Source organism: Ascaphus truei, chromosome 15 (genome assembly GCF_040206685.1).
Source record: "Ascaphus truei isolate aAscTru1 chromosome 15, aAscTru1.hap1, whole genome shotgun sequence".
NCBI classification, from domain to species: domain Eukaryota; kingdom Metazoa; phylum Chordata; class Amphibia; order Anura; family Ascaphidae; genus Ascaphus; species Ascaphus truei.
The window spans coordinates 40908311-40980399 of NC_134497.1; the positions used below are offsets into that span (position 1 = coordinate 40908311).

General features: G+C 52.2%; 1 protein-coding gene across 1 annotated transcript; it reads right to left on the bottom strand.

The window, feature by feature from the left end:
- Positions 1 to 3496: 3496 nt before the first annotated feature.
- LOC142466851 (uncharacterized) lies at positions 3497 to 38314 on the bottom strand. The gene is made up of 3 exons (XM_075572370.1): positions 38176 to 38314; positions 10149 to 10339; positions 3497 to 7620 (listed from the first exon to the last, which is right to left on the bottom strand). The coding sequence occupies exon 3, from the start codon at positions 7511 to 7513 to the stop codon at positions 5177 to 5179; it is 2337 nt and encodes a 778-aa protein (XP_075428485.1). The 5' UTR covers positions 7514 to 7620; positions 10149 to 10339; positions 38176 to 38314; the 3' UTR covers positions 3497 to 5176.
- Positions 38315 to 72089: the final 33775 nt, after the last annotated feature.

Sequence of the window (72089 nt, forward strand, 5' to 3'; positions counted from 1 at the left end):
TATAACGCAACAGTGTAAGCAGGCAGACTCCATTAGAGGTATCATTTACAAACATTGGGATACCCTAAAATTGGATAAGGATTTACAAAATGTAGTTAAAGATGGACAAAAATTTGTTTTCAAAAAAGCAAAATCATTGGCAGGTTTTTTGTCACCAAGTTTATTTCGTTCAAATCATCCACAACATATTTCTAATATACCAAAAGGCTTCTATAAATGTGCTCATTGTGTGGTCTGTCAATATGCCATTCCACTGAAAAGTATCCATACTCTTAAACCTAAAAGAATTATAAAAGTATCTACATTCATTAATTGTAATTCTAGCTTCATTGTGTACATACTAAATTGTGGGTGTGGCAAGCACTACATCGGACGCACCATTAGACCTTTGAAAACTAGGATAATGGAGCATGTTAGAGCTATAAAAAATCGCACCACTACGCATCCGGTGTCACGTCATTTTGCCCATTGTTCGCAGGGGGGTATCCAGAACTTCTCTTTTTCGGCTATTGAGCATGTTCCTCCATCCATCCGGGGTGGTGACAGATTGAACATGCTCAATAGACGCGAGATGTTCTGGATCTTCAGCATGGATTCCCTACACCCAAATGGGATTAATCAAGATTGGGAACTGATACATTTTTTATAAAATTATTTCATTTTCTAATATTAGTCTTTTTTTCACAAATAATGTTTTTTCCTTTATATTTATGTTTATTATTATGTACACTAAATATTAGTATTATATACACTTTAATTAACATATCTTTATAGAATTAATATTATATATTTATATACTTTGACTTTAGGTTCGTTTAGATATCCATTAGTTTGATATTGTTGAGCTAATTATGTGGTTTATTATTAGTTCAGAATTATTTTTTTATATAAATATACTTTTCAAATTTTCTGTGTAAATATTATAATTATACATATGTATCTCTTTAACTTTATTGTTATTGCTATTATTCTTACTTTTAGTTTGAGATTAGTCTATTTTTCTTTTTTTGACTTAGTTTAATATTTATTTATACCATTATTATCATGTATAGTGATATAAGACATAAAAATATTCTAAAGAATGATGGGTTTATTGATGGGTATATTTCTTCATGTTCCCATTTATCTATTAAGAGTTCAATTTAGTTATATTATGTTTTGATTCTATATTTCCTTATATGTATTTTTTCTTTTTTAATATGCTTCTTATTTATCTCTTTATTCAGTATGTTACAGTTCTTTTGTTATTTTTTGTTATATCATATGTTGTATGTTGTTACCAAGGTTTATCAACTTGGCTTTGTACTCAGATTCCTGTACTTCCGCCTTTGCCTACTCGGCACGGAGGTGTTTCTACCCTATGAGGCCACCGTAGTTCTTATGGAGACTCAGCTTCAGTCAGATTTTTTGACTGATTTTTGGCGCGAAATCACTTCCGCGGTGACTGGTATATAAGGCGGATCAGTGGGGACATGGGTCACTCTTTGATAAAGCGCTACTAAAGCGCGAAACGCGTTAGAGAACCCTTTTAATGTAGCTTTTGCTACCATGCATTTCCATTAAAGCATTTTTATTTTTCACTGATCTGCCTCCAGCCCTATTTTTTGCAGTGCTCCACCATCTTTCTACGCATACTTTATCTACAAAACGGGACGGATGCACGCTTTCATGGAGCAGAAGGGGTCTACAATGTGAGTTATTTACTCTTATTTCTGTATATTGTGACTGTGACCATAGGGTATTTGCAGGGCTCCAGCCTATGGTTCAGGATACCATCCCTCTATATAGTGATTGCACTGGGAGTCCCTTTATATATGGGCTTCCATGTGATTTCATTTTGAGGGTGGTTACACTTTTTCTGTCCATGTTGGGCTTTATATGGTGAGCTATATACCCTGTCACATATATATATATATTTTCATTGACCTACTATACCCCGGACTCCTAGGCTATATTGCCATCATTGTACAATCCTGGATTTAGAAGCACCATACAGAGATTCACTTCTCATCCTTTGCAAAATACTTATATACTTCAACAGCTCACTCTTGCAAAATTCGGCTGCGTCCACGCTGTCGCTGAGACTGGTGACATCACCAACTCTCCAAGCATGAGCACAGGGTGTCCTGCATAGTTTTGCAAGCACGAGCGGCGAAGTGTTTACACTTTATTATTTCTGTACATTCATAGTGTGATTGATATAGTGGCAGCGACCCTTTCACTTGCAGAGGTTCGCAGCGAAGCAGGTTGCCAACAGAGGAGAGCAGGAACACAGCGCTATTGCAGGGTAGACACCGGAAGGAGGGGCGTTTGACATCACAGCGCTCGTGCGTGCACCTCCTCCGAATCACGTGGCTGCCACCTGCACTATCCTGTTTGGCCGCCCGCGCACATCTTCGGCTGCCCGCTCGCGCACATCTTCTTGGCCGCCCACGCACATCTTTTTCGCCTGCACACCCGGGGCACTCCCCCGCCCCCCAGTTTGTGCACCGCTGCATTCAATCACAACACCCACACACAATCACAGACAACACACACACAGCACACATACTCAATCACCACACACACACACACTCAACCCCACACAGCACACATACTCAATCACCACACACACACTCAACCCCACACACAACACCCCCCCACACACACACACTCAACCCCACACACACTCAACCAAGTACTCAACCCCACACTCACACACAACCCCATACACACACACAACCCCCCACACACACTCAACCCCCACCCACACACACACACTCAACCCCCCCCCCCACACACACACACTCAACCACACACACACCTGGTGAGTGGGGGGAGTAACTAAGCCTGCTCAGGTCCCCCCATGTGCTGCTGAAAATGGGCGGCTAACAGACAGGAGGAGGAGGGTGTGTCTGTGTGCAGGGAAGGTCCCGCAGCAAGGCCCACCCTCTCTGCAGAGAAGCAGAGAACTGGAAGCAGCCTCTGCACGGAGCTTCTGGCCACCCGTGCACAGCTCTGCCCGCCCCCAGGTTTTCCCGCACACAGCCCACGCCCCCCCTAAATAATCTTGCACCGCCCTAAGGGGGCGCGTCCCCCAGTTTGCGCACCGCTGATCTAGGGAATTAATCCTCATAGAAACCCTGACACACAAAATGTCGGACCTGCATATATGTAAACACCTCCGTTAGAGGTAGACCGTATTTTCTCATCAATTCCTCAAACGACATCAGCTTATCTTTTTCTAATAAGTCTCATGTCTCTAGAATCCCTCTATGTCTCCAGATTTCAAAGCCCTGACCCTGGAAACCTGGCAAAACCCTGGATTACCGAACAGGGGTGTAAGTGTATGGATGGAAAAAACCTCCTGTGGCGCTGAGGCAAGGATGAGGATATGGTCGTGGATAAAGTTCTTCTCTTTAGGCAATTACCTCAAGAAAGGAAGACAAGACATGCAAAAAACACTGCAATAGTGCATTACCCAGGGACAAAATGGATAGATTAAACAGAGCAATTTAATATAAAACAATTAAACAAAAAATAATAAAATGACATACATAATATCAATATAAAATTTTCATATAAACAACGTGATACCTTACAGATATTAAAGATATTAAAGAGACACCATATCAGGCCTGGAACCATTGGAGAGAAATGTCAATATACTATTTAATATTTGCAACAAATTGTTTCAAATTGTTTCATTTGGGGCACCCCTGTCCTGTCCCATTCTGAAATTGTTATCAGATTCCTCTTCCCCCTTGGAATCTTCAGAGTGGCTGTTGCCATCTGATAGAAGGCATGGACCCCCTGTAAAAAAAAAACCCTGAAAATCCAAATGCCTCCAACGTTTTATCTAGAAAATCCCATCTTATCCTTTCAAACGCCTTCTCCACATCTAGGCTCAACAACACTGCTTTTGCTTTAGATTTATGTATCTGATCAATCACATTAATAATTTTCCATATGCTATCCGACGACTGGCGTTTGCTCACAAACCCCACCTGATCAGAAGGACTTGGAGAGACTGGAAACTTGGGCAGGTAAATGGCAGATGAGGTTTAATACAGATACATGTAAGGTTATGCATTTGGGAAGCAAGAATAAACAGGCAACTCATAAATTAAATCGGGATAAATTGGGGGAATCCTTGATGGAGAAGGATTTAGGAGTGCTTGTAGACAGCAGGCTTAACAATAGTGCCCAAAGTCATGCAGGTGCTGCAAAGGCAAACAAGATCTTATCTTGCATTAAACGGGCAAGGATGGAAAGGAAGCAAACATAATGATGTCCCTTTACAAAGCATTAGTAAGACCACACCTTGAATATGGAGTACAATTTTGGGCACCACTCCTTAGAAAATACATTATGGTACTAGAGAGAGTGCAGAGAAGAGTCACCAAATTAACAAAGGGGATGGACAATCTAACTTGAGGAGAGGCTAGCTAAATTAGATGTATCTACATTAGAAAAGAGGTGTCTAAGAGGGGATATGATAACTATATACAAATATATTCAGGGACAGTACAAGGAGCTTCGAAAAGAACTATTCATCCCAAGGGCAATACAAAGGACCCGGGGTCATCCCTTAAGGTTGGAGGAAAGGAGATTTCACCAGCAACAAAGAAAAGGGTTCTTTACAGTAAGGGCAATTAAAATGTCGTATTCATTACCCATGGAGACTGTGATGGCAGATACAATAGATTTGTTCAAAAAAAGGTTAGACATCTTTTTAGAAAGGAAAGGTATACAGGGATATACCAAATAAGTAAACATGGGAAGGATGTTGATCCAGGGAGTAATCCGATTTTCCAATTCTAAGGAGTCAGGAAGGAATTTATTTTTCCCCTTATGAGATATAATTGGATGCCTTTGTCTGGATCAATAAGTATAGATATAGGATAAAGTATCTGTTGTGTAAATTTAGCATAGGTTGAACTTGATGGACGCATGTCTTTTTATAAACACATCTACTATCTAACTATGTACCCAGAGATTAGTACACAAATTGAAGACTCGCTTAAAAATTATTATCCTATTAACAATAGTTCTGTAGAATCAATAGCACATAAGGCCACGGTAAGAGGACAACGCATCTCAATAGCATCACACAGAAAGAGAATTTTAAAAAAAATAACATTTAACGGAAGAAATCGTAAAGTAAGTATGTGAACGTCATAGTAGCTGGTTAGCCTTAAACATGCCTGGCTTTAGAGATAGGTCTCTCCCCTGTGTGTATCCTCTTGTGTTTGTTCAGGCTGGATGACACACTAAATCCCTTCCCACATTCCCCACATACATACAGTCTCTCCCCTGTGTGTATCCTCTTGTGTATGCTCAGGTTGGATGACACACTAAATCCCTTCCCACATTCCCCACATACATGCGGTCTATCCCCTGTGTGTGTCCTCTTGTGTATGTTCAGGCTGAATGACACACTAAATCCCTTCCCACATTCCCCACAAACATGCGGTCTCTCCCCTGTGTGTGTCCTCTTGTGTGTGTTCAGGCTGGATAACACACTAAATCCCTTCCCACATTCCCCACATACATGCGGTCTCTCCCCGGTGTGTGTCATCTTGTGTTTGTTCAGTTGGGTTAACTGTCTAAATCCCTTCCCACATTCCCCACATACATATGGTCTCTCCCCTGTGTGTATCCTTTTGTGTATGTTCAGGCTGGATGACTGACTAAATCCCTTCCCACATTCCCCACATACATACGGTCTCTCCCCTGTGTGTATCCTCTTGTGTGTGTTCAGGCTGGATGACTGACTAAATCCCATTCCACATTCCCCACATACATGCGGTCTCTCCCCTGTGTGTATCCTCTTGTGTTTGTTCAGGTTGGATGACCCACTAAATCCCTTCCCACATTCCCCACATACATACGGTCTCTCCCCTGTGTGTATCCTCTTGTGCGTGTTCAGGTGCGATAAGTCACTAAATCCCTTTCCACATACCCCACATACATACGGTCTCTCCCCTGTGTGTGTCCTCTTATGTTTCCTCAGGCTGAATATCTGACTAAATCCCTTCCCACATTTCCCACATTCATACGGTCTCTCCCCTGTGTGTATCCTCTTGTGTTTGTTCAGGCATGATGACTGACTAAATCGCTTCCCACATTCCCCACAAACATGTGGTCTCTCCCCTGTGTGTGTCCTCTTGTGTGTGTTCAGGCTGGATAACACACTAAATCCCTTCCCACATTTCCCACATACATACGGTCTCTCCCCTGTGTGTGTCCTCTTGTGTTTGTTCAGGCTGGATGACACACTAAATCCCTTTCCACATTCCCCACATACATACGGTTTCTCCCCTGTGTGTATCCTCTTGTGTTTGATCATGCTGGATAAGTCACTAAATCCCTTTCCACATTCCCCACATACATGCGGTCTCTCCCCTGTATGTGTCCTCTTGTGTGTGTTCAGGCTGGATGACACACTAAATCCCTTCCCACATTCCCCACATACATACGGTTTCTCCCCTGTGTGTATCCTCTTGTGTTTGATCATGCTGGATAAGTCACTAAATCCCTTCCCACATTCCCCACATACATACGGTCTCTCCCCTGTGTGTGTCATCTTGTGTTTGTTCAGGTCGGTTAACCATCTAAATCCCTTCCCACATTCCCCACATACATGCTGTCTCTCCCTTGTGTGTGTCTTCTTGTGTATGTTCAGGCTGGATAACACACTAAATCCCTTCCCACATTCCCCACATACATGCGGTCTCTCCCCTGTGTGTGTCATCTTGTGTTTGTTCAGGTGGGTTAACCGTCTAAATCCCTTCCCACATTCCCCACATACATGCGGTCTCTCCCCTGTGTGTGTCATCTTGTGTCTGTTCAGGTGGGTTAACCGTCTAAATCCCTTCCCACATTCCCCACATACATACGGTCTCTCCCCTGTGTGTATCCTCTTGTGTGTGTTCAGGGTGGATAAGTCACTAAATCCCTTCCCACATTCCCCACATACATACGGTCTCTCCCCTGTGTGTATCCTCTTGTGTTTGCTCAGGCTGGATAAGACACTAAATCCCTTCCCACATTCTCCACATACATGCGGTCTCTCCCCTGTGTGTGTCCTCTTGTGTGTGTTCAGGTTGGATAACACACTAAATCCCTTCCCACATTCCCCACATACATATGGTCTCTCCCCTGTGTGTGTCCTCATGTGTCTGTTCAGGCTGGATGACACACTAAATCCCTTCCCACATTCCCCACATACATGCGGTCTCTCCCCTGTGTGTGTCCTCGTGTGTGTGTCCAGGCTGGATAAGTCACTAAATCCTTTCCCACATTCATGCAGTCTCTCGGTCTGTGTCCTCTTCTGTAGGTTCTGGTCTGATAACCAAGTCAGACTCGTCCCACTTTCTCCAAGATCTTTTCCTGTGGCCGCTGCTAATACATATATTTTGGAATGAGAAGCAGTTACATTGTTTATTAATTGCCTTGACTGGTTGAAAGATGCATTTTCTGTCATATTTATTGGAATGTTGCAAGATTGTTCTGTCCTCATCTTTTCCATATTCTCAGCTGGGTGTTTGAACTTCAGATGTTTGAGGAGGTAATCCTGACTGCTAAAAGCAAGCTTGCAGTGTTGGCATGGGTGGATTATTGGTGCTTGGCTTTGTACTAGACGAGACAAAAAAGTTACTGTTACACAAACTGTCTTACAAAAGGCCATGCAGGAGAGGTAAGTTGGCATATCACAAAAAGTTCAGGACAAAAATAAAACTGTAGATGTACATTGTAAAAATGAAGGGTTTAGCACAACATGTGCAGCATTAGGGCCGGGAGAGCAGATGTAGTGGATCATACATTTAATGTGGATCCTTATATAACAATTTAAAAGGAAATCTCACTAGCTGCAAAACGCCAATTAAAGTGGCAGAAATATTTTCAAATCCTCTGATAGATAGTAAGTCGATAGTTTCAGTTGTGAAAGTATAATTAAAAAATGTTTGTACAATGAATATAATACGTGTCTCATTAGACGCTCACATATCAGTCCCCGGGTGTTCCCGTTACCGCACCATGTACCAGGTCTCTAATAGTTATAGGATGACCAACTTTCTGCTAAATCTCCAGTGTTAAATCAGGAACCAAATGCCCAATTATTGTACTTGACATTGTAGATGTTATTCAGACTTAATTAAGCTATACCAATATCATCCAGTGACTTCCAGAACTGTGTTAATTGTTTTATACAATTGTTTAAAGGTTTTTTTTTTTAAGGGAACAAGGAGTCTGTTACCGATTCTCCCCCATACAAACATTGCATTTTATTAAACACTATGATATATATTATCTTTATGTGTGTGTGTGTAAACATTGCATTTGATAAAACACTATGATATAGATATAAATATAGATACACACAAAAAAAAATTGTGGTGTACTTGATTAAGTGCCCCTGCGGCATGGCTTATGTTGACGAGACCACCGTAAACTCAAGGAGAGGGTGAGCCAGCACCAATCAACAATCCGGTGCCATGTACAATACCAGCCGGTAGTCAGCCCATTTTTTGTCAGGAGGGTACAGTATCAGCCAGCTATGGGTGCAAATAATAGACCTTGTCTTGAAACCAAGACGTGGGGGCAATAGGGTTGTTATCCTTAAAAAACGTGTGGCCTTCTGGATACCCGTGTTGGGGACATTACAGTACATCCCCATGGTCTTAATCGTCATTATGACTTGATGGGTTTCTGAGGATTGGACTTTGTATAATTAAAGGATGCCTGTGTTGGTTGGTTGTGGTGTGAGGCTATCTGGGAGAGTGGTGTTTTATTACGTTGCTACCCCATGTGTGTCAACCATTACAAGTATGCTCCTCTTAGTCCTTGCACGTGCTATGTGAACCCGCTCTATTTCAGTGTTTTCACGTGGTCTATTATTTGAATTTACCGTCTATCTTCGTGTGTGTCTGAAGGGCTCTATACAGTACAGTTTGAACCTCTTGTCTGTGACTACACCCAGGCTACTGATGTGGTGTTTGCCTGTGTGATTTTGTTCAGCTCCTCTGTTTTGGACTTTTTAATATTGCCTTGGAATTTTTGACTGTTCACTCATTTCACAGGCTTCTTTTGTTTACCATGTCCTGTCTATTCTCCCCCCACCACACCCCCTTTATTCCCTCTGCTTATTTACTATTTATGTGTATTTATTGTACTTTTTTAAAATTTTGTTTTCACTGTTGGTTGACTAGTCAGTTAGGGATGTTGTCTTTTTGTGTATATATAGGGACTATGGCATTTTGTGGGGAACACACATTTAGAAGGTTCTGCAAAAGGTTCCCTTATACAGTACATCTAATATTCTAGTTTAGAGTAGAAGGAATTTTATTAGTTCTTTCCTTGGGCAGTGTACGATCTGTATATTAAGGGAAGCTTATGCTAATTTGTGATCAATGCACATGCTCTGTGGTGCTGGTCAGACAAGTAGCATACAGGTTACACAGCTGTTTTAGGTTGGGTGATTATGACTTTAGTGCCTTTTGTATGTGTGTTCCACCCTATATATTCTGTCCCTGCTTCATTGACAACACAGAGCTTGAGAAAAGACCTTGTGGTCTGAAACGTACGTCGCTCTGGAGTTTTGGTGATTGCTTGATGATTTATTGAGATTAAATAATCCTTTTTCTATTGAGTGTGCTGCAGACTTCATGTTTTTGTTGAGAGATATCTATCTATATATAGATTATATATTATTTATATGCAGTTTATTGCCCATTATATACATAGGAAAAACAGGGCCAAAGCCAGCCTGGGGTAGGTGATAAAATATTTGCGGTATTTCTGCCGTTCATCCTGTTCCAATAAATATTGGAACTTGATGTATGGCAGTTTTGACTTGAAAATGCGGTATTATGCCTGGTTTGATCAGATCCGATGCTTTTAACGGGTCAGATAAAGAGTGCTTTATTTTTGGCGCTGCAACGCTGATTCATTGCACGCTAATAATAATTTTTATGGGCGGTAATACGGCATTTTTGGTTACCGCAGCTTGATGTATCCGGCCCTTTCACTCAAGTCAGGTTTAGTGATATTAAGTTCTAGTTGACCAGTAATGGTGTATGCAGATCTATCAATATTTGCAGTTTAACATCAGTAATAAGATAATAGAGATGTAAAAACCACACAACACACAGATTCCTGATTACCTTGTGCTGGCACATTACTTTTCCACAATGTACCACACTTGATACCAAGCTCTTTCCCATATTCATCTCCATACCAGACCAGGAGCTCTGTGTGTGGGGGGAGGTCTGTGCAGGTTCTGTAGTAGATTTTCCTGTGGTCCTGCAACGTCACAAGGTTCTGTTCTTCCTCGTTTCTCGCACAATTTACAAACCTAAAATTGGGACAATTAGTGAGGTCTCAAAGTAATGTCTATTTTATAAAGGAAGAGCTGAAAAAAGATACAAGTTGTTAATAATGTGACTTGCCTTTTCTTTCTTCTCTACAGCTTTTGAGGTGAACAGAAGTTAATGGAGAGCAATGTATATACGATGGCTCACTTGTATGTACCCACAGTTTGAAAGTACTGGGAGACACAGGCCACACCAGCGACTACTTTCTAACTACTTTAAAAAAAACAACAACAAAAAACACCTGCAATTAAAAAGTCCATGACAAGATGACAAGTGCCACAAAGGTGAGTTTTCTTCTGGTGGAACTAAACAGAAACAGAAAGTGGGGTTGCTATAACAAGGTGACCACTTTTTAAGCTATGGGATACCAGGAAATTATAGGTGTTGCAGTTGTTCTGAAATAGCCTTTGCACTGGAGATACATTCTGTCACCCACAAACAGGTGCCGATATAAAAAGCCGATTTATTAAACACAAAAATGTAATCAAGAAAGGTACCGATCCGACCATCTGGGCACAGCACTGTGTCCAACACAAGCATACTATAGCAGCCACGAGAGTAATGGGCATAGAAATAGTTCCACCGGGAACTATGTTTGCTGTGCCCCCCCCCTGCTCTCCTTCGTTGTGCGCGCGCCGCCCCCCTCCTACCTCGCGCGGCGTCACATGCCGCACCGGGGTTGTGTCACGTGACCCGCAGCGTCATTTGACGTCACGTTAGCAAGACAACCGTGACGTGTCCTGAAGACGGCTGAATCCCGGTAAGTAGAGGTTGCAGAGGCCTTGCGCGGTCCCCCCAACATTTAATTTAAATGCCTTGGGAAAGATTGTGGGACCTCTGCAACCGTCCGCGACCCCCAAATAAAATCTCGTGCACCGCTGCCCTGCATTGGGACACTGCATTATTAAGACGTGAAGCTTACTGGATATTCCATCTGCGTACCAGTAATAGAGGTGGACTTATCAAGCAGCTTAATCTGAAGTTCTTTCTTGACAAGCATTCATTTTTATTTTTCAGAAGTGGATCGGCGCCCTGACACCTCCGTCCTCTTCATCTTTTCATATTAACTGGAAGTCTTAAATATGGATCCAGAATTACGTAAGCTGTTTGCTGGTTCCATTTCAGTGTTACTTCCCTTTGTTAGTCTTTTATGTTTTATGTTAGTCTGTTTATGTTGTTAGTCTCGGGTTCTGTCTTTTACAGTTTCTGTTCACTTTAGTGTACTGTTTATTAAGAGATTATTGTCTTGTTTGTATAATAATGTCACCTCTTTATGTTTTTAATGGTATTTTTCCTGCCACTTTGGGGATGTCCACAGGGACACTGTAAATGGGATTGGATCTTTATTTCCCTGATGTGAGGTAAAGCCTTTTTGCCTTGATACACTCCGCTGCCTGAATGCTACGATCAGCCATTGTTAGGCGTCCAGTTGCCATGACAGTGGAGGAGGGACATGCTCCGTCTGTGGGCGCATGCGCTATGCGTCCTTTGCTTGCCGGCACACATGCACTGTAGGCCGCTTGAAGCCTGTGTATTCGACGCATGCGCGGCAGCTCCCTGACTAGCCTGCGTGCTGTGCACATGCGTGCTCATGGTGGGTCTATGCCCGGAGCGCGTGCGCGGAATGCGTTATGCGCATGCGCGGTGTGCTACTGGGTGATTTGCTCTCTCTGCTCATGTGCGCACCTCCGTGTCAGAGCTGTGATGTCATGGGAGATGCAGCAATGGCTAAGTGAAGGTGAAGAAAACGGCGCTAACTCTATTTGTGTACACTTGTGTTGATACAGGCAGGACCATCTACCCGAGAGGGAGCTCTATGCTAAGACCCTTACAGCGCCTGCAAACACCAAAGATTGGGACTTGAACAACACACCCAAGAGGGAGCCCACGAGGGGTAAAAGGCCTAGAAGACGGCGTTCACCGCCGGAGGTGGAGAGCCCCAGAGAGTGGTGGTCCACACAGAGTCACACCGGAGGAGGCGGGTGAGCCTGAAGCTAACAACTTTCTCTCCTTAATCACAATGATTGTGATACATGCTTAAACCACTTGTTTTTATTGTAAGTGTAAATTTTTAACCCCATAAAGTCGAGTTTTTTATTATAGTGGTCTGCACTATGGTTATCTTTTCTTTTGCATACACATTGCTGCTGAGCTGAGAGTTGGAGACTCCACATCCCTGGTTGAGAAATCCTTCCAGCAGAGACCATAGTGTGTCAAAACCGCTTGATTTTGACTTATATCTTGTAAGTAGGCAACACATATGAGCCAAGTTTGAACATAGGATTTATACACCAGTTTAAAAACTGGCGGCACTTAGATTGTTTTTTGTCTTCTGTTCTATTTCCTGGATTACAACTGGAGATGCAGCATTGGCACCATGGGATACCTGTAGCGAGGTAACAGGTGAGTACATGGAGTATATATATACTTCACTTGGGAGGCCTGATGTTTAGCCCTCACCTTGACAAAACTGCTTATGCAGTCAAAACGTTGGAATTGGATTTGCTAATAAATCACCCTTTTTGCCATACCGTGTGCCTGGTTGCTTCCCTCCTGCTCCGTGATTCCTCTGGGGTAGTACAGGATCTCCCCCATCTCCACGAGCACCAGCAAATTGACGTTATTTCTGCCATTATCGTGTTCTGTAACCCTCTCTGCATTCACTTGTATGTACCCACAGTTTGAAAGGGATGGGAGCCACAGGCATCACCAGTGACTACTTTCTTATTACTTAAAAAGTGTAAGGAATCAGGGAACACGTCCCTTGCGGCGTGTTCCCTCCTTACCTCCCGAAAGTACCGCCGCCCGTGCATGCACCCCCGCTCCAGTTAAAGAGCGCGCGCGTACCCGCTCCAATTCTACTGCTGCCACGGAGCTAGACTCCGCCTCCTCTGACGCATCCCGCCACTCTAGCGCGCGGCGCACGCGCGCGATGTCACCAAACGATCCCCAGCTGCGTGTCAAGCACCGATTGCCCCTTGACTCCTGTGAACCTATCCCTGTCTCCGCTGGGGCCGAGCCTCTGCTCCGCCCACTCTGCTATTGGTTTCCTGTTCCTATTTATATCCTGTTCCTGCACTCAGTCAGTGCTCACCATAATCCCTTGTAGCTCAGTGCTGTCTGGTCTTGTGCTTGGTTCTCGCTCTTATCTTTTCAGTCTCCACGTTCCTGACCCGGTCTGTTTGCGTACCTCCTCTGGATCTCGACCGTGGCTACCTCTCCACCACGCTTACCTCTATACTCCCTGGACTCGGCTAACAGATACTGACTACGCGGCTCTCTCCTCTCCCAGACCATTGGCTTACGGACATGACTACTCTACCATCTCTAACCCAGGATCCGGCAAGTACCCAACTAACCCTTCTCTGCAGCCCAGTCCCGGCTACGCTCAATACCACACTCCGGGCACGCCCCCGCTGCTGTGGGTGTGTGGTGTCTCTCCTTCCCACCTTAGTACCGGGGTCATGTCAGGTTTGCGGGAAGCACCAGCGTTACAAAAAGACACGGTTGTAATTAAAAAGTCCCCGGCACGATGACACAAGTGCCACAAAGGTGAGTTTTCTTCCGGTGGAACTAAACAGAAAGTGGGGTTGATGTAACAAGGTGATGTAGCAGGAACGTGTTCCATTAGCAACCTGAGCGTATAACAGGCCCTGGACTGATTTGGAAACTGGACTATAGAAAAAGCCTTGAGCCACAGTCTAATGAGGTAACAATGTCGGTTTGGGCTTGAATAAGAAAACTAAAAAAGTGGAACCAGCCCCTGTAAGAAAAGTGTAACATTAAGCTCAAGTTCAGGGTCATGAACATATATGATCAAATACAGAAATGCTGTTTAAAGCATAAGGCTTGGGCTATGCTCCCCGCTGGCGTGCTGAGGCTCAGGGAAAGCAGGTGCTTCCCCTGGCCTTAGACAGCGCGCCGTCAGGGGGCGTGCCGGGGGCGGGCCAGTGACGTCACGGAGCTGGTTCACCCTCATTCGGCGAACCGCTCACGTGACCGGCCCTGCGCTCTGGCAAGCGGGGAAATGTTACATTTCCCTAAGACCTACGCTTCCGCACGCTTGCGGAAGCGTAGGCGAGCCCCTAAAGCCGCTCTCATTGCGGCTGTAGGGGCTCAGTGCTGAGCGGAAGCGCGCCTCCGCCAGCAAGCAACAACCATGGACGAGGCCTAAAAGGAGTCAGTATGAAAAGGTATCATGCCGAGCACACTTCTGAGGAAGGCAGGCATGGCCTTGATGTCTCTGATTTAGAGAAGGAGGGCATCATAATATTAAAGCAGGAGAATAAAAAGGTGAGAGCTCACATGAAGTCTTAGGCTAAGGCCCTGCTCCCAGAGTCAGCGCGCCCGCACTTCAGACAGGCGGGGCGCTGACATACACAGACCGCGATATGCGGTCTGTAGGGAGCGGGAGGTTTGAGCGGGAGGAGGGGCGTGGCTTGAGCGGAGGGACCCGCTACTCTCCCCCCCCCTCCCTCCATGGCTCGGGTAAGTAAAGCAACACACACACACACAGACAGATGCAAGCACTCACGCACACACATACATACACACAGACAGGCACGCACGCACTCAGACACACACACAGACAGGCACTCACGCTGCTGTCACTCCACACTCCTCCCCGCTCCCCGAAGCCTCTCCTCCTCCCGAAGCCTCCCCTTCCCATTGGCTCACAGCCACAACACGTGACGCGTCAACGCTAGGGAACACCATTCTCTTGTATCCCATAGCGGCTGACGCGCCACAGCGTGTAGTAAGCTGTGCAGCCAGGGGGGACCGGGACCGGCTCCGCAGGATTCCCCTGCTGGTGGGGAACTCGCGTGTGGCCGCCCGCGCCACCGAGCGCAGCGGGACCGAGGCCTCAGGCTTTGTCCATAGTGAAAGCTTTGTCCATAGTGAAAGCGAGTGTAAGCGCTACTTGCCTCGCGCGAGCTTTCCTCTCCTGTGACGTGTGGACTGTAGGTTTTAGAAAGCGAGCGAGGGGTTGGGCGCGTCATGACGTGGGGGTGGGCGCATCATGACATGGGGGTGGGGTGTGTCAAGGAAGTGTCATACATAAGAACACGCCTTTAGCAAATAAGAAAATGCAGAATGCCATGCAATTTACAGAAGTATTCTGCAAACATATATACACTGTAATGCATGAAAACATGCCCTGTTAAGAAAAATCCTGTGCAGTTCCTTACATCCCCGATAACCCATTAACTTTCTATAAATCCTGTGCTGTTTCTTGCAGCCCGATACCCCCTTTAACTGTCTATAAATCATGTGCTGTTTCTGATAGCCTAAATAACCCATTAACTTTCTATAATCCCCATGCTGTTTCTTAAATCCCGAAAACCCCATAAACTTTTTATAAATCATGTGCTGGTTTTTACATCACCGAAAACCCCATTAAATTTGTATAAATCCTGTACTGTTTCTTGCAGCCCTATAACCCCATTAACTTGTTAAAAAAAATGTATAAATTGTGATGCATTGTACATTAAAAACATTTCTTTTATATAAAATGTGATGTACTACAAAAAAAAAAAAAAGAAACAATGCTAATAATGGACAATACATCAGAAATTTCTCTCCATAAATGATCATTGATATTTCTGTCATGGTATGAATTAAAAGTTCACGTCTGTAAACCTCAGAAATCATTTTTAATGTGTCAGTCTTTGTAAATAATATTTGGGGGATCTGTGGAAGATGGGATTGTAGAATAAGATCTTTTAAGACCAAGTGCCAAAGTTTCCTTATAACTTTCTTGATTACAGAGCCCCCTGCTACCTCATACAGAGCCCCCCCGCTCCCTCACAAAGAGCCCCCCCCCTGCTCCCTCACACAGAGCCCCCCCTGCTCCCTCACACGGAGCCCCCTGCTCCCTCACAGAGGCCCCCCCGCTCCCTCACACAGAGCCCCCCCTGCTCCCTCACAGAGGCCCCCCCGCTCCCTCACCCAGAGCCCCCCCGCTCCCTCACCCAGAGCCCCCCCCCTGCTCCCTCACACAGAGCCCCCCCCTGCTCCCTCACACAGAGCCCCCCCGCTCCCTCACACAGAGCCCCCCTGCTCCCTCACACAGAGCCCCCCCTCTGCTCCCTCACACAGAGCCCCCCTGCTCCCTCACAGAAAGCCCCCCCCTGCTCCCTCACACAGAGCCCCCCCCCTGCTCCCTCACACAGAGCCCCCCCTCTGCTCCCTCACACAGAGCCCCCCCTGCTCCCTCACAGAAAGCCCCCCCCTGCTCCCTCACACAGAGCCCCCCCCCCGTTCCCTCACACAGAGCCCCCCCCTGCTCCCTCACACAGAGCCCACCCGCTCCCTCACAGAGACCCCCCCCGCTCCCTCACACAGAGCCCCCCCCGCTCCCTCACAGAGCCCCCCCGCTCCCTCACACAGAGCCACCCCGCTCCCACACAGAGCCCCCCCCGCTCCCTCACACAGAGGCCCGCCGCTCCCACACACAGAGTCCCCCGCTCCCTCACACAGAGCCCCCCCGTTCCCTCACAAAGAGCCCCCCCGCTCCCTCACACAGAGCCCCCCGCTCCCTCACACAGAGCCCCCCCCGCTCCCTCACAGAGCCCCCTCCCCTTGCTCCCTCACACAGAGCCCCCCCTGCTCCCTCACACAGAACACCCCCCCCTTCCTCACACAGAACCACCCCCCGCTCCCTCACACAGAACCACACCCCCCCGCTCCCTCACAGAGCCCCCCCCCGCTCCCTCACACAGAGCCCCCCCTGCTCCCTCACAGTGGCCCCCCCGCTCCCTCACACAGAGCCCCCCCGCTCCCTCACCCAGAGCCACCCCCTCACACAGAGCCCCCCCCATGCTCCCTCACACAGAGCCCCCCCTGCTCCCTCACACAGAGCCCCCCCCATGCTCCCTCACACAGAGCCCCACCCGCTCCCTCACACAGAGCTCCCCCCCGCTCCCTCACCCAGAGCTCCCCGGCTCCCTCACACAGAGCCCCCCAGCTCCCTCACACAGAGCCCCCCAGCTCCCTCACACAGAGCCCCCCCTGCTCCCTCACACAGAGCCCCCCCTCTGCTCCCTCACACAGAGCCCCCCCTGCTCCCTCACACAGAGCCCCCCCCTGCTCCCTCACACAGAGCCCCCCCCTGCTCCCTCACACAGAGCCCCCCCCTGCTCCCTCACACAGAGCCCCCCTCTGCTCCCTCACACAGAGCCCCCCCTGCTCCCTCACAGAAAGCCCCCCCTGCTCCCTCACACAGAGCCCCCCCCGCTCCCTCACACAGAGCCCCCCCCTGCTCCCTCACACAGAGCCCACCCGCTGCCTCACACAGAGACCCCCCCCGCTCCCTCACACAGAGCCCCCCCCGCTCCCTCACACAGAGCCCCCCCGCTCCCTCACACAGAGCCACCCCGCTCCCACACAGAGCCCCTCCCGCTCCCTCACACAGAGCCCCCCCGCTCCCACACACAGAGCCCCCCCGCTCCCTCACACAGAGCCCCCCCCCGCTCCCTCACACAGAGCCCCCTCCCCCTGCTCCCTCACAGAGCCCCCCCCTGCTCCCTCACACAGAACACCCCCCCCTTCCTCACACAGAACCACCCCCCGCTCCCTCACACAGAACCACACCCCCGCTCCCTCACAGAGCCCCCCCCCGCTCCCTCACACAGAGCCTGCCCCAGCTCCCTCACACAGAGCCCCCCCCGCTCCCTCAGAGCTCCCCCCCCGCTCCCTCACACAGAGCCCCCCCTGCTCCCTCACAGAACCCCCCCATGCTCCCTCACCCATAGCCCCCCCCTGCTCCCTCACACAGAGCTCCCCCCCCGCTCCCTCACACATAGCCCACCCCTGCTCTTTCACACAGAGCTCCCCCCCTGCTCCCTCACACGGAGACCCCCCCTGCTCCCTCACACAGAGACCCCCTGCTCCCTCACACGGAGACCCCCCCTGCTCCTCATACAGAGCCCCCCCCGCTCCCTCAGAGCCCCCCGCTCCCTCACAGAGCCCCCCCCCGCTCCCTCACACAGAGCCCCCCCTGCTCCCTCACACAGAGCCCCCCCCATGCTCCCTCACACAGAGCCCCACCCGCTCCCTCACACAGAGCGCCCCCCCGCTCCCTCACACAGAGCCCCACCCGCTCCCTCACACAGAGCCCCCCCCATGCTCCCTCACACAGAGCCCCACCCGCTCCCTCACACAGAGCGCCCCCCCGCTCCCTCACACAGAGCCCCACCCGCTCCCTCACACAGAGCGCCCCCCCGCTCCCTCACACAGAGCCCCACCCGCTCCCTCACACAGAGCTCCCCCCCGCTCCCTCACCCAGAGCCCCCCGGCTCCCTCACACAGAGCCCCCCAGCTCCCTCACACAGAGCCCCCCAGCTCCCTCACACAGAGCCCCCCAGCTCCCTCACACAGAGCCCCCCCCCGCTCCCTCACACAGAGCCCCCCCTGCTCCCTCACACAGAGCCCCCCCTCTGCTCCCTCACACAGAGCCCCCCCCATCTCCCTCACAGAAAGCCCCCCCTGCTCCCTCACACAGAGCCCTCCTCTGCTCCCTCACACAGAGCCCCCCCTGCTCCCTCACAGAAAGCCCCCCCTGCTCCCTCACACAGAGCCCCCCCCGCTCCCTCACACAGAGCCCCCCCGCTCCCACACACAGAGCCCCCCCGCTCTCTCACACAGAGCCCCCCCCCGCTCCCTCACACAGAGCCCCCCCGCTCCCTCAAAGAGCCCCCTCCCCCCGCTCCCTCAAAGAGCCCCCTCCCCCTGCTCCCTCACAGAGCCCCCCCCTGCTCCCTCACACAGAACACCCCCCCCTTCCTCACACAGAACCACCCCCCGCTCCCTCACACAGAACCACACCCCCGCTCCCTCACAGAGCCCCCCCCCGCTCCCTCACACAGAGCCTGCCCCAGCTCCCTCACACAGAGCCCCCCCCCCCGCTCCCTCACACAGAGCCCCCCCTGCTCCCTCACAGAACCCCCCCATGCTCCCTCACCCATAGCCCCCCCCTGCTCCCTCACACAGAGCTCCTCCCCCGCTCCCTCACACATAGCCCACCCCTGCTCTTTCACACAGAGCTCCCCCCCTGCTCCCTCACACGGAGACCCCCCCTGCTCCCTCACACAGAGACCCCCTGCTCCCTCACACGGAGACCCCCCCTGCTCCTCATACAGAGCCCCCCCCCGCTCCCTCAGAGCCCCCCGCTCCCTCACAGAGCCCCCCCCCGCTCCCTCACACAGAGCCCCCCCTGCTCCCTCACACGGAGCCCCCTGCTCCCTCACAGAGCCCCCCCGCTCCCTCACACAGAGCCCCCCCGCTCCCTCACACAGAGCCCCCCCCCGCTCCCTCACACAGAGCCCCCCCTGCTCCCTCACACAGAGCCCCCCCTGCTCCCTCACACGGAGCCCCCCCTCGCTCCCTCACACAGAGCCCCCCCGCTCCCTCACACAGAGCCCACCCCTGCTCTTTCACACAGAGCTCACCCCCCTGCTCCCTCACACGGAGCCCCCCCCTGCTCCCTCACACAGAGCCCCCCCCTGCTCCCTCAGAGCCCCCCCCGCTCCCTCACACAGAGCCCCCCCTGCTCCCTCACACAGAGCCCCCCCTGCTCCCTCACACAGAGCCCCCCCTGCTCCCTCACACAGAGCCCCCCCCTGCTCCCTCACACAGAACTCCCCCTGCTCCCTCACACAGAGCCCCCCCACTCCCTCACAGAGCCCGCCCCCGCTCCCTCACACAGAGCCCCCCCCCCGCTCCCTCACACAGAGCTCCCACCCGCTCCCTCACACAGAGCCCCCCCTGGTCCCTCACAGAGGCCCCCCCGCTCCCTCACACAGAGCTCCACCCCCCTCCCTCACCCAGAGCCCCCCCGCTCCCTCACACAGAGCTCCCCCGCTCCCTCACACAGAGCTCCCCGCTCCCTCACACAGAGCCCCCCCCTGCTCCCTCACACAGAGCCCCCCCCTGCTCCGTCACACAGAGCCCCCCTCTGCTCCCTCACACAGAGCCCCCCCCTGCTCCCTCACAGAAAGCCCCCCCCTGCTCCCTCACACAGAGCCCCCCCCTGCTCCCTCACACAGAGCCCCCCCCTGCTCCCTCACACAGAGCCCCCCCCTGCTCCCTCACACAGAGCCCCCCCTCTGCTCCCTCACACAGAGCCCCCCCTGCTCCCTCACAGAAAGCCCCCCCCTGCTCCCTCACACAGAGCCCCCCCCCGCTCCCTCACACAGAGCCCCCCCCTGCTCCCTCACAGAGCCCCCCCGCTCCCTCACACAGAGCCCCCCCGCTCCCTCACACAGAGCCCCCCCGCTCCCTCACACAGAGCCCCCCCCGCTCCCTCACACAGAGCCCCCCTGCTCCCTCACACAGAGCCACCCCGCTCCCACACACAGAGCCCCCCCGCTCCCTCACACAGAGCCCCCCCGCTCCCACACACAGAGCCCCCCCGCTCCCTCACACAGAGGCCCCCGTTCCGTCACAAAGAGCCCCCCCCCCGCTCCCTCACACAGAGCCCCCCCGCTCCCTCACACAGAGCCCCCCCCGCTCCCTCACACAGAGCCCCCCCGCTCCCTCACACAGAGCCCCCCCTGCTCCCTCACACAGAGCCCCCCCCCTGCTCCCTCACACAGAGCCCCCCCCTGCTCCCTCACACAGAGCCCCCCCCTGCTCCCTCACACAGAACACCCCCCCCTTCCTCACACAGAACCACCCCCCGCTCCCTCACACAGAACCACACACCCCCGCTCCCTCACAGAGCCCCCCCGCTCCCTCACACAGAACACCCCCCGCTCCCTCACACAGAACTCCCCCCGCTCCCTCACACAGAACTCCCGCCACTCCCTCACACAGAGCCCCCCCCGCTCCCTCACAGAGCCCCCTCCGCTCCCTCACAGAGCCCGCCCCCGCTCCCTCACACAGAGCCCCCCCCGCTCCCTCACACAGAGCTCCCCCCCCGCTCCCTCACACAGAGCCCCCCCTGCTCCCTCACAGAACCCCCCCATGCTCCCTCACCCATAGCCCCCCCTGCTCCCTCACACAGAGCTCCCCCCCCACTCCCTCACACATAGCCCACCCCTGCTCTTTCACACAGAGCTCACCCCCATGCTCCCTCACACGGAGCCCCCCCCTGCTCCCTCACACGGAGATCCCCCCCGCTCCCTCACACAGAACCACACCCCCCCGCTCCCTCACAGAGCCCCCCCGCTCCCTCACACAGAACACCCCCCGCTCCCTCACACAGAACTCCCCCCACTCCCTCACACAGGGCCCCCCCCGCTCCCTCACAGAGCCCCCTCCGCTCCCTCACAGAGCCCGCCCCCGCTCCCTCACACAGAGCCCCCCCCGCTCCCTCACACAGAGCTCCCCCCCCGCTCCCTCACACAGAGCCCCCCCTGCTCCCTCACAGAACCCCCCCATGCTCCCTCACCCATAGCCCCCCCCTGCTCCCTCACACAGAGCTCCCCCCCACTCCCTCACACATAGCCCACCCCTGCTCTTTCACACAGAGCTCACCCCCCTGCTCCCTCACACGGAGCCCCCCCCTGCTCCCTCACACGGAGCCCCCCCCTGCTCCCTCACACGGAGACCCCCCCTGCTCCCTCACACGGAGACCCCCCCTGCTCCCTCATACAGAGCCCCCCCGCTCCCTCAGAGCCCCCCCCCGCTCCCTCACACAGAGCCCCCCCTGCTCCCTCACACAGAGCCCCCCCTGCTCCCTCACACAGAGCCCCCCCCATTCCCTCACACAGAACTCCCCCCGCTCCCTCACACAGAGCCCCCCCGCTCCCTCACAGAGCCCGCCCCCGCTCCCTCACACAGAGCCCCCCCCGCTCCCTCACACAGAGCCCCCCCTGCTCCCTCACAGAACCCCCCCATGCTCCCTCACCCATAGCCCCCCCCTGCTCCCTCACACAGAGCTCCCCCCCCACTCCCTCACACATAGCCCACCCCTGCTCTTTCACACAGAGCTCACCCCCCTGCTCCCTCACACGGAGCCCCCCCCTGCTCCCTCACACAGAGCCCCCCCCCCTGGTCTCACACGGAGACCCACCCTGCTCCCTCATACGGAGCCCCCCCGCTCCCTCAGAGCCCCCCCGCTCCCTCACACAGAGCCCCCCCCTGCTCCCTCACACAGAGCCCCCCCTGCTCCCTCACACAGAGCCCCCCTGCTCCCTCACACAGAGCCCCCCCGCTCCCTCACACAGAACTCCCCCGCTCCCTAACACAGAGCCCCCCCCGCTCCCTCACAGAGCCCGCCCCCGCTCCCTCACACAGAGCTCCCCCCCGCTCCCTCACACAGAACCCCCCCTGCTCCCTCACAGAACCCCCCCATGCTCCCTCACCCATAGCCCCCCCATGCTCCCTCACACAGAGCTCCCCCCCCCACTCCCTCACACATAGCCCACCCCTGCTCTTTCACACAGAGTTCACCCCCCTGCTCCCTCACACGGAGCCCCCCCCCCTGCTCCCTCACACAGAGCCCCCCCCTGCTCCCTCACACGGAGACCCCCCCTGCTCCCTCATACGGAGCCCCCCCGCTCCCTCACAGAGCCCCCCCGCTCCCTCACAGAGCCCCCCCGCTCCCTCACACAGAGCCCCCCCCTGCTCCCTCACACAGAGCCCCCCCTGCTCCCTCACACGGAGCCCCCTGCTCCCTCACAGAGGCCCCCCCGCTCCCTCACACAGAGCCCCCCCCTGCTCCCTCACAGAGGCCCCCCCGCTCCCTCACACAGACCCCCCCCGCTCCCTCACACAGACCCCCCCCGCTCCCTCACCCAGAGCCCCCCCGCTCCCTCACACAGAGCCCCCCCCCCTGCTCCCTCACACAGAGCCCCCCCTGCTCCCTCACAGAGGCCCCCCCGCTCCCTCACACAGAACACCCCCCCTTCCTCACACAGAACCACACCCCCCGCTCCCTCACAGAGCCCCCCCGCTCCCTCACACAGAGCCCCCCCCTGCTCCCTCACACAGAGCCCCCCCTGCTCCCTCACACGGAGCCCCCTGCTCCCTCACAGAGGCCCCCCCGCTCCCTCACACAGAGCCCCCCCTGCTCTCTCACAGAGGCCCCCCCGCTCCCTCACACAGAGCCCCCCCGCTCCCTCACCCAGAGCCCCCCCGCTCCCTCACACAGAGCCCACCCCCTGCTCCCTCACACAGAGCCCCCCTGCTCCCTCACACAGAGCCCCCCTGCTCCCTCACACAGAGCCCCCCCTGCTCCCTCACACAGAGCCCCCCCTGCTCCCTCACAGAGCCCCCCCTGCTCCCTCACACAGAACACCCCCCCTTCCTCACACAGAACCACCCCCCGCTCCCTCACACAGAACCACACACCCCCGCTCCCTCACAGAGCCCCCCCACTCCCTCACAGACCCCCCCCACTCCCTCACAGACCCCCCCCACTCCCTCACAGACCCCCCCTCCCTCACAGACCCCCCCCTCCCTCAGACCCCCCCCCCTCCCACACAGACCCCCCCCCTCCCACACAGACCCCCCCCCCCTCCCACACAGACCCTCCCCCCTCCCACACAGACCCCCCCCCCTCCCACACAGACCCCCCCCCCTCCCACACAGACCCCCCCCCCCTCCCACACAGACCCCCCCCTCCCACACAGACCCCCCCCTCCCACACAGACCCCCCCTCCCTCACAGACCCCCCCTCCCTCACAGACCCCCCTCCCTCACAGACCCCCACTCCCTCACACAGACCCCCCCACTCCCTCACACAGACCCCCCACTCCCTCACACAGACCCCCCACTACCTCACACAGACCCCCCCTCACACAGACCTCCCCACTCCCTCACACAGACCCCCCCACTCCCTCACACAGACCCCCCCACTCCCTCACACAGACCCCCCCACTCCCTCACACAGACCCCCCCACTCCCTCACACAGACCCCCCCACTCCCTCACACAGACCCCCCCACTCCCTCACACAGACCCCCCCACTCCCTCACACAGACCCCTCGACTCCCTCACACAGACCCCCCCCTACTCCCTCACACAGACCCCCCCACTCCCTCACACAGACCCCCCCACTCCCTCACACAGACCCCCCCACTCCCTCACACAGACCCCCCCCACTCCCTCACACAGACCCCCCCCACTCCCTCACACAGACTCCCCACTCCCTCACACAGACCCCCCTGTAGAGGGAGAAAGGGGGTGGCCCGGTATTAAAGGGGTTGCACCCCATTTGGCCACCCCTGACCGCACCAGGGAGACAAGGGGTTAACTGGACTGAGGTCCAGAAATGTGATTTAACCCTTGTTATGACCTGTAAATGTATTTTCCCCTGTTCCCCTGTTCCATTGTAATGTCTGTGTTAATCAGTGTCTGCATCACACACACACTGGAATCCATCCGGGAGCACAAGGGTTGATAGTTCTTTAATGATTATAGCTCTTTGTGTAGTTTTCCCACCTTTTCAGGCACCATTTTGCAGGTCCCCATTGGCCGCCATTAGGGCTCAATGCATTCCAATGGAAGATTGTGCTGTTTTAGTCCTGTTTCCTGTAAAGACCAGCAGGTGGCGTCCGAGAGGGAAAGCGGCGGTTTCCCATTGAAAGTCAATGGGCCCATTGACTTCAATGGAGATGCCTCGAGGTACCCTTTCGAAGAACGAGTTGGCTGCCTGTGACGGTAGGGAGGGTTTGGCCCGGGATTAACGGGGTTACCCCCCAAGTACACACATATTAAAAATATAACTTTGTCATAAGAGGGACATATATTTTTGATAAAGTGACTTTTTGCAGTTTTTGAAATACACAGGCCGAATGCTAATGGTGTGCTAATGTACAGGCAGAATGCCTGTCTTTGTAATGCGTAAGGAACCAAATGGTGCCTCATATGAGTATTCACGTGAGTCTATTCACTGGAAGGGTATATCAACAGAGAGGTGTGATACATCGCCCTGATCAATAGGTAACTGACCTAATTGGTTATGCGAGAAGCAAAAGCCCACTTCAAAAGGTTTTATTGATGGGGCCAGGGGGGGGGGGGGCTACCCCCAACAGGATATCAAAAGTGAGTAACTTTATTAAATATAAGAATACTATGAGATGTCCTTGGCTGAAAAGGATAAGAATTACATATGTGTATCCGTTGGATGTAGCCCATCGTTTTGAGGCTAAACCTTGTACATTTACCTGTTACGAAATGCCAGATATTAATATCTCTATTAATTTTCATATTACAATGTAATGTTGGGTCTCTCTATGAACGTCAGGTGTCACAGAATGCAGTAATATATCTCACCTGACTGTATGTTTTACTGAACTCAAGTTATGCAATGATTTGCAGTAAATATGGAACTTTGGTTGAGTTCTGAGGAACCCCTGTTGTGATGAGCAGGAAAGGAGAATTTACATACTTAGTCATCAAAGGCTAAGTTGCTAATTGCTTATGCTTGGCCCAAACTGACCAAAAGGAAATTAACCAGAGTAAGTGTAACTTTTTACACTGGAAACCTGGAAGTCCAAACCGAGCTTCAAAAGCTTGAAAGGGACGTTTGCTAGACGGCACGGAGCCGTAAACTGGGATACCAGGCTTGAAATGATATATAAGTCAAAGTCACCCTTTTATCCAAGTTGTTCATGCTGTTCAGGTTCATGCTGTTCATTGTTCTTCATGCAAATGATCTTCATGCATGCATGTGACCTGCCTGTTTTGCTGTGATGTCAACTCAAATGGGAGAAGTGGCAGGCTGTGATCCTGCTGGCTTTCTTGCCATAATCTTTAAGTAAGTGTCTATATTTTGCCTGTTATTGTATAATCTGTTGTGTTCACCTTTATCAAGGAATAAATTCTATTTATCATATCTAAGTCTCGTCCCAGTTCAAACCCAGGTATATATATATATTTATATATATAGTTTTTGGTGTACAATTACAGCCTGTCTCAAGCTCTCGTGACAGGCTTGTAATTAACTGGTGGCAGCTGGCGGGACTGAACTGGACCTGGATTACAGTATTCTGCGGGGTACTGTGATCCAGTGGGAACTTGATGGTAATTGCAAGTTCCTGGGACTAAAGATATTGAACACACAGTGTACAACATATAACACAAGATATGGCACCTCCTCACTGTTCCCCTACTTGTGAGAAGCATTTCCTCCAGAACCAAAGTGCCGGCCATCCGTCTGACTGGAGCCGGGCACTGAGACCAGAGGAGTGCATCAAGTCGGCGCGGGGAGCAGCAGCCAGCAAGGCTGAGAGAGAGACAGCAATCGGTGAGCATGAAACCCGGCAGGCTGAGCAAAGATCCACAGCTGCAGCTGCTGTAACCATCACACCGCCCGGAGAGCAGGGAAGGGACCCAGCTCCGGGACGGCAGAGACTTGTGGAGGGAGCGGGTGGTCTTGCACCAGGAGAGGTATTGGCCGTTGCGGCGGCCAGTCCATTTTTCCCAGAATTGCTGGCCCTGTTGGCGCAGGAAGAGATGTCCCCAGCAGAGCGGCTCGAGCAGCTGAAGCTGGCGATGATCCGACTCGCTTATCCCCTCCCAGAGCCCGGCGCTCCAGCAACTCCGCTCTGGACTCCGTTGCCCCTTGCTGGGGTTAGTCCACCGGCGGCGGAGAAACTCTGGAATGAGCCCGGCGCTCAGGCAACTCCGCTCTGGACTCCGTTGCCCCTTGCTGGGGTTAGTCCACCGGTGGCGGAGAAGCACCGGCAGTTGCTGCGGCACTGCCAACCAATGGGCCACAATAATGCCCAGTGCCCTGATCGTGCGCGGTCAGGCGAAGAAGCCCCTCAGGGCCAACGCTCACGAGCTGCGGAAAAGATGACCCAGTTAGCGGCATCCTCTGATGGCTCCCGCCCAGCCAGGGCGACAACCCTCCTCGGGACGTCTCCTGGAGAACCTGGACGGGCTGCATCAGCAACAGTGGCGGAGAGCAGCGGCCATCCACCTGATCCCGGCGGAGAACCAGCGGCGGCGGCAGAGAAGACACCGCCACTCCGGCATCCTGCCGGCGGCAGTTTTATTCGGGGGGAGGGACAGGGGTTGCGGGAGGGGGTTATTTTACCAAGTTTGCATGGAGCTGTGTTCCTCCACAAAGACCTGGGACCCTTGTCCTGCACCGTTTTACCTGTACCCAACCCGGGCGCTGTTGCGGCAGCGGCCCGGTGCTGCCCAGCCCAGATGGGGCCGGCGGCGGCCGCTCCAGTCCCCCTGCAATTGGGACCAACGAAGGCGGCGGTCTCTGCGGGGACCAGCAAGGTAAGCCAGACCAAGTCGCAGACTGACTCTGACTTATGTTTCCCTATGACTGTACCCTGTTGTTTCACTCTAGGGGTGACTGGGGGGTGGCAGGAGATAGGGGCACCAGGGGAGGGGAAGGAAGGGCAGCTGGTAGGGCAGTCAGGATTCCCCATTACCTTGGCGGGGCAGCAAGGGGACTCTCAGTTAAGAGCCCCACTGTTGCAGCCTTGCTATGGGCTGGAGGTACCAGGGGTTGTGGCACAGTTAGACCACCCCCAGATTACCTGCCAGCCAGGAGCTAAGGTGGGTGCATCTGCACCAGCAACCCTGAGCTCACCTCCGGTAATGGGGGCACAGCTTCAGGGAGAGGGGCTAGCCCCGTTAGCACCCAGCTCTAGGGTAGGATTGCCTGGGAGAGGGTTGGGTGGGCCAGTGGGAACCGGGGAGGGAAGGCAGCGAGTGAGCCAGCCAGTTTTCCCCGTTACCCTGGCAAAGCCTCAGGGGGTGTCTCAGATCAGCAACCCCCTGTTGCAGCCTTGCTATGGGCTGGAGGTACCAGGGGTTGTGGCACAGTTAGACCACCCCCAGATTACCTGCCAGCCAAGAGCTAAGGCGGTTGCATCTGGAGAGATGCCCCTGGGCTCATCCCCGGTAATGGGGAGACAGTGTCAGGGAGATGGCCTCACTCAGGTGTCCCTAGGGTCCAGGATAGGATTAGCTAGGGAGAAGCGGAGTGAGGGGAGGCTGCAGGTAGGTAGCCAGCAGCAGATCTCAGTGAGAGAAGGAGGGCTAGTGGTAGCCAGGGAGGGAAAGCATCAGGTAGTGACGCTAGAGTTTCCCGTTACCCTGGCAGAGCCCCAGGGGGTTTCTCAGATCAGCAACCCCCTGTTGCAGCCTAGCTATGGGCTGGGGGTATCCGGGGCAGTGGCAGGCTTGTGTCACCCCAGGGATACCTGCCAGCCAAGCGCTAAGGCGGTTGCATCTGGAGAGGTGCCCCTGAGCTCATCCCTGGTAAGGGGGAGACAAGGTCGGGGAGGTAGGTGCACTCAGGTAGTTCCAGGGTCTGGGGTAGGATTGCCCAGGGAGGAGAGGAGTGCAGGTGGGCTGCAGGGAGGTAAGCAGCAGGCTGAGGTGCTGGGCCTAGGGGAGGCTAGGCAGGGAGGCACCGGGGAGCAGGGGGAGATAGGAGATCAGTGGGGTGTTAAGCAGCTGGCAGAAGCTAGGGATGGGCTAGGTAGGCAGAAGGTCCCTTGTTCTGACTGGCCAGGAGTGACCCCTCTGACAGAAACCCCTGGGTTCCCAAAGGAGAGGCTGTGGGTAGATAGGCAGCCAGGGAGGAGAGTCAGGAGTATAGCAGGGCAGCTACAGGGTGGCACAGAGCCAGGGCAGGTAGGGTCCCTACAGAAGAGTGACATAACCCTGTCCCAGACTTGGTTGACAGGAAAGCGACGGTCTGTGCTATATAGCTGGTCTCCTGTTGGTGCAGAGATATGCCAGTTTCTGGGCAATGTGCACCGGAGCCCCTTTCACCCTGGACTTGGTTCCCAAGGCACTGGGTGGGGGGCAGAGGGAGGCAAAGGAGAATGCCCGGCTTTGCAGGAACTGGACTTTACAATCCACTGTGTACTGGTCAATGCCGGAGGACAATTTTGCCAGGCCAATCCCTCAGGACGTATTGAGTGCGTCAAGAGCGCCAGTGGTATCCCAGGGCCATGGGGAGGCCGCTGAGGTACCAGGGGCCCTTGAGCAGGGGAGGTGTGACGGTAGGGAGGGTTTGGCCCGGGATTAACGGGGTTACCCCCCAAGTACACACATATTAAAAATATAACTTTGTCATAAGAGGGACATATATTTTTGATAAAGTGACTTTTTGCAGTTTTTGAAATACACAGGCCGAATGCTAATGGTGTGCTAATGTACAGGCAGAATGCCTGTCTTTGTAATGCGTAAGGAACCAAATGGTGCCTCATATGAGTATTCACGTGAGTCTATTCACTGGAAGGGTATATCAACAGAGAGGTGTGATACATCGCCCTGATCAATAGGTAACTGACCTAATTGGTTATGCGAGAAGCAAAAGCCCACTTCAAAAGGTTTTATTGATGGGGCCAGGGGGGGGGGGGGCTACCCCCAACAGGATATCAAAAGTGAGTAACTTTATTAAATATAAGAATACTATGAGATGTCCTTGGCTGAAAAGGATAAGAATTACATATGTGTATCCGTTGGATGTAGCCCATCGTTTTGAGGCTAAACCTTGTACATTTACCTGTTACGAAATGCCAGATATTAATATCTCTATTAATTTTCATATTACAATGTAATGTTGGGTCTCTCTATGAACGTCAGGTGTCACAGAATGCAGTAATATATCTCACCTGACTGTATGTTTTACTGAACTCAAGTTATGCAATGATTTGCAGTAAATATGGAACTTTGGTTGAGTTCTGAGGAACCCCTGTTGTGATGAGCAGGAAAGGAGAATTTACATACTTAGTCATCAAAGGCTAAGTTGCTAATTGCTTATGCTTGGCCCAAACTGACCAAAAGGAAATTAACCAGAGTAAGTGTAACTTTTTTACACTGGAAACCTGGAAGTCCAAACCGAGCTTCAAAAGCTTGAAAGGGACGTTTGCTAGACGGCACGGAGCCGTAAACTGGGATACCAGGCTTGAAATGATATATAAGTCAAAGTCACCCTTTTATCCAAGTTGTTCATGCTGTTCAGGTTCATGCTGTTCATTGTTCTTCATGCAAATGATCTTCATGCATGCATGTGACCTGCCTGTTTTGCTGTGATGTCAACTCAAATGGGAGAAGTGTCAGGCTGTGATCCTGCTGGCTTTCTTGCCATAATCTTTAAGTAAGTGTCTATATTTTGCCTGTTATTGTATAATCTGTTGTGTTCACCTTTATCAAGGAATAAATTCTATTTATCATATCTAAGTCTCGTCCCAGTTCAAACCCAGGTATATATATATATTTATATATATAGTTTTTGGTGTACAATTACAGCCTGTCTCAAGCTCTCGTGACACTGCCGTCCAGACCGCAAACCGCAAAGCGGATACAATGTCCTTTAAAAGAGTTAAAATCACTTGAGTCAAGTTCAACGTCAATTAGCGTGGGAATAAACAGTTCTAGAGCACCTAGGAATAAAATTCTGGTTGCCCCTAGTTCCTGGGCTTCCCCCCACTCGACCACCCCCAGGTCCCCGAATCCTGGACCCCCGATAAGGGTCGAACCAGATAGAGCGGGTCGCGCCATAGGCTTTGCCGGCAGCGGCAAAAACGGCTCTGAAAAACGACTAAGTGGAAAAAGCTGGAATTTAGTACTCCCTATCTCCGGTTCCGGAGGGCTCAGCGGATCAAGGTTTGAGGTATCTGTAGCCACTGCTCCGGCATCACTGCAGAACCATCCTTGACCCGCCTGGACCAATCCGACGGAGTATGGACCCCCTTGAAGGTTCGGAATTTTTCCCATAGACTTCAATGCAGAAAAACCCCATTGACTTCAATGGCGGCGATTTACCATTGAAAGTCTATGGCGGAGCTGCCCGTTGTTTTCAATGGGGATTTAGTGAAAAGCTGAGATTTCTTTTTAGCGGAGATTTTTGTATTAAAGTGAAAAATGATTTAATGTGCATTTGTGTAACTCCGGTTTCGTAGGTCATAGCAAGTCGCTTTTTGGACCATATGGTGTCCCAGTTCTGGCAATGAGAACTGGGAAGTTTGGACCTGCTAGACCCAACGGAACCGGATATTTTAATACATCTATGTTTTATGCTTAATACTGTATTCTAAAGTATGGATACATTCCAGAGGAAATTTCTTTGGCCATAATGTAGCAGATGGCCGGAGAGGCGACCGAATGTCTAGGACTTAAGTATTGTTCAAAGAGTTTTGTCACCCTCAGTGTTTATCCGAGGCTCAAACCAGAGCAGTTCTTAAGTGTTCCATTTAACACCTTCCAACAAAGGTTTTCCTGCCATAAAGCCAAATGGGTAGAATGGCTGGCATTCCATTTGCATATGTGGGGCTACAGAAATGAGACCCCAGAGTTCTACTGCGCCTGTGCCAGCTAGCAGGGGGGCATGTGTTGAAATGTGTTCCCATGTTAAAGATTGGCTGGAGGTAATTGAACACCAATCACCGGTGCTTAATGTTACAGATAGAGGGACAAAAGGTTTATAAACTGCTGTCCACCCATATGTCCTTTGTCTTCGTTTGCTGATATGGTTACCTGATATCACCTGAATGATTTCCTGATTGCTGAGAGAAATGCTACATCTAACTTCTCATTCCCCAACCCCTAAGTAAGTGTACTTCTTGTTTGTTACTGTATTATCTGTTGTTTTCACCTTTATTCTAAGGAATAAATACAATTTATTATATCTTAAGCCTCGTTCAGTTCAAACCCAGTTATTTTTGTGTAATATTAATAAGCCTGTGGAAGCTATCGTCACACCCCCCACTCCCTCACACAGACCCCCCCATTCCCTCACACAGACCCCCCTGTAGAGGGAGAAAGGGGGTGGCCCGGTATTAAAGGGGTTGCACCCCATTTGGCCACCCCTGACCGCACCAGGGAGACAAGGGGTTAACTGGACTGAGGTCCAGAAATGTGATTTAACCCTTGTTATGACCTGTAAATGTATTTTCCCCTGTTCCCCTGTTCCATTGTAATGTCTGTGTTAATCAGTGTCTGCATCACACACACACTGGAATCCATCCGGGAGCACAAGGGTTAATAGTTCTTTAATGATTATAGCTCTTTGTATAGTTTTCCCGCCTTTTCAGGCACCATTTTGCAGGTCCCCATTGGCCGCCATTAGGGCTCAATGCATTCCAATGGAAGATTGTGCTGTTTTAGTCCTGTTTCCTGTAAAGACCAGCAGGTGGCGTCCGAGAGGGAAAGCGGCGGTTTCCCATTGAAAGTCAATGGGCCCATTGACTTCAATGGAGATGCCTCGAGGTACCCTTTCGAAGAACGAGTTGGCTGCCGTCCAGACCGCAAACCGCAAAGCGGATACAATGTCCTTTAAAAGAGTTAAAATCACTTGAGTCAAGTTCAACGTCAATTAGCGTGGGAATAAACAGTTCTAGAGCACCTAGGAATAAAATTCTGGTTGCCCCTAGTTCCTGGGCTTCCCCCCACTCGACCACCACCGGGTCCCCGAATCCTGGACCCCCGATAAGGGTCGAACCAGATAGAGCGGGTCGCGCCATAGGCTTTGCCGGCGGCGGCAAAAACGGCTCTGAAAAACGACTAAGTGGAAAAAGCTGGAATTTGGCACTCCATATCTCCGGTTCCGGAGGGATCAGCGGATCAAGGTTTGGGGTATCTGTAGCCACTGCTCCGGCATCACTGCAGAACCATCCTTGACCCGCCTGGACCAACCCGACGGAGTATGGACCCCATTGAAAGTTCGGAATTTTTCCCATAGACTTCAATGGCAGAAAAACCCCATTGACTTCAATGGCGGCGATTTACCATTGAAAGCCTATGGCAAAGCTGCCTGTTGTTTTCAATGGGGATTTAGTGAAAAGCTGAGATTTCTTTTTAGCGGAGATTTTTGTATTAAAGTGAAAAATGATTTAATGTGCATTTGTGTAACTCTGGTTTCGTAGGTCATAGCAAGTCGCTTTATGGACCATATGGTGTCCCAGTTCTGGCAATGAGAACTGGGATGTTTGGACCTGCTAGACCCAACGGAACCGGATATTTTAATACGTCTATGTTTTATGCTTAATACTGTATTCTAAAGTATGGATAAATTCCAGAGGAAATTTCTTTGGCCATAATGTAGCAGATGGCCGGAGAGGCGACCGAATGTCTAGGACTTAAGTATTGTTCAAAGAGTTTTGTCACCCTCAGTGTTTATCCGAGGCTCAAACCAGAGCAGTACTTAAGTGTTCCATTTAACACCTTCCAACAAAGGTTTTCCTGCCATAAAGCCAAATGGGTAGAATGGCTGGCATTCCATTTGCATATGTGGGGCTACAGAAATGAGACCCCAGAGTTCTACTGCGCCTGTGCCAGCTAGCAGGGGGGCATGTGTTGAAATGTGTTCCCATGTTAAAGATTGGCTGGAGGTAATTGAACACCAATCACCGGTGCTTAATGTTACAGATAGAGGGACAAAAGGTTTATAAACTGCTGTCCACCCATATGTCCTTTGTCTTCGTTTGCTGATATGGTTACCTGATATCACCTGAATGATTTCCTGATTGCTGAGAGAAATGCTACATCTAACTTCTCATTCCCCAACCCCTAAGTAAGTGTACTTCTTGTTTGTTACTGTATTATCTGTTGTTTTCACCTTTATTCTAAGGAATAAATACAATTTATTATATCTTAAGCCTCGTTCAGTTCAAACCCAGTTATTTTTGTGTAATATTAATAAGCCTGTGGAAGCTATCGTCACACCCCCCCACTCCCTCACACAGACCCCCCCCCACTCCCTCACACAGACCCCCCCCCACTCCCTCACACAGACCCCCCCCCACTCCCTCACACAGACCCCCCCCCCACTCCCTCACACAGACCCCCCCCCCACTCCCTCACACAGACCCCCCCCCCACTCCCTCACACAGACCCCCCCCCACTCCCTCACACAGACCCCCCCCCCACTCCCTCACACAGACCCCCCCCCACTCCCTCACACAGACCCCCCCACTCCCTCACACAGACCCCCCCACTCCCTCACACAGACCCCCCCACTCCCTCACACAGACCCCCCCACTCCCTCACACAGACCCCCCCCGCTCCCTCACACAGACCCCCCCCGCTCCCTCACACAGACCCACCCCCCCGCTCCCTCACATAGACCCCCCCCCCGCTCCCTCACACAGACCCCCCCCTCACACAGACCCCCCCCCACTCAGACCCCCCCCCACTCCCTCACACAGACCCCCCCCCACTCCCTCACACAGACACCCCCCCACTCCCTCACACAGACCCCCCCCACTCCCTCACACAGACCCCCCCCCCACTCCCTCACACAGACCCCCCCCCCACTCCCTCACACAGACCCCCCCCCCACTCCCTCACACAGACCCCCCCCCACTCCCTCACACAGACCCCCCCCCACTCCCTCACACAGACCCCTCCCCCACTCCCTCACACAGACCCCCCCCCACTCCCTCACACAGACCCCCCCCCACTCCCTCACACAGACCCCCCCCACTCCCTCACACAGACCCCCCCCACTCCCTCACACAGACCCCCCCCCACTCCCTCACACAGACCCCCCCCCACTCCCTCACACAGACCCCCCCCCCACTCCCTCACACAGACCCCCCCCCCACTCCCTCACACAGACCCCCCCCCCACTCCCTCACACAGACCCCTCCCCCACTCCCTCACACAGACCCCCCCCCCACTCCCTCACACAGACCCCCCCCCCTCCCTCACACAGACCCCCCCCCCACTCCCTCACACAGACCCACTCCCTCACACAGACCCCCCCCCCACTCCCTCACACAGACCCCCCCCCCCACTCCCTCACACAGACCCCCCCCCCACTCCCTCACACAGACCCCCCCCCACTCCCTCACACAGACCCCCCCCCCCACTCCCTCACACAGACCCCCCCCCCACTCCCTCACACAGACCCCCCCCCCCACTCCCTCACACAGACCCCCCCCCACTCCCTCACACAGACCCCCCCCCACTCCCTCACACAGACCCCCCCCCCACTCCCTCACACAGACCCCCCCCCACTCCCTCACACAGACCCCCCCCCACTCCCTCACACAGACCCCCCCCCACTCCCTCACACAGACCCCCCCCCACTCCCTCACACAGACCCCCCCCCACTCCCTCACACAGACCCCCCCCCACTCCCTCACACAGACCCCCCCCCCACTCCCTCACACAGACCCCCCCCACTCCCTCACACAGACCCCCCCCACTCCCTCACACAGACCCCCCCCACTCCCTCACACAGACCCCCCCCACTCCCTCACACAGACCCCCCCCCACTCCCTCACACAGACCCCCCCCACTCCCTCACACAGACCCCCCCCCACTCCCTCACACAGACCCCCCCCCCACTCCCTCACACAGACCCCCCCCCCCCACTCCCTCACACAGACCCCCCCCCCCCACTCCCTCACACAGACCCCCCCCCACTCCCTCACACAGACCCCCCCCCACTCCCTCACACAGACCCCCCCCCACTCCCTCACAAAGACCCCCCCCCCCCCACTCCCTCACACAGACCCCCCCCCACTCCCTCACACAGACCCCCCCCCACTCCCTCACACAGACCCCCCCCCCCACTCCCTCACACAGACCCCCCCCCACTCCCTCACACAGACCCCCCCCACTCCCTCACACAGACCCCCCCCCACTCCCTCACACAGACCCCCCCCCCACTCCCTCACACAGACCCCCCCCCCCACTCCCTCACACAGACCCCCCCCCCACTCCCTCACACAGACCCCCCCCCCACTCCCTCACACAGACCCCCCCCCCACTCCCTCACACAGACCCCCCCCCCACTCCCTCACACAGACCCCCCCCCACTCCCTCACACAGACCCCCCCCCACTCCCTCACACAGACCCCCCCCCACTCCCTCACACAGACCCCCCCCCACTCCCTCACACAGACCCCCCCCCCACTCCCTCACACAGACCCCCCCCCACTCCCTCACACAGACCCCCCCCCACTCCCTCACACAGACCCCCCCCCACTCCCTCACACAGACCCCCCCCCACTCCCTCACACAGACCCCCCCCACTCCCTCACACAGACCCCCCCCCACTCCCTCACACAGACCCCCCCCACTCCCTCACACAGACCCCCCCCCACTCCCTCACACAGACCCACTCCCTCACACAGACCCCCCGCCCACTCCCTCACACAGACCCCCCGCCCACTCCCTCACACAGACCCCCCGCCCACTCCCTCACACAGACCCCCCGCCCACTCCCTCACACAGACCCCCCCCACTCCCTCACACAGACCCCCCCCCACTCCCTCACACAGACCCCCCCCCACTCCCTCACACAGACCCCCCCCCACTCCCTCACACAGACCCCCCCCCCCACTCCCTCACACAGCCCCCCCCCCCACTCCCTCACACAGACCCCCCCCCCCACTCCCTCACACAGACCCCCCCCCCACTCCCTCACACAGACCCCCCCCCCACTCCCTCACACAGACCCCCCCCCCACTCCCTCACACAGACCCCCCCCCACTCCCTCACACAGACCCCCCCCCCACTCCCTCACACAGACCCCCCCCCACTCCCTCACACAGACCCCCCCCACTCCCTCACACAGACCCCCCCCCACTCCCTCACACAGACCCCCCCCACTCCCTCACACAGACCCCCCCCACTCCCTCACACAGACCCCCCCCCACTCCCTCACACTCCCTCACACAGACCCCCCCCACTCCCTCACACAGACCCCCCCCACTCCCTCACACAGACCCCCCCCCACTCCCTCACACAGACCCACTCCCTCACACAGACCCCCCGCCCACTCCCTCACACAGACCCCCCGCCCACTCCCTCACACAGACCCCCCGCCCACTCCCTCACACAGACCCCCCGCCCACTCCCTCACACAGACCCCCCCCCCACTCCCTCACACAGACCCCCCCCCACTCCCTCACACAGACCCCCCCCCACTCCCTCACACAGACCCCCCCCCACTCCCTCACACAGACCCCCCCCCCCCACTCCCTCACACAGACCCCCCCCCCACTCCCTCACACAGACCCCCCCCCACTCCCTCACACAGACCCCCCCCCACTCCCTCACACAGACCCCCCCCCACTCCCTCACACAGACCCCCCCCCCACTCCCTCACACAGACCCCCCCCCACTCCCTCACACAGACCCCCCCCCCACTCCCTCACACAGACCCCCCCCCCACTCCCTCACACAGACCCCCCCCCCACTCCCTCACACAGACCCCCCCCCACTCCCTCACACAGACCCCCCCCCACTCCCTCACACAGACCCCCCCCCCGCTCCCTCACACAGACCCCCCTGCCCCCCCCCCCCCCCCCCTCATACACACACACGCCCCCCCTCACGGAAGTATTTCAAATATATATTTAATAAACTGTTCTTTTATGGATATTCCGAGGGCTCCTTAGGGGAGAACTTTTTTATTTCTTGTTATCGTATTATTCTGTCCCAGAGCACCACCAGCCCCCATTACTTGGAGCACATTGCTGGGGTTTTTGAGGTACCATTTACTTGTGTCCCCCCCCAGTACATTGATCTCTGGTGCAGGGTTTATGAGCCCTGTGCTAAGGGAACCAGACCAGGATTTGGCAGCAGACCCCAGCACTCCCCCCTCTGTGTGTTATCTAACCTCTTGTACTGTATCTGTCATTATTAGGAGCTGGGGGACCGGGGATAAAGGGGCGTGTCCGAAGCTGCGTCACCCGTTACCCACAATCCCTGTGCTGTTAGCAGCAGTGGCCCTGATCACGTGATACAGGAGGCGCGCTCCGGTAAAGGAGGTTCCCTGAGTTACAATGTGTGGGGGTTCTTCCCCTGCAGCAGCGGGGCTCGCTCATTGGTTAGCGCAGGAGAGGCTCAGGGGGCGTGTTTGAGCCCCCGCCTCAGTCCCTGCTGAAAGAAGGGGGGGGCAGCTATACAGGCGGCGGCGCGCGGACACTCACCGCAGAGGGGGGATCCTGCCTGACTCTCCCGGCCCCTCCCAGCTGCTGCATGTGGGGGAGACGCTGCTGCTGCTGCTTGCTGCTGCTGCTGCTGCTGCTGCTGCTCTCTGCCCGGCTGAGAAGGGATTGCTTCCTGCTGCTCATGTGCCTCCGGTCTAGAGCGACCACGTGACCAGCAACAGCCAATCACAGTAATAATAACCAGCAGCGGAGGGGTTAAAGGGGAAGACACCATGAGGCTGTCCCTGCCGGGGGCGTGGCTTAGAGGGACATCACGTGATGCGGAGAAGCAAAGCCAGATGTTCATAGCAAATGTCAGGAAATGTTTTATATAATTATTCATTATCTTTATCCCATGTGTCATTAAATTATCAATGTGTCATTAAAAAGAGATTGCTGGGTATGGAAAGGTGCAGTGTTACAGTAACCACACACCTGAGGTGTATTGCAGATGCTGTTCATAAGACAAGTGATAGAGGAGGGGGGGGCCTTGACCTCCGGTCGTGGCTCCACCTCCCCCCGAAAGTTACTTTTATAACATACTAGCTGATATACCCGGCGTTGCCCGGGATGTAAATCCGTAATGGGTAGTATTAGTTATAAATAGGGGAACAATAGGTTGAGTATTTGGTGGAAAGGTTGAATAATAATGTTGAAAAAAAAATGTAAGAAAATGTAATACGATGTTGTTTGAAAATTGTTTATTGTAAAGACACCACAGTACAATAAGTGATATAAAAATGGCGACGGGTGGGTGTTCAGTGTGACGATCGAGAGGATTTGGCCCAGGATTAAAGGGGTTACACCCCAAATGGCCACCCTCTACCCTCACCTGGGAAGCAAGGGGTTAACTGGACTGAGGTCCAGTAATGTGTTTTTACCTCGCTTCAAGATCCAAATGTGTATTCCCGTGTAAATGTATTGTGTTATCCTAGTGTTTGCACCCACACATACACTAGGGTTGCTGCGGGAGGGAAAGAGTTAATGTTAAAACAGTGATTCTAGCCCTTTGTTTAAATTACCCTCAAAGATGCCTGCCTACTAAATGCAAATGGTCAGGAGAGCTACCAAATGGTTAGGAAATAGCCCTGATCAAAGGCCCAGCCACTCTACCTGTTTGCAGGAAGCTAGAGTGGGGGGTGAGCGTTATAACTCACACTTACAAACCATAGTATCCTGCCATGTGGTAGACTGGCCCAAATGCCTCTGATTTAGGAGTGGGGTTACAGAATGAGTGACCATATTAAATATAAGAATATTATGAGATGTCCTTGGCTGAACGTGCTAAGAGTTACATAGGTGGATTTGTGGGACTTACCCGCAACTAACGAATACAGACACCTGAGGTTTAACAGATACTAAGAGGCAGATATTAATACCTCTCTTAATTTTAGTATTACACGGTAATATTTAGTCTCATTGGGAGCGTCATGTGTGACGGAATGTATTAATATGTCTCACGTGCCAGTAAGTATTACTGAACTGAAGTTATGAAGTTATTTACAGGGTATATGAGATTTTGAATCTGTTGTGAAAACTGCAAACTCCCTCTGTTATGATAATGAGCAGGAAGGACATCTTGCTAGAATTTACATAGCCTGGTGATCAAAGGCTAAATTGCCTAATTGTTTATGTTGGAGGCAGGAACCAAGAAACTGAATGTTTTTTTAAATGTGATACTTCACACTTCAATGGAAGCCAAAAGCGGCTTCAAAAAGCTTCAAAGAGATGTTTGCTAGACACCTCGGTGCCTTGAATGTAAGGGAAGGGTGGAAATGGTATATAAACCAGAGACCCCCCTTACTCAGTGCTTCATGCTTCATGTTTTTAAAAGTCTTCATGTATGGTCTTCATGATCTTCATGTATTGCTGTGATGACTACATCTGAACCTGAATTATGGAAGAAATGGCCCATCCTGTATTCTGATGGCTTTCTTGTCCTAAACTTTAAGTAAGTGTCTATATTTTGCCTGTTATTTGTATATTTTGTGTGTTCACCTTTATCAAGGAATAAATTATATTTTATCATATAAGTCTCATCCCAGTGTAACCCCGAGGTTATTTCTCACTTACTGACCCCCCTCCGCGAGTGCCGTGTGGTCGCAGGGGCCGCCAGAGGCAGCGACGGACCCGCCGGCACTTCGCGAGGGTGGGGGCCAGTGCAGGGAGCGCTCGGCATCCCTGGAGCTCCGGCGGCGCACCCAGCTAGCGGGGGCCGCCATGACAGATCGCGCGAGCGTGCGCGGGATTGCGCATGCGCGGGATTGCGCAGATAGGGGTAGGAAGCGAAGGCAGCCCTTAGGAGGTCGCGCATGCGCAGGAGGGACTTGGCGGCTAGGGAGAAGTCGCGCGAGGGCAGGACAGGGGAGAGTGAGGTTGCGGCGGCCATTAGTAGTTCGCGCTTGCGCAGGGCAAGTGCGCACGCGGCCCCAATACACAGACAGCCTCCTGGGAACTACAACTCCCAGGAGGCATAGGGAGACAGGCACCAGGTGCCTCATAGCGGCCAATAGGGCTGGAGGATTCTCAGCCCGGGAAAAGAATAGATAGAGTTCGCGGGCTTTGCGACAGGCAGTCAGGCTGAGGAAGAGGAAGGGGAAGGAAGGGTGCAGGGAGCGAGTGGCTCCTGCACCAGGTAAGGTTTTCCCCAAGTCCCCAGGCCTGCCCCAAATCCCTGTTAGGGCAGGGGGTAACTGAAAAGGGACGGCCCTAGATAGGGAGGTCACCCTTAGGTGTGTGAGGGTGCAGGTTTGGCAGTGCCACAGCGGGTAGTGCTGTGAGCACTGACAAATAGGCACAGGGTGTCCAGCGGATGCTGAATGTGGTGGCTGCATGTTGTTGTTGTTGAATCTGCCGGGAGATTGCAGAGACAGTGTATGTAGCGTGTGCAGTGGGTTATTGCTGCGGGTTCCAGGTACGGTGTATTATTGTTGCATGTTGTCGCTGCATGTACTGAGTGCCGTGTGTGCAGCGTGTGTTGCTGTCTGCAGGCTGACTGTGTGAGCAGTGTGTCGGCTGCAGGCGCTGTTAGGATTAGCGAGTTAGCTAGTTGTTAGTGAGGCTTAGGGACGTGGGTAGTTAGGGGAGTGGGACAGGTCATATCCCCTGCAGGCCCATAGGAGTTCCCCAAGCCACTACAGGTTGCGGTACAACAGGGACAGGCCCTAGGTTAGGGTTGCTGTTCCCGTGATGCGGTTGCTGTTCCCGTGAGGCGGTTGCTGTTCCCGTGAAGCGGTTGGACCCACGTTGGGGTCCCTGGAGAATATCACCTGGATAGGATCAGACGGATGCATCGCACGTCTGACCCTTTGTGAAGATCGTTGCAGGCCCGAGCACCGGAGTGCTCGGCAGGTAACTCTGAATCATAAGTGCACCACCGGGCCCATAGCTTAATTAGTGACTGCGCAGTCACCCACGACCTCCGTAGGAGTACGGGACATTGGGTGGGGGATTACCGGACACTGGGTGGGGGCACCGATATAGGTGTAAGGTTATATGTGTTGGGGTCATATTGCTGATTGCATGTTAGAGTGGTAAGGTTATGTCGCGTTATGGTTTTCTATGTTCTCAAGTAAAGTGTTAGTATCATATATGTGTGTTGTTGTATTTCTTACCCAGGGCTATCTTACATAACGGGGATCCTGGGTAAGTGGAGGCGCTGCACCAGGTAAATGGGTAAGGGTTACCCCAGGCTCCCAGCTAGCGGAGGCTCAGATCTTCTGGAGCCACAGGTGTTAGACAGCAACCAGTAGTCCCTTAGGAAAGGCGTCAGAAAAAGGGCTACATTTGGAGGCGCTGCTGAGATATCAGACCTGGGGTGCCCTGTAATTTTTTTCTAAATTGTCCTATTTTTGTTTCACCATGTGGGTGCTCTCAAAGCAGGAGGTCTACGCATGGGCCTTGAAAGTGAACGTGACTCCTAACCGCGTGGTTGCCGTGGGGGCAGTCCCGGCTGGCGTGTCCTTGTTAGATGTCCAGGCGCAGGTTCGGAAGCTCCCTGGGCTAACTGGTACGTGGGTCAGAGGGCGAAGGTATGATACCACATTGCAATGGAGTGCTGTCCTGATATATGTAGGCCAGGCCATAAGCGAGGAAGATGGCCCCCAATTCTTAAATCTGCCCAGGGGTCCGACCGATGGGTGCCCCTTTATCTACCCCGACTTGGAAGTTCCTGCCTGCACCGAGAGCCCTATTGACATTAACAGTGAGTCCCACCTAAAATGGCGGCTCCCGCCAAATCAAAATGGCACATGTGCGGCTGATTGCCAGAATATTGCAAGCCTCTGCCCAGGACTGGCGGGAAAACCAGAGCCCCGCCCCCACACTGTGAGTGACTCAGTGCAGAGCTCGCAACACTCCTTGAAAGACTGTGCTGCCCCTCCTCTAGAGTCCACCAGGGGGAAGGAGTGCCTTGAGCAGCAATCAGAAATTTCTGTTCCCCCTAAGGAAAGCAAGGGATGCCGAGACAAACACCCTTGGCTGTATAGAGTCATACGGGTCGCCCCGTTAGGCTCGCCAATGGTAGTATGCCCATGTGTGTGTGAAGAATATAATGAGACTGGTGGCTGGACGGACGGGTCACCTATGTTACCCGTGGCGCTCATGACGACAGTGGTAGATGGGGAAGAATGCCTGCATGGCCGCCTGAGCGAATGTGATTGTCCTGTTGGTGAACTGACCCGAGGGCCCGAGTGTCCTGACTGTGCGGCGCAGTTCCTGCAACCCAAACCACCGGCGGCAGAGGACACTGTTGCAGAAATGGAGTGTTCCTTCCCCGAGAATGAGAGAGACTGCCAGGGGTTACACCCTGATGTGTATGAGCCCTGGCAATTACCGGGAATAGATGTCACTGTGCTAATGTGCCCCTGCCTGAGTGAAGCCCTTAAAAAGGGAGTCGAGAAAGGATGCGCATGCGCGGCTGGCTGGTGATGGACGCATAGTCACTCCGCTCCACCAACCGCCGGCAAATTAAAGCTATTAATCGCTACTAAAACCGACTTCTGATTAAAGCAAACGGGTAGTACGAGCGCCTAAACACACCCCGGTTCGGCAAATCAGCCCTAGACTCAGATGGCGGCAACGAGGCAGAAATCCCGACGAAAGTCGGATGTCAGGGCCTATTTCACCGGACAGAGCAAGGCAGGGGCCGCGGAGCTGTCAGCGGTCTCTGACTCCGATTCAGCCCAGGATGTAGAGGGATCAAGAGCTGCGGCAGAGCAGTCGAAAATTATTAAAAAAAATCTCTCGGCTCCTGGTGGACCTGAAATCCTTTTTCAGGGGGGAGGTGGAGGGGCTCCGGCATGATATAATGCAGACTGGGACCAGAACTAATGACTTGGAGGAGCGCATGGAAGCTAGCTCAAATACACAACAGGAAACAAACACTCGTGTACAGGCCCTGGAACAGAAGGTGCTGGACTTGGAGGCCCGCCAAGAAGACGGAGAAAACAGAGATAGGAGGAACAATTTGAGAGTCAGGGGGAGCCCGGAGGAGATTTTAGACCCGGAGGCTCTGCTGACACGCTGGATGGCCTCCATCCTGCCGGATAAGCCAGAATCTGACTTTAGGATGGATAGGTGCCATAGAGCCCTGCGTTCTAAGCCACTGCCCTCAAATCCCCCTAGGGACGTGATCCTCCGTCTCCACTACTTCTCTGTAAAGGAGGAGGTGGGAAGGATAGCCCGGGCCACCCCCCATATCACCTTTGAGGGGGTCACCCTCACGGTATTTCAGGACCTGTCTCCCCTCACACTGGCCCGGCGAAGAGCTGTAGCCCATTTTACAAGGGCACTCAGAGACAGTGAGATAAGATATCGTTGGGCTTTCCCCTTTGCCCTGGTGGCCATGAAAAATGGCAGACCCCATGTTCTCAAGCAGCCTTCGGAGGGGGCAGCCTTCCTGAAAAAGCTTGGGGTGCAGGGGAATACCGTTAATACCCCAGAGGGGGCCCAACCAGGACCCAAGGCGGACTCCCCACCAGGACGACAGGGATCCTCTCCCCCGAAGGAGAGGAGACTAAATAATAAAGATGGGAGCGGAAAAAGCCCCTAAACCAAAGGAGGGAATAAAGACAGTACAGTTTCGTTACGCTCGTTGCGTTTTTCAAGACAGTTAATACCCTTCAGGACTGCTAAAATGTCACCCCATTGATAATCACTGCCGGTGAGGGGGATCAAAGCCAGAAGGCCTCAAATGGCTGCCGTTAACTTCATAGAGCTAACACAGCTCTTGGTGAGCTAAGATGGCGTTTCCTTACCTACCCGGGCAGGAAGGTGGGGAAGAGGCGCGAAGACTTCCATGGCGGCGCAGTTCTTGGCGGGAAGGAATGCTCCAGCGACGAGACCCACCCAGGGAGCTGCCCCGGGACCAGCCCTTTCTCCTCGGCGGCCCGCCTACGAATGAGAATGGCCCGCCCAGCCCGGTGACGTCGATGTGCCGGATCTCGCGAGAGCGCTGGAAGGGACGCCTACGGAGAATCAGGAGGAAGTCGCGGTGACGTCTTGAGTGCGGCGACGACCCGGATATGCCGCGGGGCTCCCCGGCGGGGGCACGCGAGATCCGCCGCCGGGTAGAAGCTCCGATACAAGAAGAATAAAGGGGACATGTGCTCTGCTTGAGGGCAAGAAAGCTGATGTTTCGCGGTCAGAAGTTGGTGTCCCGTGAGGGAGGTAGGGGGGGGGAGGGTGGAGGAGAGGCGGGAGGTAAGAAAGAGTAAGGAATACACCTAGCAGCACAGAGCCGAAGAGGGACGTTAAGGGGCACAGGGTCTAATAAAAATGAATAATTCCCAGCACTAACATGCGGCCAGAAAAATATTACTCCCGGTAGGGAAGTGAGTGAAAGAGCCGGCAGGACACAAGAGTCTGCGGATAGTGATAGCAGAAACAGAGGAGGGGCATAAATGAAGGGTAAAATTAGTTTAGAGTTTAGTGAATTAGTATAGAGAATGTAGTGGGAGACAGAGAAGTGTATTAAGGTTAGTTATGGTCTATAACAGGTTTTAAAAAATTGGCCAAATTCTTAAGTAGCTCAGAGTTCAGAGATTAGGGTTTAGCTTCGCATAACTGCCGGTGAGGGGGGGGAGTAACCACCACTCTGCCTGCAGGTATGTGCGTCAACTCCAGGAGGTGGGGTACGACCCATCTTCCTGGCAAAGACCCGGCTGTCCGTGGCTGGTTCCAAGAGCCACGGAAGTGGACCAAGGGGGAGAGAGGTCCAGGAAGAAAAGATCTCAGCCGGGCATTGAACCCGAGGTCTATCAGGACCAATACGGTTCTTGTTGTTTATATATGTGATGTATATGTGTTTTTGTCCCTCATGTTTTTTCCCTCCCTCACCCCAGCCCCAACAGGCGTCAGACTGAACCCGTTTGGAAGGTGCCAGCACTACAGCTCACAAGCCCAGCAGGAGCCCAGGGATAGGGGTAAGAGTAAATCCGCCTATATACTCTATCTGCACACACAACATATCTTAATATGGCGGTAACCTTTATTTCACAAAACGCAAAAGGGCTCAATAGTCCGCACAAGCGGATGGTTGCCTTCGCAGAGTTTAAGAGGAGAGGGGCTGAGGTAGTCTTTCTCCAGGAAACACACTTCAGTTCACGAAACAACCCAAAATTTATAGACTCACACTTCCGTCAGTTTTTTCTAGCATCCGGGGAGGAAAGAAAGAGAGGGGTGGCTATATTAATACATAATAACACCCCATTCCAGGTCGAAAAGATCAAAAGGGACCCCAGGGGAAGGTACATCGTGCTGGTCGGGCTCCTTAAGCAGTCCAGAATTACGCTGGCATGTATATACGCACCTAGTGAAGGACAAACAGACTTCTTTAACGCTTTCTTTCAAAAGCTGTAACAGTGGGCCGAGGGCCATATAGTATTGGGAGGGGACTTTAACACGGTCCTGAACCCTAAGGTAGATCGCACGACATCCCAACAATCTATAAGGAAAGTGGGAAACGCCGCACTTCTGAGGGGACTAAAACAAACTGGCCTAGTAGATATTTGGAGAGAGCAGCACCAAGGTGAACGCAGCTACTCCTTCTATTCCCATCCCCATGACAGCTACAGTAGGATTGACCACTTCTTTGTATCGGGCAGAATGGTCCCACAAATCTCCGACACAAACATACATGATATTACATGGTCGGACCATGCATCGATAGAGCTAAGATGCACTCAAATTGGATTTGTCAGGCCGGGAGCAAACTGGAAGCTAAACGAATCGATAATTAAAATTCCGGAAATACAAAAAAAAGTCAAAACCGAGATATCAGACTACTTTAGGATAAATAGTGGCAGTGTGGATTCCCAATCTATGTTATGGGAGGCTCATAAAGCCACGATTCGTGGGGTTTTAATCAGTATAGCTGCAAATAGGAAAAAGAAAAAGGAAGCCAAATTAACTCAGCTATACAAAAGGTTACATGAGCTCTCTACACTACATAACCGGACAGGTAGAGAGGATACCCTTAAGGAGCTGAAGGATGTTAGGATTGAACTGAACCTCCTCCTTACCTCCAGGGCCGAGAAAGACATGAGTTGGACTCAGAGGAAGTTTTATGAGAAAGCTAATAAACCGGACACTATGCTGGCTACCAGACTCCGTAACCGGAAACCAAATTTTAATATTCAGTCTATCAAAACAATAGGGGGCCATTGTTCCTCAAACCCTAAAGTTATAGTAGGGGAGTTCGCGAAATTCTACGCACAGCTATACAATGGGGAGAAGGTAGTCCACAATGCTAGGACAAGTAGTAATCTACGTAAATTCCTGGCAGACGCGGCTTTGCCACAACTGACCAGATTGGAGCGAGAGGCTCTACAAAGCGACTTTACGAGGGAGGAATTGGAGGCGGTAGTAAAAAACCTAAAAGCGTCAAAAGCCCCGGGCCCGGATGGGTTCTCCAACCTGTATTATAAAAAAATTATTGGAGTTCTGGCTCCTCACATGCTCCAGTTATTCAATGGAGTACTAGCAGGAGAGCCCTTTCCGGGGCAGATGCTCCAGGCGTCAATTTCAGTAATTCATAAAGAGGATAAAGATCCCACTAGTTGCCAAAGTTACCGGCCAATATCATTAATTAATACAGATGTTAAAATCTATTCTAAACTACTGGCCAATAGATTAAATATAATCCTGCCGAGGCTTATCCACCCGGATCAAGTTGGCTTCATTAGAAATAGACAAGCGGCCGACAACACTAGAAGGATTGTTGATATAATAGACTTTATAGGAGCCAAGGAGATCCGAAGTATAGCCCTAAGCCTAGATGCGGAAAAGGCCTTCGACAGGGTTGATTGGCCATATCTGGAGTCCACGATTGGAGCATTTGGGTTTGGGGGTATATTCCAACAGGCAGTCAAGGCATTATATACGGCACCAACAGCTAGGGTGGTCCACCAAGGATACCCTTCAGATCTTTTCCCAATTAAAAGCGGCACGAGGCAGGGTTGTCCGCTTTCGCCCCTGCTATTCGCCTTATGCATCGAACCGCTCGCAGCACAAATTCGGAACAACGCTGATATCTCTGGGGTGCAAATCCACTCCCAGGAGCACAAGGTGGCTTTGTACGCAGATGACATCATTCTAACCCTTACTAAGCCGCTCGTCTCGCTACCCAATCTGTTCGAGCTTCTAGAGCGGTTTGCCCAGATCTCAGGCTTTAAGATAAATCAATCCAAATCAGAGGCCTTAAGCCTCAACATGCCAAGAGAGATGGAGAAGCTGATAGAACTCAATTTTGGGTTTAGATGGCGTCCTTCCTCCATGAAATACCTAGGAGTGCAGATCACAAAACAGATAAGCTCCTTATATTCGGCTAACTATCCCAAACTGCTGAGGACTCTCAAAAAAGAGCTACAGGATTGGAAGGCATATGGTATTTGTTGGTTAGGGAGGATCTATAGCGTCAAGATGAACGTCCTTCCCCGGATTCTATATCTGTTCCAAACTCTCCCGATTCCCGTGGTAAGAGCAGACATTACAGGGCTTCAAAAATCAATATCTCAATTTATTTGGAATGGTAGAAAACCACGGATTAAAGTAAAAACGATGCAGAAAGCCAAGGAAGCTGGTGGCCTAGCGGTTCCGAGCATTATATCCTACTACAAAGCGGCACAATTGTGCCAAATTACGCAGTGGCACGGAGATCCTGGGCTCAGGCGGTGGGTGGCGCTGGAGAGAGAGGTGTGCGCCCCGCTGGAGCTCATGGACCTGATCTGGTACCCGAGGAAACGGGTAAGGGATGTTCTCATTCCACTGACCTCTGTACTTAACTCACTCTCGGTCTGGGAGGCCTCTAAAGATAACAGCTCAATAACCTCCAAACACACTCTGATGGCACCTTTATATGGTAACCCAGATTTTGCTCCTGGGCTGACAGATAAGAGTTTCCCGCTCTGGCGTAAATTGGGGATTAGACGTTTGAAGGACCTGGAGGATAAAGGAAAGATCAAATCCTTCGAATTATTACAGTCGGAAACAGACATTCCTAACACTGATCTTATGAAGTACCTCCAGGTCCGGGCATATTATAACACACACTCGGTGAGACCACCGCTGACAAATTTCGAGCAGCTCTGTGTGCGCGGGGCAGGCACGCGGGGACTGATCTCTGCCTTATACAGAGAGGTGGTAAATACTGACACAGACAGGACAGTCAAACCTCGTTTCATGGTTCAATGGGAAGAGGATCTCCAGGGTCAACTAGAGGACGAGGACTGGGCTGCGGTGTTCAAGGCCGCGGCTACTAGCTCCATCTGCACAACATTGAAGGAGAACTCATATAAGGTATTATTACGTTGGTATCTCACCCCAGTTAGATTAGCAAAATTCAATCGGGGCTCTTCCCCGCTCTGCCCTAGGCAGTGCGGGGAACAAGGGGACTTGGTTCACATGCTGTGGTCTTGCCCGAAAATAGTGCCGATCTGGACCCAGATCCGAGATTGGCTGCAGAGGATCTTTTTGGGGCTCAAAATCCAGCTGGACCCGTGGCTATTTTTATTAGGTAAACCTACGAATGAGGTATCTAGGTCGGGTAACAAGCTGATAGCACATTTTGCTACCGCTATGAGGTGTGAGACCGCAGCATTGTGGAATCAGAACGCGATTCCTTCTATAGACAAAATCAGGAACAGAATTTGGTTCATTTGCCGAATGGAGAAGTTGACGAGTTTAGTTAACGATTCGGCCGATAAATTCGAAAAAGTCTGGTCACTGTGGTTGGCTCAGACCGATATACAGGGGATGAATGAGGCCACAATATGGCTTTGATAGATATAGGTGGGTTCTCCTTGGATAGTGGGCGGGGAGTTGGACGGGACGATCGGACGGCAGGGCTCCCCCAGGGTTTTAGTAATATTCCAACCTGAATGAAGCTGAAAAGCGGAAGTGGATTCGGCCCAGGGTTCTCTGCGAGGTGGCCAGGAGCAGGGTGATAACAGTGGTGGTGCAGGTCACCGGATCAACAAGTGAATTGAGACTCGTCTACGCCTCTCCCCCCCTTCCCTACCCCCCCTCCTTACCCCCCCCTATCTCTCTATCCTTATTTGTTGTTGGTCTGTTAATGTCTTGTCCTGTGGTTCTCCCCATTGTGCGTCCGTCATTTGTAGTTTGTCCTTGTAAGTTAAGTGTATACCTGGAATAAATATCAATATCCTGTAATCTACTGACTGTAGGCACTAAAAACTAATAAAAACAAAGTTGAAAAAAAAAAAAAAGGGAGTCGAACTGTCCCAGTTACCGCTAGGTTTCAAGTCAACTGAGGTGGACGGAGAAACGTTTACCCAGTGTTTTAGCCTCACCTGTGACTGTCCTAGAGGTGCACTGGCGTGGGAGCCCCAATGTGAGCGTTGCGGTGCCTGGTCCTTAAAGCCTATCATACCCCAGGCTGCGGAACCAGCAGAGAAAGAAGAGGAGGAGCCTGACCTCTCTACTAAAGTAAGTTATGCTTGTCATCAGTTTGTCCTAATTCCAGAGGTCTCTGGGGACCCGTGTGTCCAGACCCATGTTGCAGACACGGTTCCAGATCCTCTCAAAGGGGACATTCAAGTGGTAGAGCAGGAACCTCTGATGGCGGAACCTGCAGAGAAAGACACGTCTGATGGTGCTACCGAGGCAGGTGAAGCCGCTACTAATTCTTCCACTTCAGCGATGGAGGTGGTGGAGGGGCCGTGTGCCCAAATGGACTTTCCAGACACTGAGCCGGAGCCGCCGAAGGCAGAGCTCCAGATGTTGGAACCCCAGATGTCGGTTCCAGACCCGGTTCCCGAGCGGGAACCACCGAGACCAGAACCACAGATCCCGGAATCCCAGCGTAAGGTGTTAATACCCCCATCCTTGTCTGGTGATTCCAGCGACCAACCGCTCGTGGTGATGCGCCTGCCGGCGGACCACTCCAGTGAGGTCACTGAGCCAGGGGTGTCGGGTGTGAGCTCCCCAGTGATCGTGGGGCCTGGTGGCTCCAAAGGTAGGGTCACCCGGGCGATGGGCTCACCCCGTCATCGCGTCCTGGTGGAGGTGTCTCCCCCAGAAGATCTCTGCCGACCAGAGAGCGAATCTGACCTCATCAAGGTATCCGGTACAACGGACCGGAGCGACACTTACTCCTGCGCGAGGAATCTCCAAGCTTGGCCTTCTCAAGACCCGGGCCTGCACGAAGAGGTTGTGCTGTCCACAGAAGGTGTCACCGTTAAAGGGATTGCTGGAGCGGACAAAGACTGTGTTGAGACCGCTCTGGTAGTTGTGGCCTCTCCCATGTGCACGATGAAGCGTTATGTTCGCCATGTGGTGGACCGAGGCAAGAGACTGAATCTCCCTGTCTCCCGTGAGACGAAACCGGAGGATCCGGCAAGGGTCAATACCCAGGACCCCTTACTATTTTTTCTGCGAGGGGGAGGCAGTGATTTGACGGTAAAGACTGATATTGAGTTCCAAAAGACTCACAGGAGTCACGGTGGGATACCCTCGACCAATCATTTAGGGGCACTCCACTCTGAGACTCAGCTAGCCTCGGGTATCCATGGGATGATGTTGGGTACCGGTGAACAAATGCATATTGTATGTGATGTACCGTTTGCCATGCATTTTTCATTGTGTAACACTCTGTATGGTTGCTACCCAAGCGAGGTCGTTGGGATTCTGCGAGGGGGAGAATGTAACCCCGAGGTTATTTCTCACTTACTGAGGTTATTTCTCACTTACTGACCCCCCTCCGCGAGTGCCGTGTGGTCGCGGGGGCCGCCAGAGGCAGCGACGGACCCGCCGGCACTTCGCAAGGGTGGGGGCCAGTGCAGGGAGCGCTCGGCATCCCTGGAGCTCCGGCGGCGCACCCGGCTAGCGGGGGCCGCCATGACAGATCACGCGAGCGTGCGCGGGATTGCGCATGCGCAGATAGGGGTAGGAAGCGAAGGCAGCCCTTAGGAGGTCACACATGCGCAGGAGGGACTCGGCAGCTAGGGAGAAGTTGCGCGAGGGCAGGACGGGAGAGTGAGGTTGCGGCCATTAGTAGTTCGCGCTTACGCAGGGCTAGTGTGCACACGGCCCCAATACACAGACAGCCTCCTGGGAACTACAACTCCCAGGAGGCATAGGGAGATAGGCACCAGGTGCCTCATAGCAGCCAATAGGGCTGGAGGATTCTCAGCCCGGGAAAAGAATAGATACAGTTCGCGGGCTTTGCGACAGGCAGTTAGGCTGAGGAAGAGGAAGGGGAAGGAAGGGTGCAGGGAGCGAGTGGCTCCTGCACCAGGTAAGGTTTTCCCCAAGTCCCCAGGCAGGCCCCAAATCCCTGTTAGGGCAGGGGGTAACTGAAAAGGGACGGCCCTAGATAGGGAGGTCACCCTTAGGTGTGTGAGGGTGGCAGTGGCAGTGCCACAGTGGGTAGTGCTGTGAGCACTGACAAATAGGCACAGGGTGTCCAGCGGATGCTGAATGTGGTGGCTGCATGTTGTTGTTGAATCTGCTGGGAGATTGCAGAGACAGTGTATGTAGCGTGTGCAGTGGGTTATTGCTGCGGGTTCCAGGTACGGTGTATTATTGTTGCATGTTGTCGCTGCATGTACCGAGTGCCGTGTGTGCAGCGTGTGTTGCTGTCTGCAGGCTGACTGTGTGAGCAGTGTGTCGGCTGCAGGCGCTGTTAGGATTAGCGAGTTAGCTAGTTGTTAGTGAGGCTTAGGGACGTGGGTAGTTAGGGGAGTGGGACAGGTCATATCCCCTGCAGGCCCATAGGAGTTCCCCAAGCCACTACAGGTTGCGGTACAACAGGGACAGGCCCTAGGTTAGGGTTGCTGTTCCCGTGATGCGGTTGCTGTTCCCGTGAGGCGGTTGCTGTTCCCGTGAAGCGGTTGGACCCACGTTGGGGTCCCTGGAGAATATCACCTGGATAGGATCAGACGGATGCATCGCACGTCTGACCCTTTGTGAAGATCGTTGCAGGCCCGAGCACCGGAGTGCTCGGCAGGTAACTCTGAATCATAAGTGCACCACCGGGCCCATAGCTTAATTAGTGACTGCGCAGTCACCCACGACCTCCGTAGGAGTACGGGACATTGGGTGGGGGATTACCGGACACTGGGTGGGGGCACCGATATAGGTGTAAGGTTATATGTGTTGGGGTCATATTGCTGATTGCATGTTAGAGTGGTAAGGTTATGTCGCGTTATGGTTTTCTATGTTCTCAAGTAAAGTGTTAGTATCATATATGTGTGTTGTTGTATTTCTTACCCAGGGCTATCTTACATAACGGGGATCCTGGGTAAGTGGAGGCGCTGCACCAGGTAAATGGGTAAGGGTTACCCCAGGCTCCCAGCTAGCGGAGGCTCAGATCTCCTGGAGCCACAGGTGTTAGACAGCAACCAGTAGTCCCTTAGGAAAGGCGTCAGAAAAAGGGCTACACCAGTTTATCCCAGTTATATTTATATATTTTTTTTTTGCTGTATTATTAATAGCCTGTGACAAAGCTCCCGTCACATTCAGTACGGGTGGCGGGTGGGTACTGAGTGCTGGCTGTGGTGGGGATCCCTCTAGGGTGTGAGCGGGGGTGAGACGGCAGGTGTCAGTGATGTCGGTGCGTAGGGGTGTGAGCGGCGGGTGTGAGGCGAGAGCCGGTGGGTGCGGCGGTTGGTCACTGATGTCGGTGCGTAGGGGCGGGAGGCGGCGTGTGGGTGAGAGGCGGCAGGTGTCTGTTGAGTGCGGGCAGTGGCTGTGCGGTGCGCAGGGGTGTGAGGCGGTGGGTAAGTGAAAGGAATAGGTGGCGGGGTGCGGATAGGCAGGGGCGAGGAGCGGGAAGGGTTTGTGCTGGGGGGGGGTTGAGCGATCGGGCGGGAGAGACGCATGAGGCTGCGGTGTTTGTGGGGGGGCTGAGCGATGTTGGGTGGCGGGTGGGGGAGGCTGCGGGGTTTTGGGGGGGGGAGGCTGAGCGATGTCGGGCGGTGGGTGGGGGAGGCTGCGGGGTTTGTGCCGGGGGGGCTGAGCGATGTCGGACGGCGGGAGAGACATGGGAGGCTGCAGGGTTTGTGCGGGCGGGTGGGGGGGCTGAGTGATGTCGGGCAGTGGGCGGGAGAGACACGGGAGGCTGTGGGGTTTGTGCCGGGGGGCTGAGCGATGTCGGGCGGCGGGCAGGAGAGACACGGAAGGCTGCAGGGTTTGTGCGGGGGGCTGAGCTATGTCGGGCGGCGGGCGGGAGAGACACGGGAGGCTGCAGGCTTTGTGCCGGGGGGTGGGGGGGCTGAGCGATGGCGGGCGGGAGAGATACGGGAGGCTGTGGGGTTTGTGCCGAGGGGAAGGGGCTGAGTGATGTTAGGCGGCGGCCGGGAGAGACACGGGAGGCTGCAGGGTTTGTGCCGAGGGGGGTGTGCTGAGTGATGTCAGGCGGCGGGCGGGAGAGAGCGGGTGCGGGGATTGATGTAGTGCGGCAGTTGGGGGAGAGGCGGTAGCCGGCGGGTGTGAGGAGTTTGGTTGAGGCGCGGCGGGGGTAGTTTGGGTGAGGTGGTGGCGGGTGGAGGTGAGGTGGCAGTTTGGCTATGGCTGCACGGCGTGTGGCTCTCACGCGGTGTGAGGAGGCTGTGAAGCGTGCGTAGCCGTGTTGCTGATGTCACCCCACCCTGCAGGCCAATCAAAGCGTAACCCTTAGCACGCTGGTCCTTTGCAGAGGGGTGCAGTTCTTAGAGAGCCCCATCAGACTGTGCGTCTTTGGGGCAACGCAGATGCACACTGGGGTGGTTGAGATTGAATCTGCTGCAGCTGTGAACAAAAATCTTTGTATCCTCTTGGCTCATTAACTTTCCAGTGGGTGGGGTTGATGTTCCACAAAGTACAAGCACATGTTAACCCTTAGCACGCTGGTCCTGTGCAGAGGGGAGCAGTTCTTGGGGAGCAAAAAACAATACAGATTCCTGTGCTCTACCAATCGTGTACTCTATTTGTAAAAAGAGATCTAGATATATTATCTTCTGGGGGCTGGGTAATAACTCCCCAAGGTTCTACCAGGGAACCTCTTAAAATATAATACACATAAAAGACAAAAAACAGATCTCTTTATAAAAATAATGTATTAAAATAATTCTAAGCTAATATATAATTGCTAGCTAGCATAACAAATATGTAACAAAAATAACAATTTAACAGTGCAGTACGGAAATCGCAAATAAAACCAGAAGGTAATTGAATGTTTCAATCAATGTCCTTTGTGGAGCCTGATTCATTAACCCCTTTGATGCTCTATTGGATAGTGTAATACACGTTTGTTAGTCCACACAGTATGCAAGAAATCACCCTAATAAAGAAATTGATGTTCCCAATTACTGGGGCATTGATCTCCCAAAAATCTCTTGAATACTTTTGCCCGTGGTTAACTCCCGTATAATTGTTATGATAACTGGCCGTTTTTTAATTGTACCTTTAGGAGAGAGGTTCCTCCAATTCCAGTACCCAGTGGAGTCCACCTTGTGTGTGTTTTGCAATCACTCACAGTTTGTAAGGCTTAAATACTCCAATTTTCTTGTCAGGTGATCACTTAATGTCTGGAACCTCTCCGCGTCTAGCGTCACAGCCACGAGGGTCAGCGAGTCCAAGCTGACATAACTGCTTGTCTGCTTTTGCCAAGGCGCTTCGGTTTGCAGAGCTTCAGGTCTCTATTATTCCCAACAGTTGTACACTCGATATCATGTGTGGAAAAGGTGTACTGTATGGTGCTCAAGTGTTTGGTCTATGTATAATCTTCATAAATTAAACGGAATACAAATCGTGGTGTCCATAAACCAATGTCTTTAATGTCCAGAAAAATCAATATTGTTGCTGGGGTCATAAGAACCCTGAAGGTAAAGGGGCAGGATATGGTAACCCTCCTCCTCTCCTCATTGGGATAGCCCCTCCATATTAGCAAAATTGAAGAAATGAGTACTCCCAGTGATTCCACCACAATGATCTTCCAGCGTGCAGCCACATCAATGTACAGGGAAATCCAAAAGAGAAGGGATAGGCGCACAGCACTAGGGAGACCCTCTGTTTTTATGTAGCTAAATAAACATTTTTTATCATTCAAGACCTGTCTCTAGTCCTGTGCGCCTATCCCTTCTCTTTTGGTACACTCGATATCCACTGTATTTCTCAGCGTCTGACTTCACAGCCAGTGTTGCCAGATAGTTCCCAAAAATCCCGCCCAATAACATCACGGAAATAGCCCAAAAGTAGACCAATAATAAATGATTACTGAATTTAGTGAAGCTTTATTAAAATGTTGCTAAACATCAACTTAATTATACTAAGAATGATAATTTTAGAAACGAAACTTATTCGGGCCAAAGAACAGGCAAATTTTGCCATTTAGCGATGCAATGCTAGATGAAAATAGATATAAACAATAAGTGTCAGTAACAAACTACCAATGTTATAAAATGGAAAATTTCTGCTAAATCAAAATACAATACATTTTTTATTCATTAATATTTTAAGTCGTCTGTGCCGCGTAAAAACTTAGAAAATGTGCCTGAAGATTTGGATTTCTGTTTCATTATTTTGATACATATTGGATGTAAACAGTGACATCATTGAGGTGGTTGGCTGAAAATTGTTGCAGCAAATGTTATTACGAGCCATATTTCCACGAATATGCAGGAGATTTTCAAGCAGACATTGTTGCATCTTGTTCCTGAGTTTCATTTGCAAAAATGCTCTCTCAACATTTGCGTTGCTGAATGGTAAGGCCAAGAGAGACAAAGCAAAATTCCCTAGATCATGGAAGTCGTGCCTAGATCATGGAAGTTGTGTTCGCCTGATGCATCTGTATGGTTAGCAATGTCCACCCAAAACTGTTCAACATCAGTCTCATCAGTATTTGGCCAAGAAATTAAGCTCAGCCGATTCCACTGTTGATCCAAATGGCCAAGATTTCCCTGATTATAAAGATAAAAACGATAATGTTGCTATAGTAGATGAGGTTTCTGTTTGCCCAAAACTACTGACGGGCTAAGATCAGATAACGATTCAAGCCTTTCGACGTTTGTTGGCAATCTCTGCCTCATTTCGCTTAATAGTTCCAACAAATAATTTTGACAACGAATCTTTATATCTTCTGCCAGCTTGGGATTGGTGTGACCAATGTTAGATTCTGCAAGAATAATTTGAAATTCTATTCCAAAATGAATAGTTGCAAGGGGAAGATGATTTGATTGGTCATCGATATTATACTTAAAAGTTGAAGCCCATGTAGAGAATGTTGTTGGCCTCATGACGCGATTCAGAATATAGCAATATAAGATCATCAATTCACTCAACAGTTTTACTGGACAGGCTCTAACTCGAAGAGTTTGTTCACTCTGAGTTCTTGCAGAATGGGTTGTATGAAAACAAGATACAGTTTATTTTCAACTGCAGTGTACATGTTATACAAAAGCTCCGCAGTGTAATTTCACTCCTCGTCTTTAGCCAGTTGAAAGTGCAGTTTTAATTCATCATATTGATCCAGCACACGTTTAACGCAAGGCGTTATCGATAGCCAACGTGTATAAGACAGCGGAAGAATTTTTAGAGGATCTTCTCCAACATTTATGCATGTGTACAATGCTTTGTATTTTTTCTGACGAGCGGTACTATGAACCAATTGTATGTCACTGCCACCATGAATTTGACATTTCTTGGCATTACTTTCAGAGCGTAGGATGAACACAGTTGAATTGAATGGCATATACATTTGATGTGTACAATATTGGGACAGAAGTCTCGAAACTTTGTTATGGCAGAGTTATTTTTGCCACACATTGCATTGCACCCATCGGTTGCCAATCCAAAACATCTCCTAATGGAAATATTTTTAAAATGAAGGAAATTATTTATGGCTTGGAAAATACCATCGGCTGTTCCACATTCCAAGGATAACAGGCCAAGGAAAGTCATTACAATTTTCTCTGATGTGCGACTATAGTAGCGCACCATTACACAGAGCTGCTTCTCTAGTGTGATATCTGTGCTTTCATCAATGATCAGTACGCCGAATCTTTCAAATCACTGAGTAATTCCTCATGGACGGCTGGACCCAAAACACGCTTGATCAATGCTGTACACGTTGTACGATGAACTGAAATGTCCTTCCCGGAAATATCATGCATTAGTTCGCCTAAATGATCGACTGTCGAGATGCTGGAATAACATGAAATGTGAGCTGCTAATTTTAGCTCTGCCATTTTTACTCTGTCTTCCACAACTTTTGAGTGGCAACCTACATCGAACAAACTTCTTGCATTTGAAAATGGAACTGCATTGCGTCGATGTTTATCGGTTGAAACATGCGAAATCAAATCGCTGCGATTCGCATGCACTTCACATTTGCAGTATTTACAATATATCCTGAAGCCAGGGTCACGAATGGTGTATGAATGACTCCAGGTAGCTTAACTCGTGTCTCACCTCTTCCAAAGCACAAACAAGTCCTTTTCTCTTTCTTGGTTTTATTGAGGGAAAACACAGGGAGATAGGTGCTTGTAGATGGAGTGTGGGGAGAGAGGGCTTCTCTGTCTGCTGTGCAGTGTATCAATAATGAGACAGTGTAAAACAAAAAGGCCTTGCTGGGGTGATAGCAGGCAGTTACTCACTCAGAGTCCAGGGTCAAAAGGAAATGAGGAGTAAGGGTCACACTAGATAGGAAGTGGGACTATACTAACTGTCAGCAAGGACAGGGGGTAGGAATAGCCCACTCTCAGCTAGGAGAATATGAGCTGCAGGCAACCAACACAGGCTGTGTAAACGACATGTTGCAATAATGTTGCATTTTACATACAGCGTTGCTGCTGGGAGGGGGGAAACTGACAGGCAACTAAAGAAGGGAGAAATGAATCCCATAACTAAAGGGGAAGACAGAGGAATATGGAATCTAGTTCCAGGACACTCCCCGTCTGGTATCTGGAGATACCACTATTTTAGGTATGTGTGGAACATATGTGCAATACAACATAACATGCAAAACTCATGTCCACATAACGATGGGATACCGTCTGGTACCACCAGCTTAAGTCCTTGCCATCTCGGTAAGGTAGGTGAATGCACAGCTCTAGGTTAGCTTGATGCACCACAATGTCTCTCAGAGTCCATAGAACTGGTAGCCAGTTCTTCTTTGTGATAGTCCGATTTTGGCATTAGGAGGATAGTCTCTGTGATAGGTCTCAAAAAAGTCTTAACGACCCCGTTCTGGGTCACCCGAACTTCCACTTTGCGGACCCTTTCATCTTCGCTTGGGAAGGTTTTGATTATAAGTCCCATGGGCCACTCGTTTCTTGTTACCTGTTTGTCTTTCAACAAAACCACGTCTCCTACTTGGATGTCCGGTTTAACCGTTTGCCATTTATGGCGTTCTTGGAGTGTCACTAGATACTCGCGTCTCCAGCGATCCCAAAATGTGTTAGCCAAGTGCTGCACCTGTCTCCACTGTCGCTTGTACATATCTTTAGAGTGGAAGCCTTCGACTGGGGTGGGGCTGTTCCCTACTTTCTGGGTTAGCAGCATTGCTGGCGTCAAAATACTTGGCGATTCTGGATCCGTTGACACTGGAATCAAAGGCCTAGCATTGATTATCGCTGATATTTCGGCCATGAATGTGGTTAACACTTCGTGAGTGAGTCGAGTCAGGTTGCTTTTTAGCATCATAGAGTCCAAGATACGCCGGACTACCCCGATCATGCGTTCCCATGCTCCGCCCATGTGAGAGGAGTGAGGAGGGTTGAATGTCCACGTGCACTCTTGGTTGCGCAAGTATCTTTTGATACTATTGTCTCTATTATCTTTAGTGTCTATTTGTAATTCCTTACATGCTCCAACGAAATTGGTACCACAATCGGAGCGTATTTGTTTAACTGGTCCTCTGACTGCAAAGAACCTTCTGAGGGCATTTATGAAGCTTGAAGCATCCATAGATTCTATAACCTCGATGTGTATCGCTCGCATACTCATGCAGGTGAAGAGTACCGCCCATCGTTTGCTGTTTGCTAGTCCGCCCCTAGTTCTACGCGAGATGACCATCCAGGGCCCAAATACATCAAGTCCTACATAGGTAAAGGGGGGTTCTGTATTAAGTCTGTCGACAGGTAGATCCGCCATCCTTTGGTCTTGGCTTTTGCCTCTCAGCATTCGGCACCTAACACATTTGTGGAGATTACTGGCCACGCACCTTTTCATGCCAACGACCCAAATGCCCGCCGCCCTAATGGCGCCTTCGGTGAAGTGTCGTCCCTGATGCATGACTTGTTCGTGGTAGTGGCGCACCAACAAAGTGGCGATGTGATGCCGGCCAGGGATGATAAGAGGGTTGCTTTCCTCCCTGCTCAGTTGGGACTTATTGAGGCGGCCTCCTACTCTCATGAGGCCGTCGTTGTCGATGAAGGGATTCAACTTCCAAAGTGGACTGTTTTTGTTAACACTCTTCTTTCCGCGAATGCAATTGATCTCTTCCGCATATGTTTCCCTTTGAACATGACTGAGAACAGTTTCCTTAGCCTTTGTAATTTCCTCTACGGTGCGCAGCTCTTTGCAGATGTGCCAGCCGTGGCAACCGGTAGTTTTACCGTCTGGTGTCTGGCGGAAGGAGGAGGCTATATGCCCGAGATGGGCTACTGTTCGCAGAAGGGCCGTCCACTTTGAGAAGCGTTGGAATCGATGTGATCCGAATGCGTTTTTGTGCGATACATTGGTGAGTACCACGGATACTTGTGGGGGCCTTATCTCCGTATCCTTTTCGGGATCCACGAGTTCAAAATCGTCAACTGGGGTTGGTAGCGTTTCCGCAGGCTGCGCAAGAAACATTGGTCCTGTGAGCCACGACGTATTCTGCAGTTGAGATGCGGGTACTGATCTGGTGGCGTGATCTGCGGGATTTTGCTCTGTGGGCACGTGGTGCCATTGTTCTGGTTGGGTTGACTTCCTGATTCTTTCTACGCGGTTAGCTACGTATACGTAGAATCTCCTTTTCTTATTGTAGATGTATCCCAGTACCACCTTGCTATCTGTGTAGAGTTTGACGGCATCTGGTTTGCTGTCCATCTCATTTTCGATAAGCTCCGCCAGTTCTACTGCTAGCACTGCACCACACAGCTCGAGTCTGGGTATAGTATGGTCAGGTTGTGGCGCCAGCTTAGCTTTGCCAAGGATGAACCTGATGTGGCAACTTCCATCCACGTCCGTGGTTTTTAGGTAGGCCACCGCTGCAATAGCTTTGGTGGAGGCATCTGAGAACACGCAAAGCTCTTTGCTGTGTGCGGCGGTGAGAGATATAGGTGAATAGGGGCGTGGGATTTGAAGTTGCTCGAGGGCCTTCAGGGAGTGTTTCCACGTTTCCCACTCTTTCCGTTTTTCTGGAGGTAGTGGGGTGTCCCATTCCTGTTTTTCGAAGGACATTTCTCTGAGGAGGGACTTCCCTTGTATAGTGACAGGAGCCACGAATCCTAGCGGGTCGTAGAGACTGTTAACGGTGGACAGGACTCCGCGACGGGTGAAGGGTTTTTCTTCGATGGCTACCTGGAACGTAAAGGTGTCTGTTTTAAGATTCCAGCTTATCCCCAGGCTCCGCTGTATGGGAGGCGTGTCGGTCCCCAGATCCAAATTCTTGAGATCTGGTGCTTGATCATCTGCGTGAAACGCCTTCATCACTGTGGCACTGTTGGAAGCTATTTTGTGCAACCTTAGGTTGGCCTTCGCTAACATCTTTTGTGTCCTCTTGAGTAGATCTACGGCTTCTTCTTCGGTGGGAACTGATTTTAATCCGTCGTCCACATAGAAGTCTCTTTCGACGAAGCTCCTGGCGTCTTTCCCGAACTCTGCTTCTCCGTCTTGGGCCGTTCTTCTGAGGCCGTAGGCTGCCACTGCAGGTGATGGGCTGTTCCCGAAGACATGTACTTTCATGCGGTACTCCGTGATTTCTTTTTCTACGTCGTCATCTTGGTACCACAGGAATCTTAGGTAGTTACGGTTGTCTTCTCGCACAAGGAAGCAGTGGAACATCTGTTGAATGTCTGCGGTTACGGCGATAGGTTCCTTGCGGAAGCGGATCAGCACTCCCAGAAGACTGTTCGTCAGATCCGGCCCGGTGAGGAGAACATCGTTTAGGGAGACTCCCTGATGCTGAGCGCTGGAGTCGAATACCACTCGGATTTGGCCAGGTTTCTGGGGGTGGTAGACGCCAAACGACGGGAGGTACCAGCATTCTTCGCCTTCTTTCATTGGGGGCGCCGACTCTGCATGGCCACTGTGGAAGATTTTTTGCATGAAGGCCACAAAGTGTTCCTTGGTCTCCGGTTTCCTTTGTAGGTTACGGCGGAGCGAAGCGAGCCTAGACATAGCATGGTCTCTGTTGTTTGGGAGGCGTCTTCTTGGCGAGCGGAAAGGTAGTGGGGCCACCCAACTGCCCAATTCGTCCTTGAAGAGCTCCTTATCCATTAACCTCAAGAATTCTTTGTCTTCCATTGATGGCGCCTGTTTGTCGTCGTCCTTTGTTGTCTGGAACACTGTACTCCCTAGGTCATTGGGGTATTTTCTTGCCACAGGCGCGTCTCCGTAGTTCCTTTTGGTCTCGAGCTTCTCATGGACCTGAAAGTGGTTCGGACAAGGTTTGAAGTGGGATATACGACCGTTCTCCAACAAGTTTGTCTGTAGGGCGCCTACATTGTCGGGTCCTCGTATCCTGTCTATGCATACTTCTCCAACTACCACCCATCCTAGATCGAGCCTTTGGGCGCTTGGGCCGTTGTGGTCCCCATTTCGCTGTTCGCGGATCTTGTGTGCTCTCATGATGTCTCTGCCAAGTAGCAGCAGGATCTGGGCATCTTCGTCTAGTGGTGGGATATGATCGGCAATGGTTTTTAGATGGGGATGGTGTCGCGCCACGTCTGGCGTGGGGATCTCAGTCCTATCTTCCGCCATGTGATTGCACTCGATGAGTATGGGAAGGGGCATGCTCACTTTGCCGTCTATTGAGCATATGGTGTAGCCATTCACTCTTCTCCCTGTAGTCTCCATTCGCCCTGCGCACGTTCTGAGAGTGTAAGGAGAAGTACTGTCTTGTATGCCGAACATATCGAAGAATTCTGACCTGACCAGCGATCGGTTGCTTTGGTCGTCGATGATTGCATACATCCGTTTGGCTCTTTGGGGTTGTCCCTCTGGGTGCACTGCTACCAGACATATTTTAGAGCAAGATCTACCGTCGTTTCCTTCTCCGCATACTTCTGTGCATTTGGATGCTACTGACGTCGGGGGGGGTGTGTCTCCCACTTCTTCCTCCCCGCCCTGCTTTGTCGGAGGGTTAGGGGCTTTGCTTGCTTTGGGCTTCATAGCTTCCGGGTGTAGAGCGGCTATGTGCCTGTCGCTATCGCACTCTGTGCATTTCATAGCTTCTTTGCAGTCCTTGAATAAATGAGTTGTGGAAGCACAACATTTGAAACAGGCTCCCCATTCCCTGAGTAGGTTCTTTCGCTCCTCTATGGGTTTCATCCTGAATCCGAAGCACTTGTTAAGTGGATGCGGCTTTTTGTGGATAGGGCATTCTTTGTTAAGGTCCCTTGGTTTTTTGTCCCTGTCGGCCGTCTGGCTGGGACTCGCGTGGGTCGTAGGGGGCACGTCCGTCCTGTGGACCGAGATGGGTGTTCTGGAGCCCTTGCACCTTGCTGTTGACCTTTCGTTCCTCGGGTGGCTAACGCTGGATGTGGTTTGCGCCCCTAAGACGAAGCTGGGGTCGTTTCTTGTCTTTGCCGCTTCGCAGATGAAGCTCACGAAGAATGAGAATGGGGGGAAGACAACCTGCTTCTCCCTTTTATATTTGGAACCTTGTGAAAGCCACCTTTCTTGGAGGTTGAAGGGTAGCTTCTCCAGGATGGGTCTCACTCCACGAGCTGAATCTAGGGCGTTGAGACCTATTAAGGAATGGTCTTTCCTTGCGAACTCCAGTTCTTGCAGCAGGTCTCCAAGATCTCGTAACTTCGAGTAGTCTTTACTCGTGATCTTGGGGAAGCTCTCGATTCTTTTGAAGAGTGAATCCTCGACTGCTTCAGGGCTGCCATAGGTCTCTTCTAGCCTTTCCCACACTAGGTCCAGACCTACTTGGGGTTGATGTGCGTTTGCCGTCCGAAGTCTCTGCGCTTGCTCCCTGGATACGTTCCCCAAGAACTTAACTAACAGGTTGAGCTCTTCCCTTGCTGAGAAGTCCAAGCTGTCGATTGCGTCTTTGAACGTGAACTTCCACGTCCGGTAGTTCTCAGGGCGGTCGTCGAAGCTGATGAGTCCTGCGTGCACCAAGTCGCGCCGGATCATGTACTTGGCTATGTCTGTCAGACCTGAGACGTCGGCGCGTTTGCCCCGTTCTGAGGTAGTTGCTGGGACGGTCTGTGCGGTCGCCTCTTCCTTGGCGTGGACGCGTGATGGCTGCTGGCCAGTGTGAGGGGCTGTTTTCTCCCGCGTGGGTGTACCTGGATTACGAGCCTGTTGTGGTGCATCCGTGTGCGCTCTGGCGTGTGGATCACTGTTGCGGCTGTGGCTATCCCAGGCAGCGTGTGCCATTGACGGAGCAGCGTCTTCTCCTCGTGGTCCTAGCGAGTCTTCGTTGTCTGTGGTGTCGCTCCCTCCGTGTTGAGATGGTGCGCTGGTGTTTACACTGAAGAGGCTCCTTACGTAGTCTTCAGTGCGTTGGGCTGGATCCTCTGAGGCTATCCGTCTGTACGGTAGCTCCCCGCCATCCTGTTGCGCGGCTGCTTCTAGGACTTCAGCTTGGGCTATGGCGGCGGCGGCTTCCTTCTCTTGATTAAGCGCCTCTAGTTCCGCATCAAATTCGGCTTTCCTACGCGCAGTGGCGGCATTGGCAGCGGCGGCAGCGGTAGCAGCGGCGGCGTTGGCGGTAGCAGCAGCGGCGGCACTTGCAGCGGCAGCGGTAGCAGTGGCATTCTGCTCCTCCTCTTCTATGCGCGCTTTTTCTGCCCTTACTGCTGCCTCTCTGCGACTATATTCGGCCCTGGCACGTGCGGCCTCTGCGGCGGCTCGCGCCTTGGTAGCGTTTGTGCTTGCGCTGGACGCGTTAGATTGCACTGATCTTGCTGACCTTGATGAGTGTCTGGATATGCTTGAGCGCTGTGATGCAGTTTCCAGCAAAAGGTCTTTTCTCCTACTCTCGGCTTCCGTGATGGCGGTTTGCGCGATGCCATTACGTTCTAGGTCAATCGCCTTTTGAAGGTCGCGCTCTCGTATGCTATCTTCCGTGTTAGCTCTTGTTAGATAGGTGAAATATGCCTGTGACAGTGCTTGGTAGCGTGAGTGGTCTATCTTCAATTGGGTTATTGCCTGCTCGAGCTGTTGTACATAGTTACCGGTGCCGGCGACATTGCCTATCCCAAGTGTGATGGTTTCCCAGGCCAACTCTAATTTAGCGCGGTGCGCTTCAATGTCATTCTCATATTTCTCGCGGGCCTTTTGTGTCAGTGTGACTGCCCGTTTAGGCCTTGCGCCTGCCTCCGCCTGTTGCAGATGCGCAGCGGTCTCTGTGTCTGAGAGATCGCTTTCCTGCGTGATGTCTGGTGAGGCTCTGAGTTCTGCCATGCTGTAGGTGTGTGTAGGCCTTTGCCAGTGCGTGTGGCGTGCGGTCTTTTACCTTGTCAGCGATGGGCGTCTGTCTCAGATGATGCCGAGCGGTGTCCTGCAGCGTGCAGCGTTGGGGTAGCTGTACTTACAGATGTCCGTTGGCTCCTCACTGTGGGGCTGAGCAGCGGGTGGACTCAGACAGAGAAAAAGGCAGTTAGGTTTGTGTGTACAGTCTGTTTGCAAAGCTGCTGCCTTGTGTGCAGGGACTATTCTGTATAGCATAAAGTCTTTGAGTAGTAGCTGCTGTGTGATTCCCCAACACAGGTCTTTGTTTTACTATCCTGAAGCCAGGGTCACGAATGGTGTATGAATGACTCCAGGTAGCTTAACTCGTGTCTCACCTCTTCCAAAGCACAAACAAGTCCTTTTCTCTTTCTTGGTTTTATTGAGGGAAAACACAGGGAGATAGGTGCTTGTAGATGGAGTGTGGGGAGAGAGGGCTTCTCTGTCTGCTGTGCAGTGTATCAATAATGAGACAGTGTAAAACAAAAAGGCCTTGCTGGGGTGATAGCAGGCAGTTACTCACTCAGAGTCCAGGGTCAAAAGGAAATGAGGAGTAAGGGTCACACTAGATAGGAAGTGGGACTATACTAACTGTCAGCAAGGACAGGGGGGTAGGAATAGCCCACTCTCAGCTAGGAGAATATGAGCTGCAGGCAACCAACACAGGCTGTGTAAACGACATGTTGCAATAATGTTGCATTTTACATACAGCGTTGCTGCTGGGACAGGGGAAACTGACAGGCAACTAAAGAAGGGAGAAATGAATCCCATAACTAAAGGGGAAGACAGAGGAATATGGAATCTAGTTCCAGGACACAATAAGCTTTCAAATTGTCGCCTGGAACACTCCTTATCCAATCCTTTAGTTCCGAATCCTTTTCCCAATCTTTGCAATATCGTTTCCCGTACTTTGCCCACTTGCCCATTACAATGCATTTATGTACACTATTTAAATAATTCAGATCTTATTACAAATTCAAATATTATTCCACAGTAATGATAATATTTTTAAAAACAAGACCTGGTTGCTCACGGGTCAGTCAGTCACTCAAAGATGGAACAGGAAAGAGCCGTCTGTCTGCTCAAGAGGCCGTCATACATATAACGTATATTGCGGAGCAAGATTGGAGTTATGCCTAGGTGGAGAGATATAAGAGGGGTAAGGGCAGGCCTGCACAACTCGTAAAGTGAAAAGGGCCGAACTGCTCCAAGGAAAACAGATTTGGGCCGCACAGGTAAAATCACCATCATCATCATCATCATCATCATCATCATCATCATCATCATCATCATCATATCTCCCCCAGCACCTCTCATCATCATTATCATCCTCATATCTACCCCAGCACCCGTCATCATCATCATCCTCATATCTCCCACTGCACCCCTCATCATCAACCTTTGCGAGACTCACCCTCTATCTCACACCCCCATCTCTCCCCCTCACCCATACACAATACTCCCCCTCCACATCACACACAATACCCCCCTGCAGGCCACACGCATCCCACCCCCCTGCATCTCAAACCCCCCCCTGCACCCCACCTGACATCACCCCCCTGCACCTCCCCCTCCCCCATACATATATATATATACACATATATACAGCAGGGCCCCGCTACTCTGCGCTCCGCTTTTCGGCGATCCGCCGATACGGCGCTGCCGAGAAAGGGGCCAGCCAGTGGTCACGCATGCGCAGAATGGAGGGGTTTCCATCTGTCGCGCATGCACAGAACGGCGCATTGCCGGTCTGCGCATGCGCATCTAACGAAAATCGCCGGTTCCACTTTCTGGTGATTTTTGCTTTACTGCGGGTCCTCAGAACGGAACCCGCCGTATTAGTGGGGCCCTCGGGTGTGTATATATGTATGTGTGTATGTGTGTGTATGTATGTATATGTGTGTGTGTGTGTATGTGTGTGTATGTATGTATATATGTATGTGTGTGTATATATGTGTGTGTGTGTGTGTGTGTGTGTGTGTGTGTGTGTGTGTGTGTGTGTGTGTGTGTGTGTGTGTGTGTGTGTGTGTGTGTGTGTGTGTGTGTGTGTGTGTATATACAGTAGATAGGTTCCTTACTGAGTAAATCCAGAATCCCAAGATCACAAGGCAAGAAGGAGACAGCACACTCAGGAGGTACAAAAAAAGCGTGTATTCAGTAGAAAAGCTCCAGTTGCAATCCAGGGGGAGCATGAAAGGGAAATAGAACAAAAAGCAATCCAAGTGCAGACAGTTTGATAACTAATATATAGAATCTGTGGTGAATCTTGGCTCATATGTGTGGCCTACTTACAAGATCTAAGTCAAAAACAAGCGGTTTTGACACAATGGTCTCTGCAAGGAGGGTTTCTCGTCCAGGAATATAGGGACTCCCAATCTCAGCTCAGCAGCAGTGTGTACAGTATAAAAAAGAAAAGATAACCATAGTGCAGACCAGTAATGTAAAATAACTCGACTTTATATGGTTAAAAATGAACACTTACGGCGCGTGCGCGGCAGGTTGGAGATGGAAGTGTGACCGCACAGCTCCTCCAACCGCCGGCAGAGATTAGCGAATAATCAATAAAAAACCAAACCGAGATATTTAAAAACTATCTCCAGCATCACCTCATATACCCCAGATAACATTCTGAAACTAGAGGAGGGATGGCAGCGACCAGACAAAAGGCACGGCGAAAGTCTGATGTGCGGGCCTATTTCACCGGCCAGGGCAAAACCGGAGCTGCAGAGATGTCAGCAATGTCGGATTCAGACTCGGCACATGATACGGAGGGGGCCGCGGCGGCAGCAGGACAGTCCCGCATAATAAAAAAAGAGATTTCCCGATTACTCGTTGACTTGAAAGCATTTTTCAGGGGCGAAGTGGAGGGGCTACGGAAAGACATGCTACAAATCGGTACGCGAACAAATGTACTGGAGGAGCAAATGGAGGAAAGCTCCAAGAGACATCAAGAGACGCACACACGGGTACAGGCCCTGGAGGATCGGATCTCTGAGATGGAGTCCCGCCAAGAGGATACCGAAAATAGAGACAGGAGAAATAACCTGAGGGTTCGGGGCATCCCAGAGGAAATTCTAGACCCAGAGGCGCTACTGACGAGGTGGATGGCATCTATTCTCCCGGGCAAGGCAGAATCAGACCTGCGGATGGATAGGTGCCACAGGGCGCTGAGATCGCGACCATTGCCGTCAAACCCCCCTAGGGATGTCATCCTGAGACTCCACTATTTCTCAGTGAAGGAGGAGGTGAGCAGGATCGCACGGGCCACCCCTCACATTACATTTGAGGGGATAACACTGACAGTATACCAGGATATATCCCCCATCACACTGGCCAGAAGGAGAGCGGTGGGGCATATAACTAAGGAGCTGAGAGATCGGGAGATTCGCTACCGGTGGGCATTCCCGTTTGCCCTAGTGGCGATAAAAAATGGCCGACCGCATGTGCTCAAACACCCGTCGGAGGGGATGAGCTTCCTGAAGAAGCTGGGAGTCAGAGGGACCCCAGCCTCCGGCCCGCGGGGGGCGCAGGAGGAGCTCACAGTGGATATACCACCACGGCGTCCGGGATCCTCCTCCCCGAAAGAAAAACGGCAAGAGAAGGCAGCAGGAGGGGACAAGAGTCCATAACTGCCCAAAAGTGCCAAAGTTGATGCAGCTCTTAAAGTTCGAAGTTGCTGCAGGAGCTGCTCGTTTTCCCCAGTTTTAACCCTCTGACATGAACAGCCCCTCAGTACCAATACCAAGGGTGTAGCACAAGAAGGCTCAGAAAGACGAAAATCGCCCAAAGACTTCCTTGCCACATTTATTGCCGCCAAAATGGCCACCACAGGCTTACCTGAAGTAGACGAAGGAGTCGAGGCGCGGAGACACCAATGGCGGCCAAGATCTTGGCGTGAACGACTGCTCCGTGAGGGGGACCCGCCCGTGGAGCCGCCTCCGGACACACCTTCTTCCCGCGAGGAGCTGCCTCTGAATGCGTCCGCCTCGCCCAGTCTGACGACATCACTGAGCCGGATCTCGCGAGAGCGGGAGTTCGGTCAGACGGACCAGAAGCGGAAGACGCAGGGGGGAATGCCCGGATGTCCTGGGGACCCGGAATGGCAAAGGACCTCCCTGGCGGGGGTGCGCGAATTCCGCCGCCAGGGAGAGGCATGGGTTGTAACAGCAGCCAGGGAGGGACAGAGAAGGTGGCCCACGAACAGCAGTGTGGTAGATATGGGCAAAAGGAGAGTCTAGATAAAGGGAGGAGGGCGCGACATAGCCAGCCGGCAGGGGGATAAATACAGGAACGGTGTATTAGAGCCCATACAAAAGGGAGGGGACCCAGGCTAAGGGGATTAGCGGGCTAAATAAGGCGAGAGGGGGGGCAAAGAAGGTTCGGGGTATTTAGTTTTCGTTTAACAGGGGGCGTTAGGGGGGTGGAGGGAGGGCAATCAGGGCTAGTTAGGGACAAAGTTGGGGATAGATTAAAAGATAGTAAGTAGGTTTGGGTTATCATGAAGTGTCGGCGGGAGGGGGGCGGAAGGCCACTCTACCTGCAGGCATGTGCGCCGTTACCAGGGAGGTGGGCTTGAACTGTTTCCCTGGCAAAGACCCGGATGGGCATGGCCGAGACGGTGGGCCATGGATCTGGACCAGGAGGGAGGGGGGTCCAGAGACAGAAGATATCCACCGGGCAATGAACCAGAGGTCCAAAGGGACCACCATGGTTCTTTCTGTTTTTGTATGTGTTTTGTTTATGTGTCCTTCCCTCATGTTTCACCCCTTCCACACCCCAGCTCCAAAAGGCAGAAGGCAGGAAGAGCCCTACAGATGTCAGCTCTACAACACGCAAGTCTGCCGAGAGATCTTGGATATGGTCCCGAAAGGCGGTTGGTTGAATAGGCGATCTGGGAGTCTGCACTACGAATTCCACGCACAGAACATGCCCAGGGCCCGGGGTAAGATCACACCGGCTTACATATTAGGACCACACAGACACTACTGGATAAAATGGAGGTAATTTTTATCTCGCAAAACGCCAAAGGGCTCAACAGTCCCCACAAGCGAAGAGTCGCTTTTACTGAGTTCAAGAGGAGACGGGCTGACGTGGTCTTCCTCCAGGAGACTCACTTCAGCTCGCGCAATAACCCGAAATTCCTCGATTCTAACTTCCGAAAGTTTTTCCTAGCATCAGGGGAGGAGAAAAAGAAAGGTGTAGCTATTCTGTTTCAAAATAACACCCCCTTCCAGGTTGAAAAGGTTAAAAGGGACCCGAAGGGGAGATACCTAGTTCTGATAGGGATCCTTAAGCAGGTCAGAATGACGTTAGCCTGTATATATGCGCCAAATGAAGGTCAATCAGACTTTTACAACGCATTTTTTCAGAAGCTTCAGCTATGGGCCGAGGGACAAATAGTTCTGGGTGGCGACTTTAACACAGTCATGAACGCGAGTGTAGATAGAACCACGTCCCAGAAAACAAATAAGAGAGAAGGGAATATCCCACTACTGAGAGGCCTCAAACAGATTAGCCTGGTGGACATCTGGAGAGAGCAGCACCAGGGAGACCGCAGTTATTCTTTCTACTCCCACCCACATGACAGCTACAGTAGGATTGACCACTTCTTTGTGTTGAGCAGAATGGTCCCACAAATTTCCGATACAAGCATACATGATATCACTTGGTCGGACCATGCATCAGTAGAGCTGAGATGCAGTCAATTTGGTAGTGCCAGACCAGGAGCAAACTGGAAGCTAAATGAATCAATAATTAAAATCCCGGATATACAAAACAAAGTGAAGTCTGAAATATCAGATTATTTACGGATAAATAGTGGCAGTGTGGAGTCCCAATCACTGTTATGGGAGGCTCATAAGGCCACGATTCGGGGGGTACTAATCGGGATAGCTGCAAATAGGAAAAAGAAAAAGGAAGCCAAATTATCCCAGCTATATCACAGGTTACATGAGCTCTCTATTCTACATAACCGGACAGGTAGAGATGACGCTCTAAAGGAGTTGAAGGATGTTAGAATTCAGCTAAACCTCCTCCTTACTTCCCGAGCGGAGAAAGACATGAGTTGGACACAGAGGAAGTTCTATGAGAAAGCTAATAAACCAGACACTATGCTAGCCACCAGACTCCGTAATCGGAAACCAAATTTTAATATTCAATCAATTAAGACAGTTGAAGGCCAGAGTTCCTCAAACCCTAAAGTCATAGTAGGGGAGTTCGCGAAATTCTACGCACAGCTATATAATGGAGAGAAGGTTGTACACAATGCTAGGACAAGTAGTAATCTACAGAAATTCCTAGCGGATGCAGACTTGCCACAAGTGAACAGAAGGGAGCGAGAGGCTCTTCAACGAGACTTCACAAGGGAAGAATTAGAGGCGGTAGTAAAAAACTTAAAAGCATCAAAAGCCCCAGGCCCGGATGGGTTCTCCAACCTGTACTATAAAAAATTTATCGGAGTTCTGGCTCCGCACATGCTCCAGCTGTTTAATGGAGTATTAGCAGGGGAGCCCTTCCCGGGACAGATGCTCCAGGCGTCGATTTCAGTAATCCATAAAGAGGACAAAGATCCCACTAGCTGCCAAAGTTACCGGCCAATATCATTAATTAACACAGATGTAAAAATCTACTCTAAATTACTGGCCAATAGATTAAATATAATCCTGCCAGGGCTCATCCACCCGGATCAAGTTGGCTTCATTAGAGGTAGACAAGCGGCCGACAATACTAGGAGAATAGTGGATATAATAGACTTTATGGGAGCCAACGAGATTCGGGGTATAGCCCTAAACTTAGATGCGGAA

Excerpts from the sequence above, each read along its gene's own strand:
- LOC142466851 (XM_075572370.1), bottom strand. The coding sequence starts at position 7,513 with ATGGAAAAGATGAGGACAGAACAATCTTGCAACATTCCAATAAATATG.